Source organism: Stegostoma tigrinum, chromosome 7, assembly GCF_030684315.1.
Source record: "Stegostoma tigrinum isolate sSteTig4 chromosome 7, sSteTig4.hap1, whole genome shotgun sequence".
Classification (NCBI taxonomy): domain Eukaryota; kingdom Metazoa; phylum Chordata; class Chondrichthyes; order Orectolobiformes; family Stegostomatidae; genus Stegostoma; species Stegostoma tigrinum.
In genome coordinates this window covers 490,200-562,288 of record NC_081360.1, presented here as the reverse complement: position 1 = coordinate 562,288, position 72,089 = coordinate 490,200, and the positions used below count along the sequence as shown (strand labels likewise).

The 72,089-nt window shown below is 41.3% G+C and overlaps 1 protein-coding gene and 2 long non-coding RNA genes across 6 annotated transcripts in view; 1 reads left to right on the top strand and 2 right to left on the bottom strand.

Annotated features, from left to right (window-relative positions):
- Positions 1-22,366: 22,366 nt before the first annotated feature.
- Positions 22,367-50,483, bottom strand: LOC132209800 (ral guanine nucleotide dissociation stimulator-like 1). Its single transcript, XM_059646978.1, has 14 exons — positions 48,333-50,483; positions 45,998-46,075; positions 45,095-45,175; positions 43,963-44,055; positions 43,228-43,305; positions 37,918-38,111; positions 37,164-37,291; positions 34,805-35,020; positions 32,704-32,807; positions 31,838-31,916; positions 29,297-29,383; positions 28,703-28,735; positions 24,916-24,975; positions 22,367-22,432 (listed from the first exon to the last, which is right to left on the bottom strand). Exons 1-13 carry the CDS (start codon positions 48,488-48,490, stop codon positions 24,967-24,969), a joined length of 1,338 nt encoding a protein of 445 aa, XP_059502961.1. The 5' UTR covers positions 48,491-50,483; the 3' UTR covers positions 22,367-22,432; positions 24,916-24,966.
- A 123-nt stretch (positions 50,484-50,606) lies between these two features.
- Positions 50,607-60,023, bottom strand: LOC132209801 (uncharacterized). The gene is made up of 3 exons (XR_009445890.1): positions 59,948-60,023; positions 55,911-56,109; positions 50,607-52,284 (listed from the first exon to the last, which is right to left on the bottom strand). It is a non-coding gene; the product is annotated as an uncharacterized LOC132209801 (long non-coding RNA).
- A 10,790-nt stretch (positions 60,024-70,813) lies between these two features.
- The window catches only part of LOC132209799 (uncharacterized), a 16,945-nt gene continuing 15,669 nt past the window's right edge, over positions 70,814-72,089 (top strand). For 2 of the 4 annotated variants that reach the window (XR_009445888.1, XR_009445889.1), the window contains exon 1: positions 70,815-71,048. This is a non-coding gene — a long non-coding RNA (uncharacterized LOC132209799). Of the gene's footprint in view, positions 71,049-72,089 lie in introns of all 4 variants that reach the window. The other 2 variants (XR_009445886.1, XR_009445887.1) reach the window with 2 other exon arrangements.

Here is a 72,089-nt window from a genome sequence, read left to right as displayed (position 1 = left end):
TCCCTTACAAACTGCAAGGGTTCTCCTCCTGTGATTACATCGCAACAAATGGATACCATCAATTTCGGCTTTGGAACATTTTCAGGCAAAACATTGTTTGGACTGCATTGCAATTTTGAAATGCATGCATTAAACTAGCTCTGACATACCACCTTGGGTCAATTTCCAAGGGTTAAACGGTTGCATTGCATACACAAAGTCACTGAGAAACTTTACATTTTCACAAGCTCATGATTAATCCAAAAGTGTCCAAGTTTAAGGTTTAAGACTTTATGTTTTATTTCTGCACCTTTAACTATTTATGTTGTCGATCAGAATATGAAACCACGGTGGTAGTGTCCCTAATTCTGAGCCTGGAGCACTGTGCTCAAATCCCACCTGCTCCAGACCTGTGTTATAACATTCCTGAACATGTTAACTAAGCTTATCAAGAAGTAAGTGGATATCAATGCGGTGCAGGAAAAGGGCTGGGATTTGATTCCAACCTCAGGTGACTGTGTGGAGTTTCGACATTCTCCTCTTGTCTGTGTGGGCTTTCTCCGGGTGCTCTGGTTTCTTCCCAAAGATGTGCCAGTTAGGTGATGTGGCCCTGTGAAATGCAGCTAGGTCTGGGATCTTCGGAATGTCAGTATCGAGTTTATGGGCCGAATAGCTGACTTCCATACTGTATTGAGTTACCTGGTTCACTGGAAGCTTTCTCTGACCAGCCAATGCGACAGACAATTAACTGTTTCATTCTGCCAAATTTTCATTGCAAGACTTTACCCGTACAATATTTTAATAGTCTGACATCATTTTTTTATGAGGTGGTGCCATTCCCAAAGGGATTCAAACAGGCTGGGGTTGTTGAACTGGAAAGTTGGAGAGTTGTGGCTTTCCTAGTGGCTGTAAGTGTGATTCCATTTGTATCAGCATCAAATAGACAGAACACTGATCTTCTTAGGACTGCCTGGGGTATATGGCATCAAAAGGTTGCATAAAACCAACACAGATTTACTTATATCTGTCACAAAGGGCCACAGTGTAGTATATACACACAGCCATTTGAAGTTGGATTACTTTTATATTAATGCTTCGAAGTGAAGTTGAGAAGGGAACCTCAATGGGATTTGGGCAGTTTATGTGACTTGGTAAGAACACGGCAATTGGAATGTAATGTGAAATTTTCCACTTTGGAATGAGGGAAAATGAAAGACAGAGTCTTTCTTAAACAGTGAAAGGTTGAGAAGTGTTGCTGTCTATAAGGACCTGGCTATCTTGAGCCTCCCAGTAGGCAGCAGGTACAGCAAGCTGTTGGGAAGATAAACCATTGGCCCTCATCACAATGGGATTTAAGCACAGGACTGGAGGCATCTTTCTGCAACTGTTTCAGGCATTGGTGAGACTGTACTGTGCACAGTTTTGGTCTCCTTCTCCAACAAAGGATAAGTAGAGACGGTGCAAGAAGGATCAGCAGACTAATTCTTGTGATGGTGTGTGTGTCTTATGAGGATAGATTGAGGGAGCTGACCTCCCTGGGGGAGGTGAAGGCCTAGTGGGTATTATTGCTGAACTGTTAATCCAGAGACCCAGCTAATGTTCTGGGGAGCCCAGTTCAAATCCTACCATGCGCATGGCAGATGGTGGAACTTGATTTCGATAAAAATCTTGAATTGAGGATCTAATGATGTCTACGAATCCATTGTTAATTGTTGGGAAAATGATTCTGGTTCACTAATGTCCTTTGGGGAAGGAAATTGCCATCCTTACCGAGTCTGGCCTTCACGTGACTCCAGGCCCATAGCAATGTGGTTGACTCTTTATTGTCCTCTGGGCAATTTGGGATGGGCAATAAATGCTGGTCTCACCAGCGATGCCCTCATCCCATGAATGACTAAAAATAAATATTCTCTCGTGTTTCAATGAATGCTTGGAGATCTCATTGAAACGAACACAAATCTCATGGAGATTGTCAGCATGCATGTAGATAAAATGTTTCTTCTCGCTGGCAAGGCTAAAGGCAGATGATATAATCTCAGAGTAAGGGATGGGCCATTTAAGACCAAGGTATGAAGAATTTCTTCACTCAAAACTTGCTGAATTTTTAGGATTCTATACCGCAGTGTGTTACGGAAGCTCAGACATTAAGCACACTCAAGACAAAAATGGAAAGATGTTTGTACACTGATGGCATCAAGGGATAATGGATCTTTACTGTAGACGATGAAACATGCTCTAATTGAATGACAGAGCAGGCTTAGGGGTCTGACTCGCCCACTCGTGTTCCTACATTCTGTTAGAAACTGAAAAGATGTATTTTCCAGTTCTCAGTCCAGTTGACAGTACCACAATTCCCACAGGACCAATTTGGGATTCGAAAGGAGGTTAATAAAATAAATTATATATAATTATAAAGGAGGTCATCCAGGAAACTAAACTGTTTAGAACATACTGCAGACTCCTGGACTATTAGTTTTTTTTTCCCATGCAGTATATTTCAACAGCAACTACCTGTGGACAGAACAGCGACAAACCATGTGGAGCCTGACTTAGCTGCATCGAATCCTATTTACGTTTCAAGCCTTCATCAGAAAATATGTTGTTTGCTGCTCCAACTGTTTTCGCTACCTCTGCGGAAATGTACAATATGTGCTGCTACAATGCAATCCTCTTCCAAATTACTTTTGGTTTTCATTTCTTCATTCACTACACATAATCTCTATAGGGGCCAAACCAACCCTGTGCGAAGAACTGAATATTCTGCTTGTTGCGAATTGCATATTCCAACAGAAATTTAACAGGGATGAAGAATGGCTCTTTCAATAATTAAGGGTCTGCTGTTGAAAGACTAATGTTTTCCAAGCTGTTTGATCCTACTGGGACAGTATTTTTTTAATATGTAAAAAATAATCATGTCTATCACAGGCTAACTCAAACTAAATGAAATTAAAGCAAAATACGACAGAAGCAGGAAATCAGAATGTGGGAAAATTGGGGAAAACGGAAAGTGCTGGAAATATTCAGGCAACATCTGTGAAGCGACAAAGCTAACATTTCAGCAAACATTTCAGCTAACATTTCCTTCGCCCTGCTTTGGTCCTAGATGCATTTTCCGATAAAACAGCCTCACCAGCTCAGAGCTCAGTCACTGCAAAAATAAACATGCAGCTTTCCTTTTTAGAAAAGGGAACAAGCAATGAGCATCAAACAACATTTTGATAAAAAATCTTGTGAGCAAATCATCATGACCAGGGATTTACCTAATGCTCTAAACAAAGGTCAGTATGCAGAAGTTATAAGATGCGGAATTCCACCACTAACCTTGAAGAATAATTTCTACTTTATATAAAAATATTAAAGTGGTGCGGGCAGGAAGCGTTGCTGAGTAATTCAATAATGAGCAGGAACTGGTTGAGTAGCATTATCAAACATATTGTGATCATCTGATTTGATAAATACCATAATTTACGTTCATGAACCTGCCATTTGTGTTCTGAGACTATGCTGATGACTGCCAAGCGTGATGCAGCTGAGATTATATCAAATCACCCATGTTGGAATTATTGAGAAAATCCCCCATATCAGCTGCCATGGGTCACCTTCACGACTTAAGCAATTAGCTGGCTTCCCTGCAGAACAGGACACATCACATTTGCCACTGCAGCCAAGTTAAATCTTTAGTGTGGGATGTCTGAGCTCAGATTTTTGCAAACATCTAAATCAGGCCATGGGAAACATGCATTACTAAAAGCAAGTTTGCATTTAATATTTTCACTTCAGGATTGCACGAAAATCTACTAGTTCCAATAATGAAACGTAATAATATAAACACTCAATTTAGAGCATTTATTAGAGTCACAGAGTTATACAGCACAGAAATAGACCCTTCAGTCCAACTTGTCCGTGCCGACCAAGTTTCCCAAACTGTACTAATCCCATTTGCCTTTATCCCCCTCTGAAGCTTTCCTCTTTGGGTAACTGTCCAAATGTCTTATAAACGTACGAAGCAGAGTTCAGCTGTAGTTGTCTGTACCACTTCCTCTGGCAGTTCCTTCCACATGCAATCCACCCTCTGTGTGAAAATATTGCCCCTCAGGTCCCTGCTGCTTCCCTCATGCAAGTAACATGTTTGGGCTTTCAGAAAGCATCAGGAAGGTTTTATAAAAAGGATTAAATAGGTAAATACTCAAAATTAGACCTCAGGATTGGGGTTAAATATTGGCACATATTGGGAATTTATTAAAGGGCTTAAATTTGACACCAGGATTAAACAGTTTTGTTTGTGAACAATACGAGGGACTTAAGGGGAGGAAAGAGAGGAGGGGGCATGGTGATTTTGGTTTGGGATAACATTATGGCTGTACTTAGCGAGTACTTAGGGAGGATTCCTGGGAGTTTCCCCAAGGAAATTATTTGCGTTGAACTATGAAATAAGAAAGGGGTGACTATCTTGTTGGGATTGTACCATAGTCACCCCCAGTAGTCAATGGGAAATAGAGAAGAAAATATGTAAGAAGATCTCAGATATCTGTGAGAATAATAGGGTTGTAATGGTAGGGGATTTTAACTTTCCAAACATAGACTGGGCCTGGCATAGTGCTAAGAAGTGGGATAGGAAGGAATTTGTTAAATGTGTGAAAGAAAACTTTACTATTCAGTACATGGATGTACGTACAAGAGAAGGAGCAAAACTTGACCTGTTGGGAATAAGGCTGGCGAAATGATTGAGGTGACAGGAGAGGAGTACTTTGGGAAAGTGATCATAATTCCATCAGTTTTAAAATAGTTATGGAAAAGGACAGATTGATCAAAAAATAAATTGGAAAAGCCCAATCTTGATGGAATTAGGCAGGAACTTTCAAAAGTTACGAAAACAGAAATCGCTGGTAAATTTCAGCAGGTGTTGCAGCATCTGTTGGGAGAAATCAGAGTTAACGTTTCAGGTCGAGTGACCCTTCCCGAGCTCTGAGGGAGTGTCACTTGATCCGAAACCCAAACACTGATTTCTCTCCAGAGATTCTGTCAGACTTTTCCAGCAATTTCAGGTTTTGTTTCCAATTTAAGCATCCGCAGTTTCTTCAGGGTTTTTACTTTCAAAATTTGACTGGGAGAGATTATTTGCAGGTAAAGATTGGGAATCAGGACTCCTTTAAAAAATAGATAAGGAGAGTCCAGAGACAGTTTGTTGACGGTAATGTGAAGGGTAGGGCTGGGAGGTGCCAGGAATGCTGGAAGAATAGAGAAATTGATGGTCCGGTTAAGAAAAAATAGGCATATATTGGTTTAGACAGCTGGGATTGAGTGAATCCCTGGACGAACATAAGGGCAATAAGTATATATTTAGGAGGGAAACCACGAGTGCAAAAAAGGACATGGAATGGCTTTGGCAAGTGCGGTTAAAGAACATCCAAAGAGATTCTATAACAATAATAAGGGCAAAACAGTAATGAGGGAGATAGCAGAATCCTTTAAAGGTCAACAAGGCCGTCTGTGTGTGAAACCGCAGGAGATGGGAGAGATACTAAATGAATATTTCACATCAGTATTTCCCCTGGAGAAAGACATGGAAGCTCGGGAACCTGGGGAAATAAATAGTGATGTCCTGAAAACAGTCCATATCACGGAAGAAGTGCTGTAGGTTTTAAAATACATAAAGGTGGATAAGTCCCTGGGACCTGATCAAGTGTAACCCAGAACATTGTGGGAAACTCGGGTAAATTACTGGGCCCTTTGCTGAGGTATTTGAATCATCAAAAAACATGTGCGAGTTGCCAGCAGACTGGAGGTTGGCTAACGCGGTGCCATTATTTCAGAAAGGTGGTAAGAAAAAGTCAGGGAACTATAAGCTGGTGAGCCTGACTCCAGTGGTGGATAAGTTGTTGGAGGGGATCCTGAGGGACAGGATTTACATGTATTTGGAAAGGCAAGCATGACTACAGATGGTGAACATGGCTTTGTGCATGCGGAATTGTCTCTCACTAACTTGTTTGAGTATTTTATTTAAGAAGTAATGAAGAAGATTGTTGAAGGCGGAGCAGTGGATGTTGTTTATATGAACTTCAGTTAGGCATTCAACAAGGTACTGCATGGGTAGACTGCTCGTCAAGGTTAAATCTGTGGAAGACGGGGACAGCTCGCCATTTGGGCACAAAATTGGCTCAAAAGTAGGAGAAAGAGGGTGATAGAAGGTTCCTTTTCGGACTGAAGGCCTGTGACCATTGGTGTGCTACAAGGATTAATGCTGGCTCCACTGCTTTCTGTCATTTATGTAAATGGTTTGGATGTGAACAGAGGAAGTATGGTTAGTAGATATGTAGATGACACCGAAATTGGAGGTGCAGTGGACAGCGAAGAATGTTAACTTAGAGTACAACGTTGATCATTTGGGCCAGTGGGCCAAGGAGTGGCAAATGGAGTTTAATTTGGCTAAAGGTGAGGTACCGCATTTTGGAAAGTCAAATTCGGGCAGGACTTATACACTTAACAGTAAAGTCCTGGGGAGCGTTGCAGAACAAAGAGACATTGGGGTGTAGGTGCATTATTCTTTGAAAGTGCAGTCGCAGGTAGATAGGATAGTGAAGAGCGTGTTTGGTGTGCTTGCCTTTATTGCTCAGTGCATTGAGCAGAGGAGTTGGAAGGTCACGTTGCAGCTGTATAGGACATTGGTTAGGCCACTTTTGGAATACTGCATCCAATTCTGGTCTCTCTGCTAGAGGAAAGATGTGAAACTTGACACGATTCATATTCCTGTCATTACGAGGATTCATTAAAAGGATGTTGCCAGGTTTGGAGGGTTTGAGCTATCAGGAGGGGCTGGGGCTATTTTCCATGGAATGTCAAAGACTGAGGGGAGAGATTTTTTAAAAGCCATGATAGACATGGGGAGGGTGAATAGCCAAGGTCTTTTTTCCCAGAGGAGGGCAGTTGGAAACTACAGCGCACAGGTTTAAGGTGAGAGGAGAAAGATTTGAAAAGGACCTAAGGGGTCATGTTTTCATGCAGAGCATGTTGCATATATTGAACAAGCTGCCAGAAGAAGTTGTGGAAATGGGTACAATGACAGTTAAAAGGAATCTGGATGGGTATATAAATAGGAAGGTTTAGAGGAATATGGGCCAAATGCTGACAAAGTGGACTAGATCAGTTTTGGATATTTGGTTGGCATGGACAATTGGACCAAATGTTCTGTTTCAGTGCTGTAGAGCTCAATGACTCCATGAATACCAGAGACTCTGTAACCTCAGAACAAATTCCTCCTCGCCTCAGTCTTAGGCTGAGGTGTAGGACCTGTCAACTCTGTCCATTTCTTTTCTGCTTTTTGTCTCCCCTATTTTGGCTTCTTTCTTCTCGGTGATGTCCTGAATGTCCAGCCTCAGTGTAGGCCTGGCAAGGTGATCTGTCGGCTGACATGCCCTCAGCATGGACTTCTGGCCTTGAGGTGATTCCAGAGCAGTCTCCCGGCCTTGAGAGTCTCAAAGCGAAGCCCGGCATGGTTAGGAGTCAAGGCTCAGACTGGAGGCTCGGTGCCAGCGCGAACTGGGTTAAAAGGACTGACATTCTGAACTTTTTACTGATATTTTAAAATTTATTCCTGTGATCCATCATGGTGAATTTCTTGCTTTTGTTCGCACTTATTCCTCTGATCTATAATCCTGGAACTTTTCTTTCTTTATTTTTCTAATTGTCATTCTGACCATGAATTTGTACTTAAGAATCTTAACCTGGGTACCTCTGTACCGAAAATGGCCCAATATGTGGCATTTGAGTATATGTGACAATGAAGCTACTTCTCAGATTCAGTTCTAACATGGGACCTTATATTTGGAGACTATGCCCTCTGGTCCTATAGTCTCCCATGAAGGAAACATCCTTTCCACATTTACCCAGTCAAACCTCTTAAGAATCCTGTCCGATTCACTGAAATCACATCCTCATTTTTTAAAATTCCAGACAGTAGAGTCCCAATCTGTTTAGCCTTTGCTCATAAGGTGATCCCAACACAGTGGAGATCATCTCGTGAACCTTCTTTGTGCTGCCTCCAGTAAAATGATATCTTTTAAATAAGGGAGGAAAAACTGCTGGCAGAGTCCAAATGTGTCTCACCAGCACACCTCCCTTGTCTTCCCAAAATAAGGGCCAATATTTGATTAATCTTCGTGTTTACCTGCTGCATCTGTGTGCTAACTTCCTGTGTTTTGTGCACAAGGACCTCAACTGCCTTTATTGCAGATTTCTGCTGTTTTTTTTCTCCATTTGAATAAAACAACTCTTTTGTTCTTCCTTCCAAAACTAACAAATTTGCATTTTCCCACATTATACTGCATTTGTTTTTTGTCTATTCAGAGAGCAATATTTCATTGTGAACTGTGTGTACATCTCTCACAACCCACTTTTCTACTTATTTTTCTGTTTTCTGCAAATTCGGCCCAGGTACTTACACTTCATTGCCCCAAGTTATTTATATTTGTTGTAAACAGTTGCCGTCCCAGTACTGATCCCTGTGAAACTCCATTGGTCGCAGGTCACCAAGTTGGAAAAGAACCTCTAATTCCTGCTCACTGCTTCCTGGCTGTTGGCCAATTCTCCATCCATGTCACCTTATCACCTCCAACACAATGGTTTTTACTGTAAGGCTTAACCTTTTGTGAGGTACCTTGATGAACGCCTGCTCGAATTCCAAATATAACACATGTCCTGGTTCCCCCCTAACTGCTCTGGTTCAGCATTCTTCAAAAAACTAATAGTCAGACATGATTTCTCTTTCATGGAGTCATGATGACTCTGTTTAATTAGATTATTGCTTTCCAAATGCACTGTTATTATTTCCTTAATGATTGATCCCAACACCTTTTCAACATTAAATGTTTGGCCTAAAGTTACCTGCCTTTTGCCTTCCTCTCTTTTTGAATAGGGGTGTCACAAAGGCAGTTTTCCAGATACTTCCCCAGAATCCAAAGATGAGGAAAACTACAACAGTACAGCCACTATTCCTGGAACTATCTCTTTTATCTGTACCACCAATGCTTGTGCCAGCACGAGTTGCCCCACAGCGCTGATGTGACAGTCACTGCAAAAACCATTATTCAACAGTCTTGCACAGAAACTCTTTGAAAGGGCATCAAGGCCAATGTGGCCTTTGCACTGAAGCTTGCATTTTACAAATGGCATGGGGTCAGTGATGCAAGTGAGTAGACGGATGTCAGAGGCCATTTTTAATGGAGGCACCTTTCCCACATATTGTAAACAAACTGTTCCAATCCTGGCAGAGCCATTATTTGTTCAACCCGTTTGTCCATCAGCTGCCCCCCCAGTAGAGATTTCCTGTGTGGTGCCAAGGTACCTGCCTTGCTCTCTAGGATTATGGCTGTCAATAACCCCAGATACATGGTTCGTGGAGGTGAGCTGTCAACACAAGTTGCTGATAGGAGGTTATATTTAGTGAAGCAGCACTAATTAGAGATGAAGTATACTCCCTCAGCCCAGAATTTGTCTTCTACTTCAAAAGAATGAAACAAAAGATTGCAATTTAAGCTTTTTAATTTAAAACAAATGTAAGAACATCAAAAACATTTACTGAACACTATTTTTAGAAACAAAACTTAGACAAAGAACTCAGATGATTTTCTCTTCTACCTGTGGCTGGTATTGTTGGCATAGCCTCGATGTTGAACCATTTTAATTTTAAAGTGGTTATGTGTAAATGTCTAATTAGTGAATCCTATGTCGAGCACCAAGTGATTTACAGGAGGAGAAGGAAATAATATACATACGACCTCTCAAAAATCAGGGCGGTGAGCTCTCTAATTCCCTCCCTCACCAGAGCTCATTGATTCATATTGCGAAGGAGGCTCGAACATTGCCTGTGGAAGAAAGGAATGCCAGAAATGTTAAAGTGCTTGTTGTTCCTGGTGTTAATTTATACATAGTGCAAATGTGAATTTGACAGAGACTCAAATACTGTTAAAAATTCCTGATATTTTGCTACTTTGAATGGATTTTTGTTTTGGATCCATTTGAAAAGTGAATATACATAACCAACACTGTCCTGCACGTGAGATGTGATTGCATGAAGATGAAAAGTTCAATGAATGAGTTTCAAATTGGCTGTTAACCAATGAGACCCACTTGAAACAATGACAGGTCTGAGTAATGGAACATAAGCAGATAAACTAGGAACAACAAGTGTATTTCAGTATTCATGTCTGAGGTGATCTGGTCCCCTGTGCATCTTTTAAATACCTTTTATCCCCAAAATGGTTTGCACTTTACAAATATATATTCTCTTACACGCGCGCGCATCTCACAATATAACCATTCAAAATAAATTCATTATAAAGCTGAGCATTAATTAAAGTCTCAAACAAGTGCAATACCACTGGCAATAATAAACAATGCTTTATTTCTTGCAGTTGCAGTGAGTTAAAAACATCAATGGGTTTTTAATCCAGAATTAGTTAAAGCCTCTGGAAACAAAAGGTTGGCTGGAGACTTTAAAGGCCGAGCCAAACAGGCCAGCTGAAGTACTCATCATCCCACCTAATGGTCTGGATAAATGGTTAGTTTGTTAGTTTTTTTTCCCTGAGATGGCTTGCACTTTACAGATATATCCTGTCATACACACACTCCCTCACTGTTATACTCTGACAGTTTCATTCAGTCTCACACTTACACACACAGTCTCACTCTCAATTTCTCACAGCCTGTTATAGTCGCTCACACACACTCAGTCAGTCTGACTCACACTTCACGCAGCCTCACTCACACTCAGTTTCACTCACAAATATGGACTCATTCACACACATGGACTGACTCCCTTCCCTCACACTCTCAAACAGTCTCATTTACATTCAGTCTCACACAGTATCACAAGCACAATCTCAAGGGTGGCACGGTGGCTCAGTGGTTAGCACTGCAGCCTCACAGCGCCAGGGACCCGGGTTCGATTCCAGCCTCTGGTGAGTGTCTGTGTGGAGTTTGTACATTCTCTCTGTGTCTGCGTGGGTTTCCTCTGGGTGCTCCGGTTTCCTCCCACAGTCCAGAGATGTACAGGCGAGGTGGATCGGCCGCGCTAAATTGCCCGTAGTGTTTGGGGGTGTGTGGGTTGTAGGGGGATGGGTCTGGGTGGGATGCTTCAAGGGGCAGTGTGGACTTGTGGGGTCAAAGGTCCTGTTTCCACACTGTAGGGAATCCAATCTAATCTCACACACTCTCACTCATACAGTATCACACTGACTTTGCAGCTTCAGTCACACGCATACACAGTCTCACTCTGACTTTTTCACTCACACACATGGTCTCAGTCCCACACATACAGTCTCATTCTCACTTCACACAGTCTCACACACGTAGTTTGACTCCCTCCCACACAGACACTCACATTGTGTCACACGCACAAACTCAGGCTCAATAACACACATGCCCAATTTTGACTCTCACGCACCAACTCAGTCTCACACACAGGCTGTCTCTGACACTCTTAGCCAGTCTCATTTGACTGCACAGTCTCACCCACACAGAGTCTCACCTGCGCACAGTCTCACTCGCACGCAGTCTCACCTGTACATAATCTCACTCGCACACAGTCTCACTCATAACGCTGTCTCACTCGCATGCAGTCCCACCCCGTACATAGTCTCACTCGCACGCAGTCTCACCCGTACATAGTCTCACTCACACACAGTCTCACCTGCACACAGCCTCACTCGCACAGAGTCTCACCTAAACACAGTCTCACTCGCATGCAGTCTCACCCGTACATAGCCTCACTCGCACACAGTCTCACCCTCACACGGTCTTACTTGGAGGTTCAAACACACAGTATCACTCTGACTTCCCACGATTTCACTCTCACACACCTTGCCTCTCACACTCACATAGTCTCACTCATACACAATCTCACTCTGAGTTCACAGTCTCAATCACACATGGTCTTGTTCAAACTCACTCAATTACACATGCTCTCTCACTCATACATTCTCACACAATCTTATTCAGTCTGACTAATATTCAGTCTCACACTCAATCATACATTCTTAATTAATCTCACTGTGTCACTCAAACTCTCACTCACAGTCACACTCACATCGGATCACTCGCAGTCTCACGAACACAGTCTCACTCACACACAGCCTCTCTCACACACACATTCTTATTCACACACATGGCCTCACTCTCACAAATGCACGGTCTCATTCACATACAAATTCCTACTCTTTCTCTCTCGGTCTCACTCTGACTCACTCACACATGGGCCCACTCACAGACGGGCTCACTCACACACGGACCCACTCACACACGGACCCACTCACACACGGACCCACTCACACACGGACCCTCTCACACACGGACCCTCTCACACACGGACCCTCTCACACACAGTCCCACTCAGACTCTCTCACTCACACACATGTTCTTAGTCACACACATGTTTTCACTCTCACAAATGCATGGTCTCATTCACATACAAATTCCTACTCTCTCTCTCTCAGTCTCACTCTGACTCACTGACACACAGACTCACTCACTCACCCACAGACCCACTCACACACAGTCCCACTCAGACTCTCTCACTCACACATGTTCTTAGTCACACATATGGTCTCACTCTCACAAATGCATGGTTTCATTCACATACAAATCCCTAGTCTCGCTCTCTCAATCTAACTCTGACTCTCTCTCTCACAGTCTCACTCACACATATGGTCTCACTCACACACATGCTCTCACTCACAGTCTCACTCTGACTTCATACAGTCCCACTCTCTCACACCCACTCACAGAAACTCTCAGTATCACTCACATAATCTCACACTGACTGTCATTCAGTCTCACTCACACATACAGTCTTACTCTAACTTCACAGTCTCACTCTTACACACACTCACAGTCTCACTCACACGTCGCTTACTCTGACTCTCACTCACACAGTCTCATTCATATGTCCCACTATGGCACAATAATTTTATGTTAAATTGTTGTAAAATTGAACATTAAGTAAAAACAGTTAAGGTCTCAAACAAGTGCAATATGACTGGCAGTAATAAACAACTGTCGAAAATTTTGTCAAACATTAAGATTGACAAGTCGCCAGGCCCGGATCAGATTTGTCCTCGGCTGCTTTGGGAAGCGAGAAATGCAATTGCTTCGCCACTTGCGAAGATCTTTGCATCCTCGCTCTCCACTGGAGTCGTACCTGAGGACTGGAGAGAGGCAAATGTAATTCCTCTCTTCAAGAAAGGAAATAGGGAAATCCCCGGCAATTATAGACCGGTAAGTCTCACGTCTGTCATCTGCAAGGTGTTAGAAAGGATTCTGAGGGATAAGATTTATGACCATCTGGAAGAGCATGGCTTGATCAAATACAGTCAACACGGCTTTGTGAGGGGTAGGTCATGCCTTACAAACCTTATTGAGTTTTTTGAGGATGTGACTAGAAAAGTTGATGAGGGTCGAGCTGTGGATGTGGTGTATATGGACTTCAGTAAGGCATTTGATAAGGTTCCCCATGGTAGGCTCATTCAGAAGGTCAGGAGGAATGGGATACAGGGGAACTTAGCTGCTTGGATACAGAATTGGCTGGCCAACAGAAGACAGCGAGTGGTAGTAGAAGGAAAATATTCTGCCTGGAAGTCAGTGGTGAGTGGAGTTCCACAGGGCTCTGTCCTTGGGCCTCTACTGTTTGTAATTTTTATTAATGACTTGGACGAGGGGATTGAAGGATGGGCCAACAAGTTTGCAGACGACACAAAGGTCGGAGGTGTCGTTGACAGTGTAGAGGGCTGTTGTAGGCTGCAGCGGGACATTGACAGGATGCAGAGATGGGCTGAGAGGTGGCAGATGGAGTTCAACCTGGATAAATGCGAGGTGATGCATTTTGGAAGGTCGAATTTGAAAGCTGAGTACAGGATTAAGGATAGGATTCTTGGCAGCGTGGAGGAACAGAGGGATCTTGGTGTGCAGATACATAGATCCCTTAAAATGGCCACCCAAGTGGACAGGGTTGTTAAGAAAGCATATGGTGTTTTGGCTTTCATTAACAGGGGGATTGAGTTTAAGAGTCGTGAGATCTTGTTGCAGCTCTATAAAACTTTGGTTAGACCGCACTTGGAATACTGCATCCAGTTCTGGGCACCCTATTATAGGAAAGATGTGGATGCTTTGGAGAGGGTTCAGAGGAGGTTTACCAGGATGCTGCCTGGACTGGAGGGCTTATCTTATGAAGAGAGGTTGACTGAGCTCGGTCTCTTTTCATTGGAGAAAAGGAGGAGGAGAGGGGACCTAATTGAGGTATACAAGATAATGAGAGGCATAGATAGAGTTGATAGCCAGAGACTATTTCCCAGGGCAGAAATGGCTAGCACGAGGGGTCATAGTTTTAAGCTGTTTGGAGGAAAGTATAGAGGGGATGTCAGAGGCAGGTTCTTTACGCAGAGAGTTGTGGGAGCATGGAATGCGTTGCCAGCAGCAGTTGTGGAAGCAAGGTCATTGGGGTCATTTAAGAGACTGCTGGGCATGTATATGGTCACAGAAATTTGAGGGTGCATACATGAGGATCAATGGTCGGCACAACATTGTGGGCTGAAGGGCCTGTTCTGTGCTGTTCTATGTTCTATGTTCTAACTCTATTATTTCTTGTAGTTGCCCTTTGTTGAAGGCATGTCAATGGCATTCTCTCCAAATTAGTTTAAGCCACTGGAGAAATAAAAATATTGAAGGCAGGAATGGAGTGCTGAAGAGTTTAAAGGCCAAACCAAACACTTCAGTTGAAGTATTCATCATCCTGCCATTGGCTGAACAAATGGCTGGTTTGCTTTTTAACCAAACAACCATTGAGGAACCCAGGCAAATTCAATCACAATTGGTCAACAAGATTGATACGTAAAAGATTCTTTTTCTCATCCAACCAATTGATACATGACTGTGATGTTCATAGAAGACAGGTGGCAAGGTTCAATTCTCCAGCGTTCCAGGAAAAATAGCTGATGTGCAAGATGTTTGAAAAGGACAAACAAGCACTGGACTCAAAAGTTAATGTTAAGCAATTGTCTGAAGTCAAGTCACTCTCTCCAAATTGTCCAATAATTTAAAGTAGAAAACTGCCAAAGTAATTTATTCATATATTGCAGGGTTTTTGATACTGAGCAGAGATTTTAGATCCAACAGAGTCCCATGAAACATTATGTTCCTTACAGCTAAAACTTGCATAGACATGAAGATCTTCTTTCAGTGAATCTCAGGATGAAGTCATGATTCACTTTCTTGTTCATTGCGTAATACAGGATGGCATTGGCCGGAAGTATGAGCACTGAAAAAGCAGAGGGAAAGCACATTATTATTCACACGTGTTTTCATCACATTAATTGTGCACAGGTCCAACTGCTTCCTGGGTACGGAAATATCAATGGCTGGGAGGAACAGAACGAATGTACTGCAAGGATTCAGAACGTATTACAAAACACAAGAGAAAATCTTGGAGTTATACTAAATTAGGTAAACTCAACAATTAAGAACCATTGTATCTGAGACCCATTCTCAGGACGAGCATTGTTGGTCAAGACTAAAATCCATTTCAAACCTCTCACTGTCCGATGGCACATGCCTTCTTCATGACAGTTTGTACAATTGAGTGGCTTTATTAGGCCAGATATGAGGCTGTGAAGAGTCAGCATACAGTAGCCCAGGTAAAGATGTCAGATTTTCCTTACTACAGAACAATGCAAAACCCCAATTGATTCACGAATGACCCAGCAGCTACATGGTCACTTCTGCTGATACCAGCATCAAACACAAAAAGGTGCAGTGTGATCAATGCGAAAACACTGAGAAAAGCTATCCTCTCCTTCAGCATTGGATTAGAATCTAGAAAATAACACCACTGAGGGCACCTAAATCAAACACGAGTTAGTGATCCAGTGAATGGCCATTTTCTGAGGGCGATGATGGATGCAGAATAAATGCCAGCTTTGTTAGTGAGACTTACATCCAGGGAACTGATTTTTCTTTTCTGTGAAATCTGACAGGGATAGCATGCTGCAAAGGCATTGGGACCCTTCATTTTCAGAATGCATTCTGCTTAACACAGCCTGGATGGCACGTTTTAAACCACAGCAGAATGAAACCCATGAGTCCTCGTTTCTACTTTTCACCAGGAAATGGTTGGGGGAGGGTTGCTACAGATTAGCAACTTGACAGCAGTGATCCCACCCATATTTCTGGTCTCTCAGCCACGGGCCAAAAAGAGGGGAAGAACAGATTAATTTCAGCAAAAGGAAACATTTATTTTGGAATAACCAGTTAAAATAAGAATGAACAAAGCAGAACAATGTGCTGACAATGCGAATAATTCAGGATTTAATGCCACACCCAAATCCTGATGTACATCCTTCATTCAATATGGCTTTAGGTAGTTTTACAAAAGGGCTACTGGACTCCAAACACTAACCCTGACTTCTCTCTACAAGTGCTGCTACTGCTGCTGTGCTTTCTGATTTCCAGCATTTGTGGTTCTTTGTTCTGATTTGGCTTTAGGGCAATCTGATGAAATAATGTGCTTTTATTAGGTGCAGGTATTAGTTGTTTATTGGCTTTACATTCCTCAGAGTTGAATCCTGCTGAACATGCTTGGATATGTTCAATGATATAAATTTAGATATCTGCAGCTTTTTGGTGAAATCAAAAGAAAATATCAATTCCCTTGCAGTGGTTATGCTGTTCAGAAATAGATTTAACTTAAATTGAAGCAATTTCCACTGCTCACCTTTATTTGATTCAATGATCTGTACTAGATCAAATTCCTGAGGATGCTCGGGTTCAAATTTGAGCGCGGTCATAGCTTTGTTGAGAACTTCAGATACACGATCTTGATTAGTCACCTAATTAAAACAACATTCACTTTCCATTAATGCATTAGACACACACACCAAATGAAATATATAATGCCTCAATTTCCAAAGGGCTTATAAATATAGCTGCTTTCACCCAGAAAACTAATTGGGACATTACACTGAAAGTTGTAAAAGTTACATTAATGAAATAACATCTGGTAGGACTGTTATTGTAAAATCTGCATTCGATGCTCCATAACACAGTTACTGTGAACAGTAAAGGTTGGAATTTGAATGGAAACAGAGCCCAGTGATCAGGTTTACTTATACACACAGTTTGAAACAAGTAACTAATGACAAAATTCATAATTTAAATAATCCACTTCCATCCCCTCCCACCCAAAACCCCCATACCATTTGACATAATGGGAACTGCAGATGCTGGAGAGTCCGAGATAACAAAATGTGGAGCTGGATGAACACAGCAGGCCAAGCAGCATCTCAGGAGCACAAAAGCTGATGTTTCGGGCACAGACCCTTCAACAGAAAAGCTTTGTTTCAAGGCTGAAGAGATTACAAGAGAGTTGCAGTGGGAGAGAGATCCACTGAGGTTTTTCCGGAGAGAGGAGGGTAACTTCTTCAGGTTAGGTATCCCTGGAAGAGGCTTCACAATGAGGTTAAAATTGTATCAGAGATAATGGGAACTGCAGATGCTGGAGAATCCAAGATAACAAAGTGTGGAGCTGGATGAACACAGCAGGTCAAGAAGCATCTTTGGAGCACAAAAGCTGATGTTTCAGGCCTAGACCCTTCATCAGAAAAGGGTCTAGGCCTGAAAGGCCAGGCTGTGTGCTCCTGAGATGCTCTGCTGCTTGGCCTGCTGTGTTCATCCAGCTTCCCACTTTGTTACCCCCATACCATTTGCCTGCTTTTAACATTTATTGTCATTACAGCAAATGGCTCAATGTTGTTTGTGAAGTCTGCCATTTCCTAATGTTATGCTCATTCATATAAATTATTCATAAAATTGCTTTAACAGTTTGAAACATTTAGCAATTTGTGATTTGAAGACAGTGCAAATATTTAATATTCAATCATAATGTGGCTGTACAGGAATAATATTTGATAGGCAGGATATTGAGAAGACCAGTTTTTTGGGCAATTGTCTGCTTTTGTTTAATTCTGTGTTATATTTGGAGAATGCTTATCTCAGCTCAAGTTTGAGCAATGACCTGGAAGATGAAATGCACCAGCAAATTTTCTGTTTCTTCTGGAGAAGTGCAATGTTTTCTGGTTGAGTAAACTCACACTTAATTCTACTTTAATTTTGCTATAGTTCATGGCTAAAAAAATTACTTTTGCCACCCAGTCAAAAGCAAAGATCATATTAAATATATTAATGGATAGCAAATCTGAAAAATCCAAAAAATGTAGTGAAATTAAATTCCTGAGGAAGTGGCAGATGTAGACACAATTACAATGTTTAAAAGACATTTGAATAAGTACATAAATAGGAAAGGTTTGGGGGGATATTTTGTTCGGTACGTCTCGACAATTCTATAAGTGGTAGAGTCAAATATTACACAACTAGAGATTAGATGAACTACATTATCTTTCTAAAGAAGGGTCTAGGCCCGAAACGTCAGCCTTCCTGCTCCTCTGATGCTGCTTGGCCTGCACTGTTCATCCAGCTCGACACCTTGTTATTTTACATTCACTAACATCCCCAAAAGTGATCTTTTTTGAATAACCAATACCTTTTCCACTCTGTATGCTCAGACTTTAAATGATTAATCACTAATTTTAGTGATTCATTGGTGATAAATTGGATTTTCTAAATTATGTTCGAAGAAGTGCCACACAAGTGTGCAAGCAAAATTGAAGCCTGTGGAATGAAATGGGCAGTGGCAGTATAGACACAAAATTGGGTAAGGATTAGAACATAGAATCATGAAGAACAGTCATTTGCTCAGGCTAACTAAAGTAAATGAGGGAAACTGTTTACTGGTCCTTCTGGCACTATGTACCAAGGTCAAAATCTAAGGTCATTGGTGGGGAGAAAAAGCAAAAACAAAAACGAATCCTGCTTTTTCCAAACCGCAATATCCGAATAGGTGGTTAAAGCACATTAAATTACTTTCTAAAGACAACTGAATAATTACATGGAGCTAAATTTGCAGGGCAGGGCTAAAAAGGGCAATGGTGGTTGTGGTGGGGGAGATGGGTGGCGAATTAGGCTACTTCTCACTGAGATTTAACACAGACACAATAAGTCAAGCTTTCTTTATGCTTTGTGATAACATTCCACGATTCTCGAGTTGGCCTCTCATGGCTGTATTAGTTGGCAACAATTTGTTGCACATTCATCAGGAGACATTTTCGTCATTTTGGTTGGGAATTTTGTTTTCTGTGTTTCATAGATGTTCAATTTAAACAAGCTGTTTGCCATTTGCTTATCCAAATTCTGCCTCAGATCTTAGGCTGGTTCTGCCCCATCTCCAACTCACTGACAAGCTAACAAATGTTCTCTTCACCAGAGTAAAGAGGCGCTGTTTGTTAACAATATTTAAACACGAGAAGCAATTTCCACACATCACACTGACCTCTGTGGAGGCACAATCAGAGTACGACTGATCCTGTCAAGGAAAATGCATGATCAAACAAAACAATCTATGTGCCTTCTAATTTGGCCAATATTCCTTCGGCTTCCCTGAACTAGCCAGTAGGCAATTATTCTGTTTTGGATTGCACTCTTGCTATTGGAACGCTTTGCCTGCAACGGTAGTAGATTCACCAACTTTAGGTACATTTAAGTCGTCATTGGACAAGCATATGGACGTACATGGAATAGTGTAGGTTAGATGGGCTTCAGATTGGTATGACAGGTCGGCACAACATTGAAGGCCGAAGGGCCTGTACTGTGCTGTAATGTTCTATGTTCTTCTCCAACCCATTTTTGATGTGTTTTCTTCCATGCACCAGCCTTTTAAATTTCACATGAGCCAAAGCCAGGAAAGAAATATTCAATATCTCTGTTAATATTACTCGATTAGTTTACAGATGGACCAAAGTGCCTGTGGTCAGCTAACTGAAGATCTGGTACCTCCTTGCTGATTTATTGTACAGTTAATGGTGCGTGTTAATTTGTGATATTTCCTCTTCAATAGTTATCAGCCAGTCCCCAAAATGCGGCAACAGAGTGCTGCACCTTGCCATGTACACTTAAAGGAGAAATGCAAGGAAAATGTGTTCAGGCCTAAAACCTAAACATTGCGACTGCATTACAAAACAGGATCAAAATGATGGTCAAAGCACTCCTATTGACCAAAAAAGGCTTCAGCAATGTGGAAAATACACACTGAATATGACTGCATGGCAACAAATAATTGGGATAAAAATTCCTCTTGCGATACTGGCAGAGAGCAATGGCAATTATTTGGACCGAGCATGACGACAGCAACCAGTCCAGGGACTTACCAAAATCATTTTGAATTGTTGTGCTCTGTCCTCCTCTAATCGGACTCGGATGAGGCAGCTTTTCTCATTCTGGTGGTTGTCCCTCCGACGTGTTGCACACCAGCAGCTGCCCAAACCCGCACGCCTACCAGACTTGGCTTTGTCATAATTTGATTTTGCTGGTGCACCACTGTTGGATAAACCTCCAGAGGAGGCAGTATCCACGGATTTTAATGACTGTGGAATAATTATTTTGTTGAAGAAAACGTTTGTCAATTGTTGCATATTAGATACTTCCCCCTTTCCAGTTATATTTATTATGACACAAAATATGCTCTCCTGCTGCCCATAAAGGTGAAGGCATTCTGTGCAGGACAGCTTAATTGTAAGAACATGAAGTTGCACATGAATTCTTGGTTGTTGCTGTCTTGTGAAATATTTAACTTGCAGTTCTTTCCTCTACCAGTAAAGATCACTTCTGAGGAATTATACTCCCGCTTGTGTTTACTAGCTGTTCAGTCAACATCAACAATTCAGTACTTAGCATGCCCATAAATTACTAATTAGTTTCCTTCAGCACAATAACATTGTGGTCATTTCACTTGACCATGTAAACTGCTGCTTCAATTCTAAGTTTGTCAGATAAACCCTTTGGGGTTTCAGTTTGCACTCAGTATGTGAACATGCTTACATAAATATTTATTTGCCCACTTCACCCTGCTACGCACAGAAATCTTGAATACAACTACACTGTTTGAAGTTAAAACACACATTTATGAAGTGCGGGTGACTGCGAATGGGCCAACCAGTGCATTGTGCAGGTCAGAATGTGTGCGGCACAGCACCACTGGCAGAAAGAAAGAGAGAGATAGCAACAGCAAACCACATACAGCAGAGAACTAAAGAAACCAGAAGTAAAATCATCCAAGTCACTGCAGCTCTCAGTTTATGATTAATATACAGGAAGTCACAACACTAAACAGGAGAATCCATAAAAAGGAAGAGGGTATTTTGAAACAAAGAAATACCACTCCAAAACACCTAAATGGGACCTAATAATACTTAGCCCAATTCTTAGGGGAATACATTATGAAAATATCCCTGGGACAAGTCCTAGACATATTCTGTAAACAATAACCATAACACAACTTTGATAATCTCCCAAGATACAATGGTCTTCAGCAGAGAATGCACTAATCAACAGCTCAAAGCCCAAATATTGAAGAAAAACAAAACGTGCAGTCACGAGGACTCCATGCAGAGAGCTACATTACTTTGTTGCAATTGCTGGATCAAGACCTATCCAACATACTCCAAATACTGTTTTTGTGGGCAGTGCGCTTCAAGCTGCGACAGATGTACCCCATGCACTAAAATATACTGTGTAGAAATTAAACATGCTGTGAATAATTAAAGACGAAATATTTTGGCTATTAGTATAAAATCGTATAAAATATCTAAGCAAAACAAAGCCAACAGCACAACTCAAAAAATAACAAATAAAATCAGCTCTCACTTCGTGAGCGAATAATACCTTTTCTGGAATCAAATGCTTCAGTAACCAGCACAAAGGTTGAATTTTGCTGGGAATTGCACAGCTGTCTTGACTTCGTTCTGAAAGCAAGTAACCCAACTTTGGCAAGTGGGACCTGGGATGGAAAATTGCTGGCAGCAGCCAGTTATGAAGATGCTTGGTGGAACGGCATTCACATTAAGGATTTCAGTCTGGCTGAAACATCAAAATGGCTATTCGGCTAATAGCTCTTAAAAGAAAGGCGAAGGAGATTGGCTAGGCAGCCATCTAGCTCCAGTGGCTGGGACGGTATCACTGAGTACCCTTGTATCCTCTTGACTGCCAAAGTGTAGTCAGGATAATAGACGGCAGGAAGGCAGAAGAAAGGAAGGAAAGAAAGAAGAAAAAAAGGGTCTCGACATTATTAGACAAACCAGAGTCTCCAAGAACAACATATTTTACGTGATGAGTGCCTCACTGTCTCACCTTTTCCGGCGCTTTTTGCGAAGTGTTCGGCTCTTCCATTTCCAAGTGGCTGGAATCGGATAAAATGTTGGCTGCGGTAATGCTGTCGTCTGAATCCTCATTCTGAAGGGATGCTCGCTGCTCAGAGCTTTTAGTTTGAGTGTTGTGTATTTTAACACCTCTCTTTGAAAACAGGCTGCACAAGGGAAATGGGACACAACAAACATGAAAATGTCATTGCATTCTAGACAAACTGTTAAAAAAAATTAAACTAGAATGAAGGTATATTGATGATGTGAGTACCAGGAGTTTGATGTGCGCCACATTTGACCTGTGAGAAGTTAATAGTGGCACACTCATACCAAGAGCTCGCATTACTAGTATTGAACACCGTTACATTGTCTAATAGTTAGGGAGTATATGAATAGGTTACAATGTTTGCATATTCCAATGGCACAAGAATCTGGGCTTTTTGCAGTGTTTGTTCAACCTACTACCAACCTCAATCTCATGAAAGGCAAAATGTGGATTTGAATACCCACAGGGTGGAAAATTTCCCCCAACCTGGCCACATGCTAATGTGTATGTAATTTCATCCTGAAAGCTGCAGTTTATTAAAAATAAAACGTAAAACAAAGTAACACCATTGATAATTGATAGAAAACTGTACACAACACTTAGTAAGGTAGGACAGTGTACTCTGAATTTGGCCTTCAGTATATTGGTACTGCAAACGTTAGGATTTCTATTCAGCAATTTGCATTTATATTGCATGATTAACATCGAAAATTTTCCAAAACTCCCAAAAGAAGTACAGCAGATGGCATGATAAAAAAATTCCCACACAGAAAATCCCGATTGTTGGTATATTAGGCATTAAATAGTACAGGGAGCAAGAGCAGATGGCTGCTGAAATGTGAGATTGCACAATAATGCCGCAATGTTGATTGCCTGCACTTCGAGAATCACAATTAAGCCACGGAAGCCTAAATCACATCCATGTAACATCCACACTCATGTAAAGAGAAGATATCCTAGGAAGTGAATAAGTGTTTCCCTTCTCTTTCTTGGTTTCTATATAACAATAGTCACATGTCACAGTCCAGATCACTGCAAGGCACAACACAGCAACAAGGCATGGTTTTGCTGCTCTGAAACTCTACACGGGTAGGTGGTGGAAAATCTGACTTTGCTGAGTTCTGGTCAGTCCTTACCTATCGAACAGAAATATAAGATAATATCCCCAACTCAGGAAAATTATCAAAAACAATAACTTTGAAGTCTTTACACATGTATGCACAACAACACAAACACATACTTTCATGTCACCTACATGGAAAGAGATTTGAGTTTTATAGACAATAGACAATAGGTGCTAGAGTAGGCCATTCAGCCCTTCGAACCAGCACCACCATTCATTATGATCATGGCTGATCATCCACAATCAGTATCCTGTTCCTGCCTTATCCCCATAACCCTTGATTCCACTATCTTTAAGAGCTCTGTTTATCTCTTTCTTGAAAGCATCCAGAGAGTTGGCCTCCACTGCCTTCTGGGGCAGAGCATTCCATATATCCACCACTCTCTGGGTGAAGAAGTTTTTCCTCAACTCTGTTCTAAAGGGCCTTCCCCTCATTTTTAAACTGTGTCCTCTGGTCCTGGACTCACCCATCAGCGGAAACATGCTCCCTGCCTCCAGAGTGTCCAATCCCTTAATAATCTTTTACATCTCAATCAGATCCCCTCTCATCCTTCTAAACTCAAGTCTCCAAGTCCAGTCGCTCCAATCTTTTAACATATGATGGTCCCGCCATTCTGGGAATTGACCTTGTGAACCTACGCTGCACTCCCTCAATAGCAAGAATGTCCTTCCTCAAATTGGGAGACCAAAACTGCACACAATACTCCAGGTGCGGTCTCACCAGGACCCTCTACAGCTGCAGAAGGACCTCTTTGCTCCTACACTCAATTCCTCTTGTTATGAAGGCCAGCATGCTATTAGCTTTCTTCACTACCTGCTGTACCTGCATGCTTGCTTTCATTGACTGATGTACAAGAACGCCTAGATCTCATGTGCTTTTCCTTTACCTAACTTGACTCCATTGAGATAGTAATTTTGAGGTGGAGCTTCAAATGTGAGAAGCATGGCTGATAATTTTTCAACAGAAGATATTTCTGCTGCCTGCTGACCCACAAAGTAGAATACAAATCTGATTTTTCACTCAAAATTGTTAAACATTGCTAGTTTTCATTATACAGGCCCACAAATATGCCAATTTAATTCACTGTAAGACCTTTTTTGCTTACTTGTCTCTCATAAACAAATTTATTCCGGTGAAATTTAGCCATGGTGCAGAAACTTCTCTGAATAAATGAGAATCGCTAGGCAATACCAAGCTCATCACAGGTCCACATTCTACACTCATGGTCATAGCAAAGAATCTCTATCAATCAGTCTACACTAGACACATGCACGAGGTGATAATAACAGCACCACTCCTTGCATCATCTCAAATTACTCGAACAGTTATTAAAAAATCTCACTCCAATGAAGCAATAATTACCACACATCAAATGTCTCTATGTGTCAAGGAACAGATGTAATTACCTTTCTGTCCATTCATCCCAATAATAAAGGAAATAATGAGATATTTGCGGTGCTTAACATGGGATACTTACCAGCTGAGGTGTTTAAACACACTCTTTTTGGGCTTTGGCGGTTTCTCGAGTTCAGAGGAGCTGCAGGGTGGCAAATAAACATTTTCAGACAAGATTCATTCAAAAAGAATCAGATGCTTTTGTTCAATATTCTTATTATTTATGGCAAAATCAATCATTTACATAGATTTGAAATTGCAGAATGATAATTTTGTTTGCAAAAGGCACGTGTTTTCAGGCAGGAGAACACTGAACATTACTTAGAGTAATGAGCGACAAAAGTTTTCACTGTAGGCACATCGATCTTTTCTGCTTTATGAACAGCAGATCAAGACAATAAGAGTTCTGAAGAAATGTCATCAGACCCGCAAGATAACTCTGCTTTCTTTCCACAGATGCTGCCAGACCTGCTGATTGTTTACAGCAATTTCTCTTTGTGTTTTTGATTCCCAGCATCTGCAGTTCCTTTGCGTAATTTTTTACCAAGACGATAACCCCCTCAGTCTTTTTGCAGAACACGTGGAATTGAACAAAATACTTGAACTTCTACAGCAGGTACAGAAAAAATTAACGAGGACTGGGCTTGAAAAAAGTTAACTGGAAAACATGAGAATCAAACTTCCAGTGCCGAAGGTGATACAATAGGTTGTAAAGTTATACAGGAGTTTCTCTGGGCCTCATCCACACTGTCATGTGAATGTACAGACAATGTCAAGCAATGAAAGGTAGTCATGAATCAGTCACTTCCGGTGACTAAAACACCACATGCCACATCTCGGAGGTAGTAAAATTACGAGTATATCTCTTGACCAGGCTTTCTGTTGCTGATATTTTCAGACAAACTGTCCGAAAATCAACCAAACTATCCGAGAGATCCAAAAGAACTTTAAATATAACTTATGATCCATGCAAAGTGAATTTCGGTAACATTTTGTAATTACTGTTATAAATAAATACCAGGTTTGAAGTTGGCCCAATACTGACTGTGCCACTGATGGAATTGACGATAATGCCAGGTGCTTGCTGCACATGGTCATCCATAGCCTGAGGATGGGCTTAATAGTGAGCTTTGATTTTCAAAGCAGGAATGTAAATTGCTACATCAGGTACATTTTAAATAATAACTTCTGCCCACCAATTTATGAAGAAGCAAACTGTTTTCAAACAATGTAATTATTACAAAGCCTGCTCTGTCAAAACTAAAAAATAGTTTCAGTGATATATAATCTGGTTCCTTAATCAACTCTGGTCCAGGAATGGCAAAGTGTTTTGTTTTTCAGTTGGAGATTATTTTTGGTTGCATTATTAAAAATATACTGTGGCTATTTCGAGATGAGGGAATGACGTTTTTAGGCAGCCATTGAAAGATACTTTAAAATGCTGACCAATTGTGTAGGGTTATTGTTTATTTTATGTTAGTAATAGGATTATGTATTTGAAAAGAAATTGGAAGGAAAAGAAACATTTCTCAAAACTGGTACAATTTACATCTGGATTTGTAGGTGCACCCACAATAGGAGCTCTTGGACATGTTGCTAAAATTGGTCACTCATCAAGTTTTTTGCATTTTCCTGCAATCATTGGCTTAGTGGTAGTATACTCTGCATTATTATATACCTTTGAAACGCATTTTGATGCACTACAACAGAATTGATTCATTGAGCAACTGGCTTTATCCTCATAGGTCAGAATTCATTGTCAAAACTTTGAAACCAAGGAAAAGGAAGACAGTAAGTAAACTGGCAGCTCACTAGCATTAAACAGCAATTATAACTAGAGAAGATTTCACACACAACCCTTAACTGTTTTACCTGCACACTCCTACAATACCAGTTACGTACTCGCTATCCTCACTTAAGTATTGTTGCATAAAGAACAAGTCTAGAAAATTCTCGTTTGGACGAAGGGTGTAAGATGAGCAAGCAAACTGCAGGGATTTGATACTCAAAATTATTTCATATTCCTGAAAGAACACAAATAAATAATGAGCTGTTAAGGCAAGTTTAAACTGCTATAATTGCTCCTGCTAAGTCCGAGTCCGTGGTATTTTGAACAGCATCGATAACTTTATTCAAAGTGCACAGTACATCATGTCACAAAAATATTTCTGCTTTGGAAATAAATGACACAAATGTGACCTTTCAAGGATAAATTTCTGTACAGATTATCCAGGATGGTTTCAGGACACTAATTCCAAAACAGCGCTTCAAAGATGGATTATTTTTAAAAAATGATTCACTTAAGAACCATAAGCTGATTTAGGGTGAAGACAAGAAATGTTATGAAAGATCGTTCATCCAAGCAAAAGGAAGTCTGCCAAGTACAAAATAAGTGGCTGATCTATAGTAACTGATACCAAGACAGACGGTGAAAATGTTGAGTTAATTTTTCAAATTTGCACCACCATGAAATTGAATGGACCATGAGCAGCTCGAAGTTACTGGACTATTTTCTTTCAACCACAGTGGCTTCTTGGTTGAATCTTGTCACAATTTCACATGTAAAAAGGGGCAGACTTTTCTAAGTCAAACTCTGACAACATGTTACTGCCAACTTGTAAAGTGCGTGCCAGTTGTCAACAGGTCAGTGAAAAGAAACACTTCACTACATCCACATCAGCTACTACAAATGGCGGGCCATTTGACAGATTACATTCCGAGCTGGTGAATTGGAGTCACACAGCGTTGGATGCCTATTTTAACACCCAGCTGATTTTACATCACATGGCCCAGTTTGGCAAATTCAGCATCAGCTGCTTCTGATCGGAACTTATTCTATTCATAGGGACCTCAAGTTACAGCTCTGTAAGCAAAATTTCATTGTTTGCCATAAGGTCAAATTCCACTCAAATTAATATTCTCAGGTTGCCTGCTGAATGTTGCAGTACAAGATGAAAATACAATCTGAGTGGGTTTCCTCTGGGTGCTCTGGTTTCCTCCCAAGGTCCAAAGATGTGCAAGATAGGTGGATTGCCCATGCTAAATTGCCCGTAGTGCCCAGGGATATTTTGGGGTTCAGTGAGTTAGACATGGGGAATGGGTCTGGGTGGGACCCTCTTCAGAGTGGCCCTATGAACTTGTTGGGCCGCATGGCCTGTTTCCACGCTACAGGGATTTGATGACACCCTCAACAGTAGCCGTGACAACAGGGATGTTTGAGAATTTGGTATTACCAAATTCAGAAATATGGAGTAAAAAATAGTGCCCAGTCAGTGAGAATCCAAACAGTTGTACTCCCTCAATTTCTGACATCCCATGACGAAATGATGCCTCTCATCTAAAGGAAAATACTGACTAATATGGAGAGATTGTTTACCCAGTGTCTTCAATAATGAAATAGCTTCCATGGCACTGAGATTAATTGAACAACATCCTCATTCACATAACACCTGGCATATCCTGTACGTGGCTGTGACTGCTCAAAGGCAAATTGCAGCACATTAGCAGCGCAAAAACAGGCCATTTGGCTGAACTGCTCCATGCTGATCTTTACACCTCTCCCACCTTGCTTCAAACTCTAAATATGCCGTTGTGTCCTTTCTGACATCTAACTTTCTCTCAAATACATCTGTGCTCATCCTCTCAACGAGTCCTGGTAGCAGCAGCTTCTGCAATCTGGCTGCTCTGAGCCACAAAGCATCTCCTGAATTCTTTATTGGATTTATTAGTGACCATATACATTTAGGATGCAGTTGTAGACCCCCGCTACACCCCCATCAAGCAAATAAAGCAGCACAAGATTGAAAGGCATGCTTCTCCCCTTTCATATAATTCCAAACATTTTGCACAGTGCAATTTTCAGTACTAACTTTTTGTCTCTTGTCAAAGTTGATCAAGCCATTCTGTAAGAGATAGACAAGGACAAAGAAAATTAGTTCAAATGTACAAAGGTCAAACAGTACTACAAGATCATGAAATTTAAAAGATCAGAAGTGAAATACAAGCTCTGTAAACTTGGTTCCATTTTAGTATATCGTCAAAGGCCAATCACAAATGATCTATCATACCACCAGGTCATATCTTGGACACTACATAGAGCCCTTTGCTCCAGTCAAGTAGATCAGTACCAAGCTGAAGACATTCTCAGCTGTTCAACTGCTCAATAGGCAGTGACATCCAGGTAACCAATTTACCTGTACAGAATAAAAATGATGTGCAATTTATCCAACCTTTTGGAAAACTAAACCCATATTCAATTAACTGCAAAGTGATTTGCATGTTCCATTGTTTACAAATTGTTTGATTCACAGTACAAAGGATCAAATTATTCTGGTTGGGATTATTAATCAAACTCATTTGTTTTTTTATTGCTTTGGTTCTCATCTACAAGCAGCTTGCAATGAAACCATAATAATAGCACTCATCAGCAAATAAGGAATCCAAATCTTGTAAGAGAGACTTACTGAATGGCAATTCGGGAAAGCCGAATCCAGCGCTGAAAATTCTGTTAAGAAAGTTCCCAGGTACGGCACAATTCCCTGAACGATATCCTAGAAAAAGAGAGTGAATTTGTTTAATCCATTGTGAACTCATTGTCCTATTTCTCAAAATTACTACTCCATGTCTTATTTATTCCCTTGATCATACAACTAACTCTATTTAGAATCAAAATTTAGGACTCAAAATTTTAGACAGTTATACAGTGGAATGCATAGTTAGATCTATAAAGGCCAGGCAAGTTCAACGTTTGATCCCTGATCTGTGAACTGGAAACCAAACTTGTGTAACCTCATCATTTGGAGATTGGAAATTTTCTACGTAATGTGCAATTTCGCTTGAAGATAAAAACAATTTACCTCACCAGATCTCCAAAACTTTGTCTCAACAAGTTTAAACGTCATTTTTTTCTAAACTCAAGAATATAATTCTTCTCAATGTCTTTTCATAGACACCTCTCTTACCCAAAGAAATAATTTAATGGTCTCAGACGGTGGGTTGGTTAAGAACCTAACAGCCTAGGAGATCTATCGGAATTGGCAAATTGGAACCAATATTGGGTTTGTGGCAGGAAGTAAATGCGATTTTTGAGGGGCTTTTCGGCAACTTGATGCTTTCATCCAGCAGCATACCAGAGGGTACAGTAATATTTCTTACTGTGCGTACATTAATGTTGAAAACACGAAAGCTCCAAGTATGAACAGCCGGTTCACAGATGACACAAGAATTGGACGGTTGTAAACAGCAAAAAGCCTTAGTCTCTCGGGTTACACATATGGGCTGGTTAGTAGGCTTGTACAGAGGCAAATAGAATTCAATCCAGAAAAGTGTGAGGTGAAGCATTTTGGGAGTCTAATAAGTCAGGACAATATATGTTCAATGAGATAATAAGATGTGGAGCTGGATGAACACAGCAGGCCAGGCAGCATCAGAGGAGCAGGAAAGTTGATGTTTTGGGTCTGGATGACAGAGGATCAGAAGGACCTTGGTGTGTGCATAAACATATTCTTGAAGGCAGGAGGACCTGTGGATAAGTTGAGAAAACATTGGATACTTGCCTGAATATAAGAGCAAAGAAGTAATGACGGAACTGTAAATAACATTAGTTGAGCCACAGCTGGAACAATGTGTGCAGAGAAACTAAGGCATTTTGCTACTGACTACCGCTCCAATTCTTGTGTCATCTGTGAACCTGCTGTTCATACTTGGAGCTTTTGTGTCTTGAACATTAATGTACTCACAGCAAGAACTATTGCGGTGCCCTGCACCATTGCCAAAGCACATTTGTGTAAGATGCTGCAAGATTAGCAAACCATGCACTGTCATTCACTGCATAATCTGGGAGAAAGCTTTATGGAAGTTATACAACTGTCCAATCATGAACTCACATTTTCCCCTGTATACCTACAGAATTTTGCACCACAAAAACAATCATCATACAGAGCACACATTTTTGATTACAAAAGCAAACCTACTTTTAGATTCAATCTAGATCAGAAAAATATGTTGAAATTCTGCACAGTGCACCAATCACAACACACAATAAACAAAGTGTGACAGCAGGGCAGTAGAAATTCTGGGGCAAAAATCTGGAAAGCAATGTAAAAAGATAGTTCACTGCAACTGGAACATTGAGCAGTTTGAAACATGGAGTGTCTGTCAAACTGACAACATGCGAGCATGATTACTGCATTTCTCCCTCTTCAAATACCAGCTTAAAAATGCTTCAATTCCATCTAAGAATGATTTAGAGAATAAGAAAACTTTGAATATTTTCTGAACTGGACAACTAGTTTGGTATGGTGGCACCAAAATATTTATATCTGACCAATTATTTTGTTCTTTTATCAAATTCAGGAGCAAAATGAGTGGACAAAGAGCATGATAAAAGGAGTGAGGAGGAATGGCTAGAAACTTGTCAGTTTTCGTCCACGCTAGTAAAACTAGATAGTTGATGTCTGAAATACTGAACGAACAAAGAGATATGAATATCTCTCCATTCCTACGCAGCAAATAGTTCTTACTGCGGAGAACAATAAAAGGAAGACATGGTAATTGAGTAAAAACACTTATGAGAACCAGTTAAATCTCTTAATGTTTTGCCTTGGCTTTTATTAATTACAAGGCCCTTGAAGTGTACAAAGCAAATGAAAAAGAAATTGGCAGATATCGCACTTTAGACATTGCTTCAGTTCAAATTTCCAAGATAATGAACACAGAGAAAGATAATCTATGAAGGCTGCATCACTGCAGCATAACCACATTAGATGTTGATTAAAACGTTAACTGCAATATCATCAGCAATTGTAAGAATCATGGCAAAACAATCTTGGATGACTTGAGCCAAGCCAGACCACCTGGACCGCAATACATATATTCCTGTTGCAGTACTGATTGACAGAATCTGTAAGCATTCAGTCACCAACTGAGTTCATTGCAGATATTTTACTGGAAACTATTGATCATGCCCTGAATATAGTCACACTGCGCCAAGTGCAACACCTTACCTCCATTAGCAGCTCTCTACTTGCTATAAAGTTATCTTCTTCATTATTTGAAAGGTCTTCAAATGTTGTCTTACTGCTCCTAGTCAAGAGAATGAGACACATTACTCTTGACAGAATAGAGTCAAGATAACAAACAGCTGATAAGGAACCTGACAAATAAGCAAGTAATACAGACAGTGAATGGCAGTGAAGCATTTTTACAATAAGTACAGTTATTTTAGCCAAATTGTTCAGAAATGTTTTGGCAATCTCTGGGGCAGGTAGAACTTGAACCCTGATTGTTGAAACCCAGGGATGGGGATACTGCCATTGTGCCGCAAAAGCTCTTGAGTGCAGTCGTTTTGGTGAATCTCATTGTAGCAAGAGAGATTTCATTCCCAAGCTGCCTACAAAAAACAACCATGATCAAATGGTCTGAGGCACACGAACATAAACTACAGGTGTGCACTTCAAAGTGTTATAGAGTGCTTTCTTGGGAGATTAAAATAATTGTTGTCTTTGTATTTTCGTATCCCACACAAACCTCTGGCTTATATCACCCCATCACAGCATATCCACAGGAAACTGTGTTACGTTCCATCCAACAGCAGATCAGTTTTTGAACACGATAGTTAAATATTTCGAGTTGCCAAACAGTTTTCTTTTTCCACTTAAACAAATTAACTCTTCGCTCCTTCGTGAAAGAATGAAAGATTCTGCCAATTAGCCAATTGTTACGATTGCACTGTAGCGCCTCTGGTAATCCTGTGAATGCACCGAGCGTGTGAAGATCACTTGGGCAAGTAAACCTGGAGGTCAAACCTGCAATTTCCTACCTCATATTTATTAAATAAAAATTACATGGCTCTTTCTGAACAATGACTTACTTTGACACGGCTGCCCAAGTCTTCTTCAAATTGAACACACTATTCAATTGCAATGCCGTAGAAATTGCATGCACTGACGAGAAATTCTGCAAAATCATACATTCCTGTCAGAGAAAAAAAGCCGTGAGTTCTGTGGAAAAATCAGTGACTCCCCATTACCCAACACCTCAGACTTTTTAAAAAGGTTCTATCAGAAAAATGTTAGCTGAGAAAATAACAGCATTAACAAACAAACTTTTTGAGGGAAAGAATTCCATGATTCTTGGCAACTCAAACCTTGATATTAGTTTTGTATCCCTCTGAGACAACCTTTTCAGTTCACTTGCTGCCAGCCTGTGACTGATTAGATATGATTACTGACACCAAAGGAGAGCTTAAAATGAGTAGGATTGAGACAGGGACATCTGAGTGGTAGAAGTGGCAAAGGTAGGGGGGTGGAGGCGGGGTAATCATCTTTGTTATATCCATCACATTTAGCTCATAAATGAATGATAGGTTGTATTATCTGACAGAATAGGAGGGCAGGACCAGTCACGTGAGATACTCATTCGAGGGAAAACAGACGAATCAGGAAATTGGGTCTACTTTTATGAGTCACTACGTTATTGATACTGAGTTAACTAATCTTACCTAGATTAGCAGCTGAATGTCCTTCATCTGTTTCCACCACCAACCCCCCCCCCCCCAACCTGTTGGAGGTAGGGACAAAACTGGATCAAATCAAACCTCCCAAATGTGTACTTTGGGGTGTGGTGGAGATGAGGAGGAAGCCTGCGAGTGTTTGTTATCAGGTCTCAAAGCCACTTCTGCTTGGGGAGGAAGGCCAGGGAGGTGCAGGGTAATCACACCATTTGGGATTTCTTTGAAGGTGCGTCAATTGGCATAATCATAAGAGCCTTATCTGATTAAGGCCAGCAGGTAGGTTCTCAAGCCCAGAGTCTTCTGGCTTCAGGGAAATAAAGCTGCTGCAGTAAAATGGAAGTAATGGAGGGCACTTCAACATGGAAGCCACTCCTTGTCAACTGTTGTAAAAACTCAAAATCAGAACTAGAAAAGTCAGCCAAGTGATCAAAGTAAGGTGGTGATTCCTCTTCAGAATAGCCTTTCATCCATGTCTACAACTGGGTGTCAGCCTACATTCGGTTGAACTGCTCCATATTGTAAAACTGGAGACAGACTTTCAAATCCCCATCAAGGTCCCATTAATGCCTCAAGACTGTTAACGAGTCAAAACTGATGCAGGCAGTGTTGCCAAGACCCAAACCAGACTTCTCTAAATTAGCTGGCAACAGAATTATTGTGAACTTTCATTCCAAACCTTAGTAATCAATGAATATTTTGTTGTCACGTGTATACGGGAAAATACATTGAAAGTACAGTTTTGTTGCAAAATCCAGTGCAATTTAGGATTACAAAATCAGTAAGAATCAATTACTTCCTTTACTTAATTAGTTAATTACTCGGTTCCTATCCTGATCCTTTCCAAATGTACGAGTGGGAATGCCACATGTTGGCGACAAGTACAAACCTGGTATCAGATCTGACAGCCCTTCCTCACTCTTTTACCGATTGCTGACTAACATGCTGAGACAAATTCCTTTGGCAAACACATAAGAAACAGACAACCAGGCAAGTTACTGAAGTGCCGTCATGTAGGCATACAGAATGCAGAACATTGGGAATAAAATGTACACTATTTCGTAGACTGATTACAGCTTGGAAGGGAGGCAAATAACACTATGTAATGCCCAATAACTAACTTCATTTTTGAAGGGCCAGTAAAAATCTGAAATCAGTTTGCCTTTTTTATCCACATAAATATTTTTGATGAGAAAAAAATACATTAATACTTCAATGCAACTGTAAACTGAGGCAAGAACTATGAGCAGCCAGCACGACAGAAATTATGAATGCTAGGATTTTCCATGAAGCATTCAACTCTTATTCAGAAAAGTATTCTGCTTGCCAGTTCAAGAGGCTTTCAAACCTTGGACATATCAACACATAGTGTTAATGGCTTGCTCTCTTCCACCATGGTTGTTTCATGCACTGTGGACTTTAACATGTCACAAAGGCTAAAAACCAATAAAGAATAGTGTACCTGGGCAACATCAATCCATTTCTCAATGATTTTAGCCCTCTGCCGTGGTTTCAGCTGTTGAGGTCTTAATATGGTGCTGGTGACACATTTTGTAACATTATTGAACTGTGTAATGGTGGCCTGGACGGTTGATACCAGATGCTGTTTTTCTTCCTTCCCTCGTTGAGACCAGATGGACCCTAAACATTGGCTGGGCACAAGTTTCCGAAAAAGATCCTGATCAAAAATAAAAAGGAAACAAAGGGTAAAGGTATCAGTCGTGCCATGTTTTTAGCAATGAACAACAAACAAGATTTGTCCGTCCATGGGTACATTCGTCCTGCTAGTTTGCAATTGTACATTAAAACTGCGTGCTATATTGTCAACGACTGGCTACATAATACTCACATTGATGCACAAGCGCACATTGGCTATTCAGACAGATCAAAACCCTCGAATTTTCAGTCATCTGCTTCCTATTTGTAGGTTAGATTTAAAATCACTGGTTATCTCCACCCAACTCCGACTGGGCTCCACGCACACCATCATGCATGGCTCTGCTGGCAATAGTCACTGCTACAGATGCTCAGCCCTGGTGGCCCACAGGCTAGACAGGCTGGGCATCAGTATAGCAGCCCTGCATCATGTCTACTTCTCGCACCAAGGCAGGTTGACAGAACACAATGGCAGCCTGGCCCTCTGTTGGTTCAACAGATCTCAATGTCAACACTTCCCCACTGTTGGTTTCATGCTGAACACGAATATTGCCAAACGTCCAAGCTTGTCAACTGGCCATTCAGATTACATTGTGTCCTTCTGTCTCCGTCTTCAAGATGAGCAACTCCCATCAACAATTATGCCCCAACAGTGAAAGTTAACACAGCTGGCAAATAGTTCCTTCAGATCCCCGTAAACTCATTCAGAATGGAGAAATTTGTCAGTCTCGTCACTTTCAAAGCCAGAGTTGGCTGTGACAGGTTGGAATAGAATGGAATGCTCAGAAACCATCGAGTGGGAAACTGTTGCATGTTTATGCAAGCATGGTGGGCTCTCACTTTTAACAGTCTGATCACGTCACAATGATGTCATCGATCATTTCTGGCAAGGAATAGCTTAGGGTAACCCTGCTGTCTCGACAGCAAACTACATAATAAAACTCCTGCTGTTTAATGCTTCAGCCCCCTGCACCTGTGCAGTAAAGGAAAAAAAAAAGAACTGGCAATGAGGATCAAAAAAAACCGCTTTGAGATTCATCAGGTCAAACCACTGATTTGAAAAAAGACTCTCAGCCCTCACTGCAGATCTCTATGATTCAACAAAAGAAAAGCAGCTACATTCCTCGACAGACACCCAACGAGGTTGTTGCCCACCAAAAATGGCTGCTGTCATCATTATGTCACATGATTAGACTCTAAATGCCAGTCGGTATATACATACACATATGCAACAGAAACTGCAGTGAAAACAGACAGTTACCTTTGGAACTCTGTGCAGAAAAGCAGCTGCCCCTTAACAAACTGAGATAACAAAGTGTGGAGTTGGAGGAACACAGCAGGCCAAGCAGCATCTTAGGAGCAACTGTGCTCACCCAGCTCTGCACTTTGTTATCTCGGGTTCTTCAGCATCTGCAGTTCCCATTATCTCTTATCCCATAACCAAAACCAACTTTTGACAAAGTGGTCACTTCCAGATGAGATCGCTGCACCCCTGTTCTGAACACTAACATATGCTTGGGATTTTTGAGACCTAGAGGACTACTTACATTCTAGAGTCACACCCAATGCTGACATACAGACCACTGAACTTCCACTTCAAGCCTAAGCCTATGACCAGACTTTGACATAACTCAAATTTTGATTCAGCAACTACGAGTCTCATTTTTTAGAGGTAGACATCAAGCCACCTTGCAGACGAGACTGGAATACCCTGTGGCTGATTCCACTCCAGAAGATTCTGGGAAAACAACAAAATTGCCATCCTGGATACTTCAAACAAAATCACTGGACTCTTGAAGAAACAGTGACTGTTATGATGAAACAATTAAACTTTTACCCTGAAATACTATTCATTTTGTAAAGGTTCAACACTAAGTTACAAAGGATTTTCAGTGCTCTCTCGGGTCACTTATTTCACATGACGTTCATTCAAAACAAATGACAAGTGCTGAAGTATTAGTTGGCAGGTATTTCAAGCGAGATACTGAAGTTACACGTCAAACAACACATTTTAACATCTTGGAAGACTGCATTTTGAAGGGAATTCAGTTATAACGACTGGTGGAGCAGTAATAGCATTAAACAACACAGAGAGATTCAGATGCCTACTGCTGACTGAAATATCTTATTCAGAATGACTGGGCCCCAGATTCCTGTTTACTCACAGCATCCATAAAAGTCAGCTGCTCTGCAATGAAGCGTGATGGGTAGGACAGGAGCTTTTCGTCAACTTGTTCGATGGTTTGGTCGTGTTCTTCTCCAATATAGAATCTAACTCTTCTACGGTAGCCTTCTGTGCAAGTGAAGATAGACATTTATTTTGTGCCCAAAGTTCACATTGCTCTAAAATATCTCACAAACTTGTGAATAGAAGTCATGCATTGGTTTACAATAGTTATCTAATATTCATACTTCGAAATCTAGATTTGGTGAAATTAATATGATATTGCACTGAAATCCTCTTGTTGGGAGCATCTCAATTGCAAAAGAAATTGTATTTAATGACAGATTCCCATCCCAATTTCTAGCTTTAGGAAATCTTCCGAATCACAATCTATTGTTTCACAATAACTTGCAAACTTATTACATCAGATTATAAAATAAAATGTCATTGACGGCAACAGTTCAAAAGGAAATTGTCCAGAAAGTCGTATTACATGCTGCTGGGTCTTAGCGGACCATATTAGAGTATCAAATCTATGCAGAATTTGGTCTCGTACATCATGTAGTACAGGGGTAATCATTCAGCAATAATTTTAATTAACTTCGTTTACCCAAAAATTTGGAAGTAATTTTGAAGCTTGTCAAAGGAAACCAAAATGAACTAAATCCTGAGACAGAGGGGCAAGCCGCACACAAACTTGTAGGGAGGCACCCTGAATTAAAACCACATTTTTGCAACATAATTATAAATCTTACTGAACATCTCTTTCTCCGCTGTTTCCTCCGCCAAAAACCGACTCAGGAGTTTCTGGGCCCGATGTTCAGCATCTGACCCCGGCACTGTCTGGTTCAAGTAGCAAAGTACCTTCCGGAGACAAGAGTAAGTTGGAACTTGACGAAAGTCTTCGGCAGACTCCTCCAGCCAGATTTCAAGAATTTCAGGTATAGCACTGGAAATAAAGTCAGAGTTTATATCTGTTTATCGGGGAAGCAAAACGTGTGGGAAAAAAGCTTCTAATTCTACAAATGTAAATGCAATAGATTAAAGTTGGAATATGGGGTCATCGTGCTCACACAGGAGATGAGCTGCCATCTTGGGCTGCTGCAGTGCACATGGCAATGGTGATCCTGCTGTGCCATCAGAGGGGGGCTGTGTGGCACTTTGACCCAATGATGAAGAAATGACTGTCCAAGTTCGAATTACGCTGGCCATGGATGGAAACTGCAAGTTGGCCATGTTTCCAAGTTTTCTTCTAGGTAGATTGCACAAGTAAGCTTAAGGCTCACGTATAAAGTGATTTCACATGTGTCTGAGGTTACTTATTACACCAGCAGGACCTCTTGGTGTTTAGAGTTTGCTAGTAAAGAGAAAGTGAGCTTTAACAAAAAATCTTCTTTATAAAAGTCAAATGGGACAAATCAGATGAACAAAGAAAAACACAAGGATAATGATGATTTGTTTGGCTTTGTTCTGGGAGTTGCATTGCCAGCAGTTGGATACCTCGGTAACATGGATAAATTGGGTCCAGCTGAGGATGAATAATGAAATACTCCAACATAGTCAGCTTTCAATTCACTTATTTTAACTGCCTGCCTGGCTAATACTGAGAGGCCGCGTAGCATTATTTCACAGGTAAATCAATGGTTACTTTTTTGCAACAAGACGTCAGCGGCACAGAGAAGTCATCACACCACTGAAATCGAACCCTTTGCACAGAAAAACTCCCCAGGGCACTTCACAGCAGATTAACCATTCAAAAACTGACAAAGGAGGAGATATTCAAACAGGTGTCCAAACATTTGGTCATAGTGACTCTTCATGAGTTTCTTAAAGGCGAGAGATGGTGATGTCTAGAGGAAGAAACTATACATCTGCAGGAAGAAGCACTAACGGTGGTGGGCTGATGAAAAAAATAAGAAGTACACAGCACACTGGACGTGGCAGAACAGAAATGTACCAAGCAAAGTTTGGGACTTAAAATAATTCCAGACAAAAGCAAAATAAGAACGTGAAAGGATGTGAACACAAGAATTGAAAGTTTTTTTCGAAAAAAAATCTAAAGTTCAGACATTGGTCAACCGAGAGACAACGTGGGCCAGCATGGACTGAGTTGCAGCTATGGTCTATGATGCAATAGGCAGAAGAAACCTTTGATGTTCCAAAGACTCCAAAAAGTAAACATTTGTTTGATTGGCATCCCCAATTTACATGGAATATTTTACACTGAAAGTGCTGTTCTAGTTTTTAATTTGGAATTTCCTTATCTGCAGCCCTACACTGAAACAGATGATCACTTATTTGAGTCCGTTCATAATAGATCATTACAGCACAGAAATTATATGATGTGAGACATTACACACAGACATTGGGGCTTCACTCAGACTTTAACAGCTCCATTCCTGTTAAACAGTGGTTGGTGTAGGAAGTGCTAGGCAGCCATAGTGCCATATGCAGCAATAGCCTCTTGTTGTTTGAGAAAGATATACGACTTAGAAATAGTTTACACTGGAGGGACTATTTTGACTTCATCTGCTTTCAGGTCAGTTGGCATAGGTCGTACTCTTTTGCAATGATTCAAAAACACAGCTGGCCCACACTGCTAAGATGCTGAATGATATTAACTAGTGAACATGGCAAATTATGAAATGAAGTGACTCATTTTTGGAAATGTCAAGAGATTGTTTTTCAGTGAGGTCAGAAGAATTATGAAAAGCTTGATAAAAGGTGAAGTTTTTAATCAGCTTTTTAAAAAATGGAGAAAAGCATACTGTGCATTTCAGATTTTAGAGTCTAAACAGCTGAAGCCATGGCTGGTAACAACAGGACAAACATAATCTGGGAGAGGCAAAAAAGTGAAACTGGACAGGAAAAAAGAGAAACGTCTGAAGTGGACACAAGGAAATTGCAGAGATGGAGGGACAAGGCTGTGGAAATGTTATTTGTTATGTTACCTCTCGGAAACAGTGACTAACTGAAACACACTGGAAATGTGACTTAAGGAAGTTGCCTGGGCTCATTTGGTCCTGAATCTTTCAGAAATGCTTCGATCACATTACAAACACTCGAACAGTAACCCTCCAAAAATATATAGAAAGAAAAATCAATTCAAAAGATCACAAAACCAAAAAATTCCATATCCTACTGAAAGCCTTCGTGGCTGGGAAATAGGTTGCTGAGCTAAAGAGCCTCTACCCTGCTGACAATATGGTAGAACTTAATTAGTACTGTGCTGAGTCCAAAATTTGACCCAAAACACTTTTCTGTCGTCCCACTAGAATTAAAGTCTCTGTTTCCAATAGATTCATTAACAAGTTACTACATCCCTACCGAGTAATCTGAAGCCTCTAATCAGCTGCAGTGTACAACATCATTTCATTTAATTACTCATTATCATCCTTCCACCATCTAAAAGGATCATTTCCTAAAGCGAGCACAACATAAACTTAGATTGCAATGGCACTGGAGAGAAGTGTATTCTTAAAGTATTCGAGTCTTCCAGAATTGAAATAATTATGTACAGGTGCACTTTTGTCTTTCTTTTCAATTCTGGCCACTTGCGCATCTGAGATTAATTGTTTCATCGATGACAACTTCACTGGATATGTTCCTGCCACTTCTGCTCTCACTCAAGATGTTCCTTTAAAACCATGTTTTGACCATGCTTTTACTCAACCCCCAAAATATCTGTGTTTTCTTCAATGTCAAACTGACAGGTTGTAAGCTACTATTCTGTAGAAAACAAAAATGATATTTTTCTACATTACTCAACCCAAAAAACTTGAATTCAAAAGGAGATTAACATACCAAATAACATGCCAAACCAGCACATTACTTTCATGAGGATTACACTGTCCTCAATCGGGGATCAGGATAATTTAGGTTCCTTCATACACTTCATCCCTATATGTCTCTTGAGACATTAGTACAGGAATATTGTGAAATTAATCAGGACCAATTTGGTATCCACAATTCGCTGTGTTCATCCAGACATGAATAGCTAGGTGTTGGAGAAAAATGTCCAGATAACCACCAAGCCCTGTGGCTTAGATTTCTAAAACTTTGTTTCATTTACCCAAAAAGCCAACTGGGTGGGTTAGAGTGAATAGCAATGCACAAGGCATCCCAACTGTGTTCTGAGTTAGTAGGTACTGCTGATGCTGGAGTCTGAGATAACAAGGTGTGGAACTGGATGAACACAGCAGGCTAGGGGCTCAGGAAAGCTGGCATTTCAGGTCTGGACCATTCTTCAGAAAATTTCTGGTGGAGGGCCCAGACCCGAAACATCAGTTTTCCTGCTCCTCTGATGCTGCCTGGCCAACTGTGTCCTATTTGTTTGATTAACAAGAGGGATTTTTCCTTTGCTGCATTTTTCATAAATTGTTTGAGCTTTCTTTCAAACTTCAGTGCAGCCCAGTTGTGAACGCTTGCTATTGCATCTGAAGTAAAAATATTCCCTGAAAATCCTCACTCCCTCAAATTGACCATTTTTCTCAATGCAATACTGCAAAAATTTGCCTTTGTATTTGCTCACAAGTAATTTATCTGTGCTGGGCCCTTCAGGCATTGGCTTTCTTGATTATAAAAATGACAAACAATATCAACTCAAGAAAACAAAATAAATGAATAAACAAACCATGTACAAAAGAAAATAAATCACTGTATATATAAAGATAAGAATTTCAAACTTTAAAGTCCCCAAGTCCAGTCCAGCACTCAAATCTATTGGATAAGTGTTCTTTTGTCTTAATCAAAAAACACAGAGTTTAATCGAACGGCCAGACAAACCAGAATAATCCCATCTTTAACCCCATGCTGCCAAAGTGACATGCAGGGCAGCATGGTGGCTCAGTGGTTAGCACTGCCACCTCACAGCTCCAGGGTCCCGGGTTTGATTCCAGCCTTGGGCGACTGTCTGTGAGGAGTTTGCACATTCTCCCCATGTCTGAGTGAGTTTCCTCCAAGTGATCCAGTTTCCTCCCACAGTCCAAAGATGTGCAGGCTGGGTGGATCAGCCGTGTGCTAAATTGCCCTTCGTGTTCGGGGAATGGGTCTGAGTGGGATGCTTCAAGGAACAGTGTGGACCTGTTGGGCCGAAGGGCCTGTTTACACACTGTAGGTAATCTAATCTTATTCAGAGCAGTAAAACAACCTCAGCTATCTGGTATAGCTCAAAAATAACTAGAATTCCAGCTGGAGATGCATTTGTGCGATGCTTTCTACAGTCAAATATCTTTGAAAGCACTTCGTTGGCAAACTTCAAACATGAAAAATGATTTCATGAGATTATTTGGATTTCATAGATTCAGGAAGTATTAATTCAAGATCGATTATGTGCAAAACGTACAACAGCAGCATGGAGTCGGAGGGCTACCAAAGTCAGGACACCACAAACAAACCACTTGCCAAGTATCTGACTGCTCTAGATAGCGGTATAATTCGGTTTCAACTATTCACAGGAAGTTTGCAGGATAACTTCTAATAAAGTGGTGTGAAGAGGAAAACCATTCCTGCAATAATGCATCATTATCACAAACTAGATTAATGACAATCTGAGATAAACAACCCCAAAAGCGTGATCATGTAGGACAAACAATTCCAAAAGACAAAGAATTTTGGATGATTTACACTGAAAAATATTAACAAGCCAATCTCTAGGAATAATGCAATCATTGGACATGCAAGGCAAGCAGCTTCTTTAATGCAAAAACAGAGTTAACATTTTGGGTCCAGCGACCCTCCCTCAGAACTGGAAGGGTCACCCAGACCTGAAACATTAACTCTGTTCTTACCGTCACAGATGTTGCCAGAAATGCTGAGCTTTTCCAACAACTTTGTTTTTGTCCCTGAGTTGCAGTGTCCGTGATTCTTTCAGTTATTATTTAGCTTCTTGAATGTGATTGTTATGGGTTGGAGTGCCGTTTGCCATCCTGTTTTGGGTGCCTTATATATTCATGACAAAGGCTCTACATTATTTTACAGGTCTTTCTGGCTCTCCAGCAATTCTTCTCACATTCTTAAATTTCACATTGAAAATACAATTTCACTGCATGTCAAATCAAACTTACATTTTCATTAGTGTTTCCTTTTCTGCAGGACTGAAATTATATTCTTCTAGAAAGCTTGATCTGTTGAAGTCTATGCTTCTGCGATTTATCATAAACCACAAAAGAAAAAGCAAATTGAGATGGTGTTTAGGTCTACAATTGGTTGCCAGCCGTAAAATAAAAAAATGAAGTCTCAAAATTCAGCATCCCAAGCTGTGATCAGCTAACTTTATGAAACAAGGTCACACTCTAAATGTAAAACTGCATAAAATAGTGAATACGTTCTTTAAATTTCCTCAGGAAGTTTACCAGAAATGCCCTTGAGGGCCAAAGCAGCTCGCCAGCAGTGGTGGCGGCTGGTGGTAACAGGGGAAAGGAGCAGGTGCAAGGAGTGAAGCCACTTCTTCAATAGCTTACATTTGCTACTAGTCCAGAAATTTCAGTCTGAGATAAACTCAACACCTTCACACGCAACTGCTGCTTGTGCTTTGTATTGCTTGTTCCTCAGAATTAGGGAGAGAATAGGAAAAAAACTCAGAAGCTGTTTCTTCATCAATGTGCCATGATCTGGAATGATATCTGTGTATTTGTTTCTGTGGTATGTGTTACAGAGTCATACAGCATGGAAACATCGCTGCCTTCATGAAGAGATTTCTGATTATCCAGCCTATGGCCACCAGCTCTCCAGCCATTCCCTTTATACACTACTGTATTGCAAATGAAGCATAACATGGTCACATTTTGGATCAAACTCACTTCTTGACTGTCGCTCCCTTTTCTGGTGAACTTAAATTCTGAATTTCATCAGAATTCGGACCGTGTTCAGACTCGACGCTTTCACAGCTGCAACTGAACATGAAGAACAATTTAAAACACCTCAAGCAAACCCTTTTATCTTCAGTTAAATCCATTAAAATACCCATGAAAATTAAAGATTCAGAATTAGAAGCCTCCATCAGATGGTTTTATTAAACAGGTTACACACCAGATGGTGAAGATTTCTGAGTCAGCATAAAATGTTAGCCCATATGCTCCCCAAGTATTCTTGCTTGAGACTGGGATTACAGTTCCTGTGATGCTGTCCCACCAATAAGATGAATCTAGTTGCTGGATTTATCCACACACTTTTGAATATAAACATAGTACATGTTGTAATCCTCCAGTCCTCTGATACCACCCCTGCATTCAAACAGCATTAGGTTGTTGTGCAAAGTGCCACTGCAGCCTCAAGCTATTTTTCTCTATCTCAGTATCCTCAGTTGTCTACAATTCACTTCCTTCTGAGTTACCAACACCAGGGACAACCAGCCGTTCTAATCAAAGCAGAAATTGCTGTAAAAGCTCAGTGGCTCAAATTACTCAAAAATGTTAACTCTGCTTTCTCGCCACAGATGCTGCCAGACCTGCTTAGCTTTTCCAGCAATTTCCATTTTCGTTTCAGTTTTCCAGCATCTGCAGTTGTTTAATGTTCACATTTCTAAAATGCTGCCCAACCTCAGCTCATCCTTGTCTCAACTATTTACTTTTCATCGTGAATTGGACATCAACTTCTTCTGAATAGTATCGCAGCCAGGCCCTTACCTCTGTGAAGATTAAACAGTGATTTATGACCATTAGCCCCACTTTCGCTACCCTTTCACTGCTCACAATGGAGGACGACATTCGGATTCCCTTTTAACATTAGCTGCCAGCATCATTTAGTTCAACACTTCCCTTCTGAACTACTTATAATTAACTCGGTACACACTGGGGTCATCAATAATCCTCATCATTTGTACCATTTGCCACACTCTCCCGCTTGTGGGAACATTCTGACACTGTCACTAAACAACCTCCTGCTGTAAGACAGGCTAATTGCAGTTTTGCCTAAACTTGTGTTCAAACTTACTTGCTGCAAACGCCTTCTTGCTCCTTTTGAAGTTGGACCTCCTCCAAATCAAAATTATTCTGGATTGTTCCTTCTTCTCTTCTGGAGCCAAAATAAATATCTTATGATATGGTGCTTCCTGAAATGATCCATGTCTGATATTCGATATATAGTGTATGTGTGTGCGCACAAATTATAGAAGTGGTAGTGCAGGTTGAAGATATCATCAGGATTCTGAACTTTAAAAATTGGAGCATTGTATGAAAAACAAATATGTTCTGACAAATCATTATAAAAAAAAACTCCTGATATGCCCTCAACTCTGGTATTTACCAATCACACTTCAGGAAGGGATTTGACAGGGTGCACAAAACATTCCCAAAAAATATTACCAGAGATGACAAACTAGACAGCCCTGCGGAGAGCCTGAAGAAGCTCAGGCTGTTCTTGGAGAAAACTAAGAAGTGATTTCAAAAGTGTTCAAAATCATAAGGGATTTGGTTAGAATGGATAAGAACAATCGGTGCCTTGTGACAGAAGGCTTAAGGAGAAAAGGACACTGATTTAAGATGATCAGCAAAAAGAACCAATGGTGACAAGGAATTTTTTTTTTCAATAGCCTATTCAGGAACTGGAAAGCTCTGCCGAATAGTGTGGTGGATGCAGCTTCAATTGCGGTCTTCAAAAGTGAACTACAATTTTCAAAAGGAGAGGTTTCGCAGTATTACACAGTAAAAGGACTTAGGAGTGAACGTAGGCAAATCCCTCTTTGAGAGCTGGTACAAACATCAAATCATTGTCTCTGGGCTATTACCATTTGATGGCTGTATAACATTGCACAAACTGCTAGCTCCCCAGCTATTTCCTACTGCTTTGTCATATTCTGAATCATGATTCACTTTGTCATGCATGCATTAAACTTACTGAGCAATTATTTCGCTGGATCCTGAAGAACCACAACTTCCATTTTCCTCACCATTTGCACTGTCAACATTTCCAGAACTGCAATTGATCAAAGAGAACAAATTAAGTCATTTAGAACAGGCAAACTCGGCCAGAATTAAATCCAACCCAATTCAACAACAAAAAATCACAGTCTTGAGAGAGGGGTTCTTTTGACTTCCACAGGATGCCCACAGGCCTTCATACTGAGGCAGTGCTGGGGTAGGGGTTGGAAGAGACAGAGCAGGGCAAAAAGGAGAGAAAACCATTTCTTCAGTATTTCACCCTTGTTGAAAGCCGTTTCTGCGCTGTGCAAGAACTTGATACTGAAAGACAAGCAAAATTCAATCTACCATTGAAAAGCTTTGAAAGTTTTATGCTAATTCAACATTATTCCATCTCTTAAAGTAAGCCAAACATTGCAGAAGCAGTGAAGCAGTTGCTTCATGTGATTGCTATTGTCTGGATTGGTGCTCACTGCACTGCCAATTGGGGTATCTTCCTGAGGCAACCCTGACATAATCTTACAGCAATACCCAACAGTTTGCTTTCACAGTATTAGATTCCAAATACCATACAACAGGTTTAATCTGTCGTCACATCAAATTTACTTGTCAATTACTCCTTCAGTTTCTGACAAACTTAGGTTTCCACCCACTACACAGTGTGACATGTCAACATTTTCACAGCTGCAACTGGTCACAAAACACCAAATAAATCATTTTACTTGTGCACATGATCACATTTTTAATTTCTGGCACTCTTATCTTATTTTGGCTGTGAGGGGGAGCCAGTGGGTAGATGAGGTGTAAAGAGGTCAAATTAAGAACCTCTGCACTGGGACAGACAATAAACATCCCAAAAGAGAGGATTTAAGTTTAACTTCCTCATCTCTGGCAAAGAAACTCAAGCTCTTTACAGACTATTGACAATTCAACCCTCACAAGCACAGCTTGTAACTCATAGTTTGATTCGGAGCACTGATGTAGGAATTTGTCATTGCTCAAATTCACTGAAGCTTAAGGTCAGATTAGTCACCATTGGCTGTTTTGCTGAAAAAAAAATCATTTTTCTTTCCTGCTCCTTTAAAAGTTCTGAGTTTCCTTAAAGACCTGGACAGAATAAACTCAGGATTAATTCCAGGTCTCTGCCTGACTCCATGGATACACATGGCAGATGGCCAACTTAGATAATTCAAAATGCAAATTATTCAATGGCAATATTGTATGGGAGAAATACAAAGGCTCGGACATGGGGAGCAGGTCACATTCTTAATTGTTAGAAATATTTCTTCAAATGTCACAGACGTTTGGAGGACACTTCAATGAACTTGGAGGAAGTTTGTGGGGAGGGTGTAGCTGAGCAGGAAGGAGGAACGCAGAGAAGTGCTGAGGTGGGGTAGAGGAGATTAACCCATTTCTTTAGCAATTTTACCAGAGCCACATTGTCCAGAAATATAACCTCAATATTGATCTGAAAACAATTTCCCATCTCAGTGTTTTGGATGCTTCAACGGTGATGCTATCATTTAAGACAAATGTCTCTACCATGAATTTTCTCGGAAAGCAGTCCAGCAGACACTTTAATGTGACTGCCATAGTCTGGAGTGGCATTCATTACATTGCACAAAAAGTTTTGAAATCAATGGTTCCCCATCATTCCCTTTTCATACTGCTCCATTCCAAATGTTGCAGAATTAAAACACATCAAAAGTATTTCTGATCAAACTTGCTTCCTCATGGTTACACAGATGCCTGGCAAACTTTGATTCCCACCCACCCGACAATCTATACGGCCAAAATATCTGCAGCTGCAAGTGCACATGAAGCACAAATTAAGGAAAGGATTTGCATCTACAAATGACTTGTCAACATTGAAAATAAATTTTGAATCCCAAAATGCTCTGTATTTCAAGTCCTCATTTGGTCAAAGTCCAGATGAATGACTACACTAGATGGTTTGCTTTCCAAATTTTCAGAGAAAATATGTAGGTCACTCCAGTTACATTGGCTGGTGCATTTGACGGGAGGTGGGAGGTTTCACAGTTTAGCATTGTTGCAAGTTAGACCACCAAGGTCTGGATGTTGAGGGCCAATCAAATTTTCACTGAACATTTTTGAATGTTTTCTGTCGATCAAAGGCTGAAATGTGTCATTGATTTAATTACTGGCAATGGCCTCGGAGGGATTAAAGCTGTTTCTTTAATGTGATTTTTATTGTCTTGAATGGCGATATAATCTTTCAAGAGCTACTATATTCACAGCAATTTCTTTTCATGGTATGTATTACGAATGAAGCACAGAAGGGTGAAACTTACTTTGAAATTGTTGCTGTCTCTTTTGGTGAACTTGGTTCTTCATCTTTCTCAGAGTTTGGGCTCTCAAAGATTTTAGACCTGCAATTATTTAAGACCACAAAACCGAAAGACATAGGTGCAGAAATTAGCCATTCGGCCCATTGAGTCTGTTCTGCCATTTAGTCATGGCTGATAAGTTCCTCAACCCCATTCTCCTGCTCTCTCCCCATAGCCCTTGATCCCCGTGATAATCAGGCACCTATCTGTCTCAGTTTTAAATTTTCTGGCCTCCACAGCCTTCTGTGGCAGTGAATTTCACAGATTCAAAACTATCTGCTGAAGAAGTTTCTGCAAATCTCCAATTTAAAAGGTCTTGTCTTCATTCGAAGGCTGTGCCCTCGGGGCCTCGTCTCTCCTACCAATGGAAGCATCTTCCCAACAACCATTCAGTCCAGGCCATTCAGTATTCTGAAAGTTTCAATTAGATCACCCCTCATCCTTCTAAACTCCAATGAGTACAGTCTCAGAGTCATCAACCGTTCCTCATATTTTAAGGTTTCCATTCCCTGGACCATTCTCGTGAACCTCCTCTGAACCCGTTCCAGGGACAGTACATCCTTCCTGAGATATGGGGCACAACTCTGCATGCAGTACTCCAAGTATGGCCTGACCAGAGCCTTATAAAGCCTCAGAGGTACAGCCCTGTTTTTAGATTCATGTCTTTTCACAATAAATGCCAACATTGCATTTGCCTTCCTGACTATATAAGGCAAAAATTAAAGACATTTTAAACAAGCACTTGCACCCAGAAGTGGCTTCCTCACAAAAGGACCATTGAAATATTTAGTGTCAAATCCATAAGACCATAAGATTTAGGGGCAGAATTAGCTCATTCGACCTCCTCAGTCTGCTTTGCCATTCAATTCTGGCTGTGACGTTTCTGAAGCCCAATCGCCAGCCTTCTTCTGAAACCCTTGATCCCCTTATTAATCAAGAACCCATCTCTCTCTCTATCTTAAATAGTCCTAATGACGTCGGCTTCCTGCAATGTTTTCCTCAGATTAACCACTCCCTGACTGAAGAAATTCTTTCTTACCTTCGTTCTAAAGGTTGGCCTCTTCACTCCGCGACTGTGCCCACATGTCCTAATCTCTCCTCTGAGTGGAAACATCTTCTCTGTTCCATGTACAATCCTTCCAGGCCTCTCAATATTCTGTAAGTGCCAATGAAATTCCCTCCCATCCTTCTAAACTCCATCCTAAACTGAACCAAAACCCTCAACCACTCTTCAGATGACAAGCCCTCTCAAGTTTTCAAGTCCTATTCAACTGGATTTGTTAAACAGGCAACATTTCTGATGTATGTAACTACAATAGATCGAGATTTGTTTTTCCCTTCCAAGCTCTAACAGGTGGTTTGCAAGTGACAGGAGTTGAGTCTGGAAGAGAAGCTGGGGGAGTTGCAAGGAAGAAGGAATTTCAACTTTCACACAAGTTCTCAAAGCACAATGGTCTGGATTTTTTTGGGCGATGCGGGGAGGTGGGACATGTAATAACACTGCAAACAGAGTTAGAGAGTCAAGTTTTTCAATATATTTACCAGCAGTGCACAGTCCAATGTTTGAACAAGAAATATTCCATTAAAGACTGTGTGTTAATGCATGGCCAATAATTCGCTGACAATTAAATTGGAGGTGGGAGGATTAGGAAAATGGCAGGGAGGGAGTTTACCACCTACACATTGCAAAGCTATGTGACATGGGCCAGTTCTCTTTTTCACCTGGGCTCTCCCTGACATCTAAGGACTGCCTCCCTCATTTCCCTGATGGCGCCCACTTACATAACCTCAGTGACAATCAGCATTAACAGTTGGGCTGAGAAAGATGCTGATCTGCCTTCTCTTTCACTGGACCAGCAGCTGTCAAAACTGAGCCAAACCGTCAACTGGTGAGTAACCCGGCAATAATCTCTTCATTGGTCACCGCTGGAATCGGCCAAGGCCTCCAGGTTTCAGATCCAGCAGAAGGCCTGCAGCATGAACCACGATCTACCATCTAAAATTTCTTTTAACAACACTAAGAACAGAGCAAATATTAGAACAACAGCCAACTGTTTCTTTAATGTAAAAGAACAAACTACAGAAGCCGACAAGCTGAAAGAAAAGCAGACATTGCTGGAGAAACTCTACAGGTTTTGCAGCATCTACAGACTGAAAACAGAGTTCAAGTTGAGCCAAGCGACACGTCTTCAGAGATGCGAAGTTCTGAACAGGGGAACCTCAACTCAAAATGCCCACTCTGCTTTCTCTCCACAGATGCTGCTAAGTTTCAGGAGAAAGTCTCTCAATAATGTTCCTGAAAATGGCGGCCTCCAGCGGTTGCCCTTCACATAGTTGTATTCTGATTAAAGCATCATTTCCTCACACATTGGATCAATACTTATTTTCTGATCTCAGCAACTGTCTCTGGAGGAATTGGATTTTCAAGCTCCTCACAGCTCGGAATGTTAGCATTGTTCCTGCTGCTGAAATTAGTTGTGAAGAATGTCATTTTAAACAAATACTTGTACCCAGTAATTCTTAGCTCATCGGCAGTTTCCTTTGTATTCCTTGTACTCTGAATAAAGCAAAACCTTAACCACTTATTGTATTCAAATTTACTCTTTCATGATAGATTTTAGAGTGCATGGTTTCCCACCTACCTTGTAGTTTGCACTTTCAGGTGATCTGCAAATGGTCCTCAAAGTGTTATCAAGTAAATTTGAGCAAACATCCACATCCACAAGAAAATTATCTCCACACACCTGAAAGATATTGAGTCGGCATTTCGTGCCATTGACAGCTAATTTTGTAACAACGGGTCAAGACGCAACTACAGAATATGATGATTGGTCTCCCCCAAACCCTGAACGATAGTTTACAGGATAAGACCATGAAACTGGAGAGTGGAAGTAAAGAGAGACGGAGAGAGAGAGAGACAGAAGGATGTAACAAATCCATTTCTTCAACATTTTATATTTGTTGCAAAGTCTAAAAATATCTCAAACAATGAGCTCCAGGCCCAAATATAGAAGGGCAACCAACTTTCCAGTGAAGAACTTCAGATACTGTCTCTACATACAGGGCTGAATGTCCCAAGTCAACTGGCCTTGGCCTGAGACATGACATTCTTGGCAAAGTGGAGGGGAGTTCATGAGGAGAGCTGAACTCTCTTCTGCACCATTATACTGTGTTGTCAGCATTGGGCAAAGTAGCAGGTTTAATGACTCACTGGGCATGAATTAAGTCACCAGCTGAGAGCTGCACATGTCTGTCTCTCTGGCAAATATTGGAGCTTCCCAACTCCTACAGTGGACATTGGCCTGCAAATCTCTTTTGTATAAGCTCAGCAATACCAACCGTAATGACAGCAAAGAAAAGATTGCAGCTCTGCCTCTATTTCATTCTTTGGTCAACTGTTTTTATAAAATAGATCACCCTCCAGATGTACTGGGAGTAGGTTTTTCTTCAAAACCTTCACAGGAGATTTGAAAGACACCACAGGCAGACTGAGGGGAGGGGAGGAGGTAGGAAAATCAATTCTTCGACATGTTGTATACTTAATTCAGAGCTCAGCTATCTAAATGTTTGGCGACCAATGGAGGTCTGAATAGTGAATGGATGAGCAATTTTTCACTCAACACTTTTGGATCTTTTCTGTTGATACAACTTTTCTTTTCAAACTAACAAAATCTGTGTAGATTTTTGATACAATCAAGCAACTTCATTAGTATGACTGCTGCTGTCCAGTGTTTGCTGCATTGCTGTGGGAGGAAGGCCCTCCACAGATCTTACAGGAAGTGCCAGCAGGTTTTTTAACATTGTTGTATTTTGGCTGAAACTTAATTAAGTCACACATTCGACTAAAGCTTACTTTGTGCTCACTGAATCGATTACTGGAATCTCTTCTGCCTCTGAGGTGTCAAAGCTTCCATATCTGCAATTGGTCATACAGCACAAACTAAGTGATTTTGAACAAGCTTGAATCTGCAATTTGCATCCAGCCGCTGAAAAACATCTCAAGGGTCAGGATTTCGGCATTTGAAGCCTTGATTACCGAGTTTGTTAAAACTTTGCACTGAAACTCCAATTTGGCATTTTCCAGCATACCTGCCACTTCCCATACAAAGAGAGAAGAGTAAAGCATTCAATGTGGTTCTGTCTCATCTGATCGTAACGTCAAATCTGCATTCCTGCCTCTCCTAATGACCTTTCACCTTATCTCCCTCAACAAGTATCTGTTTATCTTTGCATTTACAATATTCCAGAGCTCTGCTTTTACCATCTTTTCTGGAAGAAAACTCCAAAGAATACCTACATTTTGAGAGATTTTAAAAAAATCACTGTTTTAAATTGACAACCACTGCCCTTTAGACACTCACCCTTCATTCTTGTCTCTTCCGTAAGAGGAAACATTGTCTCCATGTCGACCCTGTACAAATGCTCAGGTTTTTTTTTGTTTCAATCACGTTGCCTCTTCCTTCCCTAAACACCAACTGATGCAAGCCTTGCCTGTGCAAATTTTCCTTGTAAGACAAGTCACTTAGTCTCGGTATTATTCTGGTAAACCTGCTCTGAACTGCCTCGAATATATTTACTTCCACCATTGAAATATACTGACCAATACAAAGAAAATCATTCAAGGCATGGGCTCACCATTGATCCCTAATTTTGTGTTTAAATTCCCTCATGATAATATGAAAACATTTAATTGCTTTCCAAATTACTTAATGTGTCTGTGCATGATCATTTTGTGATTCATGCACGAGGATACCCAGATTCCACTCTATCTCAGAGCAATGCAATCTCCCTCAATAAAAACAAAACTGCTATTCTTTCTGCCAAAATGGACTTCAAATTTACCCATATACAACTCTATTTGTCAGATCGTTGACTACTTGCTAAACCTATATTTCTCTGCAGTATTCCGAAGTCCTCTAAGGTTAATTTTTTAGCCCATCTTTGTCACATCACCAAATCTGTCAGTCATAAATTCATTCCTTCAGAAGTCATGGACTGATCGTCAACACTTGGAAAACTTGGGCAGGAAGAGATTTTTTAAAATTATACTCATACTATACGATCCTAACCATTTTGAACTCAAGTTAATTCTCAGTCTCAAATAAAAACCTCAGTAAATGAGAACACTCACGTAAAAAGGGATGAATTCCCTGGATCTAATTACAGAACACCAAAATAACTGGAGCGTGTAGTCAGACTGTTCCTCCCTTTCACCACGGATAAAGGAAAATTTTGAAATGTAGGGTGCCTGTAAGGTGAACGGATACTATAAACATCCGTTGAATTATGATGATCTTTTAGCCGAATTAAAATGGTTGGCTCAAACACTAATCTTAAACACAAAATCTGTCCAATTGGTAAAATGGGTTTGAACTTTTGAATGGCATGGAAGCCATTTTGTTGTTGACTTTTTAAAATCTCCAAGAATCTCCCTGCAGATGGAGACTTTCACCAAAAGACAATGGACAAGTTAGAGATCTAAGCAGCCAAAGTAATAAACAGCTACATTGTGAAAGGAGGAGACAGTAAATATAACAGATGATTGTCTTAACCACAGCTACCTTAGAGTTTAATGAGAACCAAACTCCTCAAATTTCAACAAACCACAGTTTGCTGAGATTCCTTGGTTTTATGAAATTTTCGCTTTACCTTTAAAAGAATACCATCATCTAAGATGACCACCGGCCGAACACAAAAGCAAATAAGAAAGTAATAATCTGCGAAGAATCGTTGTCCACTATCTCACCTCTGAGAGATAACGTGAGACACATGAGTGAGCTGTGATGTTTCAAATTCTACGGCAAGTATGGGCCATCTTTTTTTAAAAACTCAGAAGCTTATTGCTGGAATTATTCTGCTGGAACATTTATTTACTTGGGCAAAGAAAGAGAATATTTTGGCCACAGGCAAAAAGAGAAACCCAAATTCACTTTTGAAAGGTCCAGCTGGATTGATTTCTGCAACCCACTGGGTTCATGAAAGCCAGCTCATTAGCTTACTGCTTTGAAGAAAAATCTAATCATCTCTGGTTATTTGCTGATTTTCTCAAATTTTATAAACATAGCACATTTGGGAAACTTTTCCTCCCCAGGGATATCCCTCTAATGTCAGAGGTACATCAATTGAAGGTCAGCAGTGGTGAGAATCGCTTTGTCCCCGAACTGAGTTTTGATCAGTTACCCCAAAAAACCATTTGTGAAGTACATAAACTGTTCAATCCTCACCCAACATGCAAAAAAACTAATGTATAAAAACTGAGGTGACGAGAGAAACCATCACTGATGTCATTTGAAAAACATTTCACCCATTATTACAGAATTGCGGTATTCCTGCATATTTCAGTTGGAAGCAGACATTCATTTGACCAACATTTCAGTTTTGCAATGAAGGTTCCTCACCCTGAACTCAGCTTCCAAACTTTGATTGTTGTGCCCAACACAGACTTACAGACAATTGATCAGAGATAATGGGAACTGCAGATTCTGGAGAATCTGAGATCACAAAGTGTGGAGCTGGATGAACACAGCAGGCCAAGCAGTATCTTCGGAGCACAAAAGCTGGGTCTAGGCCTGACACGTCAGCGTGTGTGCTCCTAAGATGCTGCTTAGCCTGCTGTGTTCATCCAGCTCCACACTTTGTTATTACAGACAATTGATAGGCTTCTTTCAATTAAAATAACATTTTTCCATTCACTACACGCAGAAAATTAAATATTCCAAACATAGTTGTAGGAAGCTCCAAACTACATAAAAAGCATTGAAGGAAGTCAACGTCACTGTTTATCTTTAATACCAAGGTCTAGACATTGTCCTAATACATTCACCACACTTTTTAATCGTTGTATTGTACTGGTTCTCGATCGCTTCATTATTGCGAAAAAATAATCAAAAATACATTGGCACCTGTCTCAGCATTATGTTTTGTGAGTATGTTTTATTCACTTCTGTCCCAAATCACTAGCAGGGAGCTTAAACATGATTTGTGCCACCATTTGGGATCAGGGATATTGGAAGGCGATGGGGACACAAAACAGGAGAGCTGAAGGACTGCTTTTCCTTGTCGTAAACAAACAAGCTCATCAGTCCCACTGCAGTCTCTCTTTATGAAGGACGTCAAGTCTAATTACTTTTAATCAAGTTATTCACACTTATTTTGACACATGACATAGGAGATAGAATTTGAATCTGGACCTTTTAGGCAGAAGATGGAGGATAAAACCATCTGTGTGAAGAATAAAATCTTCCATTGTACTTTAAAATATGTGGACTTTTCTGATGAAGCTGGATGAAAGTTAAAGCCCAAATTTGCAGAGCTTAACGTCCAAGGGATTGGGGTGCAGGTAAGTTCGTGTCTTCAATGAACAAAAAATAGTCTCCCTTACTGAGGGTTGGATGGAGATTCTCAGTTTACTGAGAGTTGTTTCCATATGGCTAGTTTCAGCGATTCATTGCCAGAAGGATTAATAACAAAAATTACTCGACAGAACATACTTTTCTATCATTACATTGAAACAAAGGAGATGCTCATAAGATTTATGCTCACTTGTCCAGGAGGATGTACAACACACTTTCAGCAGTGGCATATGGTTTGTATGTCGAAAAGAAATGCGGATGTAGAAACGCTCCTTGTTCATGAGAGCGATTACAAAATTTTCGACGAGTCTTTTTGAGGTCTCAGAGTTAAGAATTTGAACGTTGGAGGTATCGACAGCGAGATGTGATGGAAGCTCATCTCCTGATGCCTACAGAGAGTACGAATTTAAAAAGTAAATGTGATGCAGGAACAACGTTTATTTGTATAGATCTCTGACACGGTAGAAATATTTCAAAATGCTTCACATTTACATAATCATTTAAAAATCGCTCCAAGATTCATGAAGCTAAAACTAGGGCAGGTCACCAAAAGCTTGGTCAGAAAGATTGGTTTTGAGGACAAAGAGGAGATGTTTTGGAACAGTGTCCCAGAACTGGGTAGCTGAACGCACCAATGACAGAATAAAGAAGATCAAGCATGCAGGCAAGATCAAAGTGGCCGGAATTAGAAGTGCAAAGATATGAGCATTGAAGGGTTGGAGGGGAATACCATTGATGAGGAGACACAATATGTTCAATCCAATGATAAAGCAGCTGGTCACTTCATTTATTACTTGAACCATTCGAAGAAAATACAAAGTTAAAGTCAAAACATCACAGAAACATGGCCAGCTAGATTCAAATAAAACAGAAATTTGAGCCTTGGAGTTATTTTGTATCGATCTCAAGAATATTAAACCATCATTTTAAGTAAATAAACATTTAATATTAAATCCCTTCAGCTGACCACCCACTATTTCTCAATTTCTACTTCAATCCAGTCATCAGACGGGCCGGAAAGTTTCCACAACAGAGTAAATGTGGAATTATGTGCAGCAACTTCTGTCTACAGCTCGAGGCCACAGCAAGCTACCGGAAACAGGACAGTCCGGCTTCGATCACATTTGAACTCTCTGCTAACATTATCACTGACCTCACATTTCTGAACAATATTGTTTTTAGGAATCTAATTACTCTTGAAAGCAAGCTTACATAACTGGTAGGAAAACAGAGAGGTGTAAAATGTTTGCTGACTTGGAGGAAAATAGAAGGAGGGAGAAACTGAAGAAAAAGGAAACCTATGTTTTTTTTTGTTCCACAGCTCCTGCCATGCAAGGTCTCTTCCAATGTGCTGCCTAAGGATGATCATACTTGATACTGTGGAGGGTGCAAAAGAAATTAAGAACTCTCACAAAGAACTTCACAGTTCAAATCGCATCAAGCACCCCTATATCAAATTCAGTTTCCTTCATGTCAGCAGATGAATATACCTTTGGGATTGGGCAGGGGTCAGGGTGGAGCATGTCAGCAATGGAGGGAATTGGAGCACTCTTTAAGGAGCCTGATTTGAAATTTGAAATCCAATGTGAACCTCTCAACTTTGCCAGAGTAGCTGGCCGGTTCTGTCAGAATTATGAATTGTCTGTAATGACTGGAAATGTATTTCCAAGACTTGTTCCAAGTAATACAAAATTGGACAAAATGTGTTTCAATTAAATGAAGTTGCCGTTTTAAGAACTTTACCCCACACAAGTATAAAAAAGCATGACTGAAGAAAAGCATAACCTTCAAACACAGATAACAAAGTGTGGAGCTGGATGAACACAGGAGGCCATGCAGCACCTTAGGAGCACAAAAGCTGATGTTTCGGGCCTTGACCCTCCATCAGAAAAGGGGGAGGGGGGAGAGGGTTCTGAAATAAATGGGGAGAGAGGGGGAGGCAGATCGAAGATGGATAGAGGAGAAGTTAGGTGGGGAGGAGACAGAGAAGCTTCGAGGCAGGAATGGAGCCAGTAAAGGTGAGTGTAGGTGGGGAGGTGGGAGGGATAGATCAGGCTGGGGAGGTCGGATAGGTCAAGGGGGTGGGATGAGGTTAGACAGAAGGAAATGGTGTGTGGCTTGGGGTGGGAGGAGGGGATAGGTGAGAGGAAGAACAGATTAGGGAGGCGGGGATGAGTTGGGCTCGTATTGGGATGCTGTAGGGGAAGGGGAGATTTTGAAGCTCAAATTGTTTATGTGTCACCATATTTTGATCCAGTAAGACAAATAACATTAAAAATAAATTGATGTTTTATGACCATGCTGACAATCTCAGCAAGAGAAATTATGTAATGTCCATGTTTAAATATTAAAAGAGCAAAACTATTGAATGGTTGCAATACGTTACTAAAATAAAGGCTACCAGCTGTCAATACATTGCTTTCACCATTTTTAATGGTGAAATCTCTGTTCCTTCCTCTCTCACCCTACTACTCATTCCTTCCATCTGTTCTGCTGTTGTGGTACCAGGCTATCAGCTCCCCTACTCAAATTTACTTCATAATCATTCTTCCCGCTCCTTTCCTTCCCATTCATTGCACGGTGTAACAGAAGAAAGGGCAGGATATCTATGGAAGGATGTGCCCTTCAGTGTTCTAAGTTTTCACAATGCCAGCAAAAAGGAAAAAAAAAACGAGCACAGTAAATCACAGTCCCTCAACGCACAGTTTTTGCGGCGATAAATCAAAACTGGTGCATTCTCACAGCATATTGAACATATGCAATTAGTAAGCAATCAACAGGCATGGAGGAAATCTCTCAAGCAGATATTAATATGTCAATAAAAGCAGGATGGAAGAGTTGAAGTTAATTATGCAGTGGAGAAAATCAACTGAAGTGTGCACATTCAGGTTTCAAATATTAAGTAGAGTTCCACATGAACATCGTTTTATTTACCTCTCGTAGTCAAAATGCCACAACACACTAGCTTGCCTGACAGATGACATGTTCTCTTCTTGTTTTGAATTCAGGAACTGATTTGCAAATCTGGTTCAAATTTGGACTTTGTTAACTGAAGGTTGCCAGGCACAGCATGTGGCAGAGCAGTGGAAAGTGGCCAGTGATTGAAACACCATCTAATGTCCACTCTTAACCCCTATTAACACACTCCAGTTTGTGGCTATAAGTTAGTTCTCGTCATGATGATTGTCAAAAATTTACGAAAAACATGACAGTTATTTTCACCACCCCCACTACACTACATCAAGGGACACAATTCCTCTTCATGATTATATCATTGTTCTACGTTCATCATGAATGTAAATTGGGTGACTATTCTATCTCAGTCTTAAATTGAAAAGAAGAATTTGCACGTTGCTTACTTAATTAATACCAATTAGAAAAGTTTGAACAGATCTCTATCCTAGTACACAGCATACTTTTGTTACTCCATTTGTCTGACAGTCTGCTTGCTGAATATCTCAGAACTTAAACTATATTTTCTGAATTCATAGGAATAAGGTCTCTTGAGCTTGCTCCATTGTATCACATCATGATGTGTTTCTCTCTTAACTCCATTTATCCACCATTTATCCATTTGCTATGAATACACTAGCATAACATAAATGGCAGTCTTGAAGTTCTGAATGAACCCAACAGACTCCAACTTCAGAAGCTCCAACTGACAACATTTTTGGAAAAATGTCTGTCGCCAGATTTCACACCGATCGGACGTAGCTTGGATTTGAAAAGTGCAGCAATAGATATTTCCTGACATAAACAGTCAGTGATTATCACAAGAAAAACCCGCTTGTCTGTTCCAAAGTGACCCACCTTTCGAAAAGAAAGTCACCATTATCACACCACATCATAGGGCTGTGCTCACATGAGTGAGAGAGAGAGACAGCTGGTGATTGTTTAACCTGCATGTCAGGCACGGAGAGAAGTTGATAAGGACAAACCCTCATTGTCAACACAAATGTTTATTTACTCTTTCAATATCACCTTGTTCTTCCTTAGAACAATTGAAACTTTAAAAGGCCAAGTGAGCAGACGAGAGCATCAGCCTTCAAATATTTCAGCTCCCTCAGAATGAAATGGGACAAACCTGTGACCAAATATATAAAACATCTTGCACATCGTGGAAGAATGTGCGAGTGAGTGTGTGTTGGATGATATATCGGAATATGAAGAATAAGTAATCAGGGGATTGGAATTTGTTGTGTGTGAAAAAGCAAGGATAGTCCATACCATTTTTATTCAGAGTAGTATGACGGAAATCTGACTGCTTCGGCAAGCTGACTGACCGGAAATAATAGTCAAATCTATAAGAGAAATGAAAACATCATGAGAGACAAAACAAAATTAAACACGTAAAGAGAAAGACAGCCATAAAAAAATTAAATACTGGACCAAAAAAGATAAAATGCTGACTTCAGTGTAGTTACATCTGTCCATGATCTGTTTGCTCTTCTGATATCATGTTGCTCTTGCTTAGAAAACACAACTTTAAAATCCTAACTAAGCCAACACGGACATCAGGTTTCAGACTTTTTAGGCCACTCAAAATAAAAATCAACAAAGCTTTCACATCAATAAATGAATAAAAATCACTCTACACAACCTGGAAGCACTGTCGCAGAATATAAAGGGAGTAACCCAGAGTCAAAGCAAGGGAGGCTGCCTTCATGCAGGATAGGTTCACCAAGAGCAGTCTCTGGCATTAATACAGGGAAATGGGCACTGCCAGATGGACACCCGAGGCAGTCAGCTTCTCAGAGTCCACACTTCTGCAGTCCAGTGAGTGGGACACAGTCAGCCCAGTGGGAGACCGAACCCGGTGTGGGGAGTGGGGAGAAAACAGTTGGGAAACTGTAGAGACATCAGTTAGATGTCGGGTCACCTATTGCTCAGTCTGTCAAGGTCGCTCAAGGGGGCTGCCACATCAGTCCTCATTGTGCTCAGTGATATTACACTGAGAACTGTCTGACTCCAGGGTCAGGCTGCTGTCATTGATGCAAGGCTGACAACTACTACTTTTCACAGGTGTCATGGACCGCTGCTGTTTTAATCTCGTCGGATACGGGAGGCACGGTGGCTCAGTGATTAGCACTGCAGCCTCACAGTGCCAGGAACCCGGGCTCGATTCCAGGCTCAGTCTGACTATGTGGAGTTTGCATATTCTCCCCGTGTCTGCATGGGTTTCCCCTGGGTGCTCCCACAGTCCAAAGATGTGTAGGCTCGGTAGATCGGCCGTGCTAATTTGCCCGTAGTGTTGAGGGTTGTGTGGGTGAAAGGAAGATGGGTCTGGGTCGGATGCTTCAAGGGGCGGTTTGGACTTGTTGGGCTGAAGGGCCTGTTTCCACACCGTAGGGAATCTAATCTAATTTAATATGTCAGAGATGAGTATGAGCAAATGGAACAAAGGAGCAGGAATATTTCCAAGATCACAAAGTGTGGGGCTGGATGAACACAGCAGGCCAAGCATCTGCAGTTCCCATTGTCTCGAAAGGTAAATTTCCATGTGAGGTCTGGAATAAGTGAGTCAATGCCTGACTGAACACAGGGAGACAAGGAACTGGATTGAAGCTTGTGCTTTGTGAAAAATTAATGATAACTCATACCTTTCAGAATCAAAGTGGGTTGGAGTCTGAGGAATGAGAAAGGTGAAGTATCGTCAAACCTAAAAGACAAATGAAAACACCATAAAAGTAAAAACCAAATTCAACATGAAAAGAGAAAGAGTATGATCACACTTAAATACTAGACCAAAAAATATCAACTGCTGACTCAGCCTCATTACATATGTCTAATATTCATTTGCCCCTTCACTGCCTACTTGGTCTTCCTTCAACAATTGAACACTTTAACTTGTCAACTGAGCAGCCAGGACATCACCCTTCCAGATACTTCAGGTCAAAATGAAACTCAACAAAGCTTTGCTCTAACCCAACACCTTGAATATCTGGAATGATTTCCCAAAGGGCCTTTTTCATCTAAATACTATTTTTTGGCTGCTGTAATGTAGGAAAGGCACTGGTTAATGTGCAGAAAGCACGTTTTCATGAATAACAATTGGTCATGATTAGCTTTTCCATTGAAACAACATTCACTGAGGGATAAATAGTAGATGATTTATACGGGAGAATTCCATTCTTGTTTTTTTTTGCGAATTGTTGTGATAATGGAATCTTATGGTCATCCGAGATGAACATTTTCCCTGCTAATATCACCTTCAGCAAAGACCAGAAGAAACATTTTGCTCCATCAAAGAGTGGACACAAAAATGTGGCCAATATAATTTTGGTTTTGGCAAGTACTGGAACCATTGCGACCTACAACATACACGCATCAATTCAATCGGGTTACCCCATATTCACATCATTTTTCCAGTTTTCCCATCTTTGAAATTCGTACTAAAATCCAATTTCTTGACAAATAGTGTCCAGTATATACTGAATTCAAATTACCTCAAAACTCTTCTCACAACCAAGAGTGATACCACGAAGGTATTGCTCCTTTCCCTCCGCTTCAATTAGTGTTTGTTCTAATTACACTGATGAGGGAGAGAAAAGTAATAAGCGATGCGCACTTGAAACTGCAGAGCTACAAGTCTGCAATGTTCACCTCACGTTGTCTCAACATGAAGTGAGGACACACAGCAGTTATTGTTTATTCTTGTTTGTGTTTATGACATCACAGGCAAACCATTGTGACATCACTGGGCTTATTCTTTTTTAAAAGCAAACCTTCCTGAGAAAGAACACAAAACCTGTTCCAGCAGTTACCTGCTGTTTTCCACTTCATCTCCGTGTACGCGGTTGTCATATGGGGAGGGCTTGTTTGTAAACGTGGGCATCATGTCATGGATGCAGTTTCCCATCTTCACCATCTTCCCTTAACAGCCTTCCTGGTATATTGCCCATGGAGGTGAAGGCACCAGGAGGCCTGCCCACATGTGACCAATACGTCTATGAATTTATTTGGTGGCCAGACTGGCTGGTCAGCTGTCAAGAGGAAGGATGGTCTCATCTGTCCTGAAAGTCCCTTAAAAACATCCTGGAAGTTAAGTCAAACTTTACATTGGCCTGTGAATCCTTTGTACTCCTCTCGTCACAGTCACCACAACACTTAGTGTTATGTCCTGCATGTTCACCAACTCTCTCTTCATGCTCCTATGTTACCTTCAGTTCATGAGCCCCAATCTTATCTATTAGCAATCAGTGTGACACCCTACAAAATGCCTCTTGGGAATCCAGGTATTATGCAGCTGTTGGTTTCCTCTTTCCAAACTCACTTGTTTGACTCTGAAAAAGGAATAAAATTGTCAAACATGCCTGGCCCCAGGGTGACCTTGGACTTACCTGCAACTGCCCTGTCTCCATCATGGAATGTCTTCTTCTGGATTGACCACGTTGATTTAATCAGATGATACGATTTTTGTTTTAAGTGCATTGCTGAAACATACTTAATGAAGAGACATTATTAAGCACTTTCCCAACTGATTGAAATCATGTTAACTGGCTTTATTCCTTATTTTTGCTCCTCCTTCTTTCTTAAGTAGCAGTGTTACAACTGCCAATTTCTACTTCACTCAGACTTTTCCAGAATCCAAGGTGTTTTGGTAAATCAGAAACCAAAACATTTATGATGTCTGAAGCTGGGCTCCAGGGGTATTCAGTTTCTTAGAAGGACTGACAAGAAGGAGGAGGTAGGTCAGCTTTGCTGGTTACGGAATAAAATTAATATGGTAATGACAATGGATATTAGTTCTGGTGAAATGGAGTCTGGGTACAGTTTAGAAACATCAAGGGACTGCAATTGACCGCGGTCAATGTATATACATCCCAGTCAACACTAGTGGTAATTTTAGCAGAAGGCACTAAACAGGAAATTGAAGACACCAGCAGAAAGGGAGAGCTCTAACTATGATGAAAGGTCACTGACTTCAAGAGTCAGGTGACTTCAGTCCGCATAAAGATTGGGCAAAGCGAATCAGTTATCATTCCATACAGGAGGAATTCCTGACGTACTTTTTAAATTCATTCACGGGATGAGGGCATCACTGGCTAGGCTAACATTTATTACCCATTCCTAAATGTCCAGAGAGCAGTTAAGAGTCAACCACATTGCTGTGGGTCAGGAGTTACATGTAAGCAAGAATGGCAGTTTACTTCCCTTAAAGGACAACGGATTCATGCTCATCATTAGACGCTTAATTCCAGGTTTGCATTGAATTCAAATTCCGCCGTCTGCTGCAACTGGATTCAAACACATGTCCCCAAAATACTATCTGGGTCTCTGGATTAACTGTCCAGTGATAACAACCTCAGGCCATTGTCTCCCCAATGAATTGTGTGCAGTGCGGGTTTCTTGATCAACACGTTGAGGAACCAACAAGCAAAACTGACAAGCAAAACTGAAGTTTGAGGTGGGAAGACTGTGTCCATGCCCCCTCGGGGAAGTGAACCTCATTTTCACCCACAGAACGAAACTGACAAGGACACCTTCCAACGAGAGTGCCGGAGGCTTTCAGAGAGAGCAACCCCCAGAAAGCAGAACTTCACTCACTTGGCTCTACTGTCCCATTTCAGACTCCAAAACCAGAACCTATTTACAGCAACAAATGGAAGTATTTGACGGATGCCCTGGGTTTGTGCTCCTCCCCCATTGCTCACCTGCAGTTTTCCTGCTTCACCTTGTACTTCCAGCCAAACATCACTGATGCCAGCTGCTTCCTGCCATTCCAAATGCTGCTCCTCAAGTGGAAGGACAAACAGCAATGTGGAAATTCACACATATTTCCGGCCTGTGGAGGAAATGATACTGTTATAATTTCAGATAATATTTAAAGGGCTCTTTTTGCCCTTTGAAGCAGGGGGTGCACAAACACTGTCACAGGCTCGAAACCACTGGTTTATGAGGCCAGTGCTCTGACCACTGAGCTGTGCAGCCAGGCACAAGACATGGAAAGAGGGTCTCATGTATTGGAAATAACAAAAGAATGGATAACTGGAGACTATTACATATCAAGACGTAACAAAACCGAAACAGAGCAGAGGGGCATCATGTGCAGAAGGTTGGGAGAATGCAAGGCCGAATCAGACAGTGTCCTGAGTGCCATAAACTGATCTTTCCTGCTGGTCCAGTGATTACGATTCAGTGCCTTCACTGTTGTAGCCTGTTCATGGTTATCATTTAAAGTAATAAATACAAAATATTGACTGATCTTGATCTTGAGAAGCAGAATTATGCCATTGATCAGTCAAAATCGATTCACTCCATGTTACAGTTCCACATCAGCAATGCCAGCTGTAACTGCCTGATGTGCAATCAGTTTAAAACAAGAATAGAGGGGAGGTCAGGAAAAGTGAAGGGCAATGGTAGTTTGTGAGGGTTGACTGGAGGCCAAGTGGAGCTAGGCTCAATGTGGGTGCTGAAGACCAGCCTTCACTGTTACCCTGTTATACAGAGCACATTGGATCAATCACACAAGGATCCTCCTTTGTGTGTTGTTCTTTGCACACAACAACTCGGGTCAGTGCCTCGAGGGGCTCGGATACTTTTAATTTGGCAACTAACTCAGGTCAGTGGTGCACAAACTAAGCTGTGTCAGAACACTATTTAAACGGGCCACCACTCATTGCAATGACCAAGAGCTATGCAGGAAGTGGAAGAACACCAATACAAAATCTTCACTTTGAATAGCTATTCCTGCAATTTCATCCGCAGGTGCTGACTAAACAGCAACACGAAGAGGACACATTCTGCCCTAACACACTGGACACACTGCCACACATCACGAACATATCAGAATTGACAACACCTATGACCACTAGGAGTTACGGTCGCACACAAGCCCAAAGCCATGCTGCGACAAACATTCTCAAGGATTAAAGACACCATACCCACAACATGCAGAACTGACATTGTTTACAAAATACTGTGCAACGATTACCACGAACATTATATCAGACAGACAGGAAGGAAACTATCCATCAGTGTGCATGAACATCAGCTGGCAGCAAAATGACATGACAAACTTTCCTTAATATCAGTACACCCGGATCATGAAGGCCATCAGTTTAACTGGGACAACATAACCGTAGTAGTGCAATCTAAACACAGACACACACGGGAATTCCTAGAGGCATGGTTCTCAATCCATAATGCAGTCAGCAAACATATAGAATTGGACCCCATATGCAACCCATACAGAACAGAATGCACAATGACAGAAGTCGCCGGAACAGACCAGGCAGTATAAATTGCAAGTGGAGGAGAGCAACATCGCTTCTTCAGAAGTCTCACTCATGACGTTACCTCGCATGGTGACAAAAAGTCGAAAAGAAAACAAGCCACCTGGGTGAGCAAGTTTACAACTTTACTTGTTAACTTTACCGTTTAATATGTGGCTCAGTGTCAGTCTTTGTGATATTATACACACAATGTTCTACCCGCTTCTCCCGCTGTACACAAGGTTTCCCGACAAAAGGCAGCTTTATGTGGAACACAAGCAGTTTCTCCTGACAATATGTACCGTCGCCAGTGGGATATGAAATATACAATGAGCTGAAGTAGCCCCACACTCATGTTACTCATTTGCCTTTCAATTTCAATTTTCAATTTACAAAACCCAGCAATCCATTCACTTCAGCTGCTGGGAACCTGACAAAAACAGCTTTGGGCAGACATTCCTCTTCGGGAGCGTCTGTCAATTTGCAAGGGTGGAAAGCTGTCAACTTCACTCGAGTGAGAGAGGATACAATATTCCAAACTTCCAATTCAAATTCAGATGCCGTATCAATTACTCCACTGGCTCCACACGTCTTGCTGCAGCTTTCATCCTGTCGAATGTGATGTAATCAGGGATCGTGGCGGTAAAAAAAAACATTTGCAAGGTGAATATCCTGCAAAATAATCACCGTCACTGCTGCACTTCAATGTTCCCCACTTTGTGAAGTGGCGAATGTCACTGGCAAACGAAACACACTTATCCTCACATGCCTGCTTCACTGTCACCTGTTTCTCTGCTGGAACTTGCCATTGTTTTATTCACAGTTATTGCAAAGTTCTGCCTCACATATCTTTTTTTTATGAAATTATCTCCTCCCAACTTAAAAACATCCCCTAGTCTTGAAATCTCCCATCCTTGGGAAATGACGACCACAATTCATACCATCTACATGTCTCATTATTTTATGAACTTCTAACAGGCCGCCTCTCAACCTCTTAAGCACCAGCGAGAAAAGTCAAAGTCTATCCGACCTTTCTTTATAAATCAAAGCTTCCATACCAGGCAACATCCTGGTAAACCTCTTCTTAACACTCGCCAGCTTCATAATATGCCTCCTGTAATTGTGCGACAGAAACCGCACACTGTATTCCAGAAGAGGTCTCATCAACTTTCTGTCCAACCTCAATATGACTTCCCAACTCCGAAACTGAAACAATTGAGCAATGAAGGCTGGCGTGCCAAAAGACTGTTTAACCACTGTCTAAATGGGATGTAAACTTCAAATAATCATGTACCTGGATCCCCTAGGTCCATGAGTAGGCACCTTAACAGTGAGAGAAAGTTTGTGGGAGGATGAGGAATAGTTTTGAATTTCTTTGAACTCACATCGAAAGAAATTTATTGTACACATGCAGCTGAAAAGTTCAACAATTCATTCTCCGTGAAGAACTATAAACGAACCTGAACATTTTTCAATTAAAAAGTAAAGTTAGACCCTCTCGAGTCAGAAGGAAGCCATCACTGTTCTGTTTCTGAGCTTATATTTCCCAACAAGTTCTGCACCATGTCCATATGAAGATGGATAAGGGAGAACCAGTGGATGTAGTGTACCTGGACTTTCAGAAAGCCTTTGATAAAGTCCCGCATAAGAGATTGGTGAATAAAATTAGGGCACATGGTATTGGGGGCAAAATACTGAGTTGGATTGAAAATTGGCTGGCTGACAGGAAGCAAAGTGTAGTGATAAACGGGTCCTTTTCAGAATGGCAGGCAGTGGCCAGTGGGGTACCACAAGGTTCACTGCTGGGACCGCAGCTGTTTACGATATATATTAACGATATAGACGAAGGCATTAGAAGTAATATTAGCAAATTTGCTGATGACACAAAATTGGGTGGCAGTGTGAAATGTGAGGCGGATGTTACGAGAATACAGGGTGAGTTGAACAAGCTAGGTGAGTGTACAGATGCGTGGCAGATGCAGTTTAATGTGGATAAATGTGTGGTTATACACTTTGGTGGCAAGAATAGGAAGGCAGATTACTATCTCAATGGAGTCAAGTTCGGTAAAGGGGAAGTACAACGAGATCTAGGTGTTCTTCTACATCAGTCATTGAAAGCAAGCATGCAGGCACAACAAGCAGTGAAGAAAGCTAATAGCATGCTGGCCTTCATAACAAGAGGAAATGAATACAGGAGCACAGAGGTCCTTCTGCAGCTGTACAGGGCCCTGGTGAGACCGCACCTGGAGTATTGTGTGCTGCTTTGGTCTCCAAATTTGAGGAAGGACACTTTGGCTATTCAGGGAGTGCAGCGTAGGTTCACGAGGTCAATTCCTGGAATGGCGGGACTATCATATGTTGAAAGATTGGAGCGACTGGGCTTGTATACACTTGAGTTTAGAAGGATGAGAGGGAATCTGATTGAGGTGTATAAGATTATTAAGGGATTGGACACTCTGGAGGCAGGAAGCATATTTCCACTGATGGGTGAGTCCAGAACCAGAAGACACAGTTTAAAAATAAGGATAGGCCATTTAGAGCAGAGTTGAGGAAAAACTTCTTCACCCAGACAGCGGTGGATATATGGAATGCACTGCCCCAGAAGGCAGTGGGGGCCAACTCTCTGGATAGTTTCAAGAAAGAGATAAATAGAGCTCTTAAAGATAGTGGAATCAAGGGTATGGGGACAAGGCAGGAACAGGATACTGATTGTGGATGATCAGCCATGATCGTAATGAATGGAGGTGCTGGCTCGAAGGGCCGAATGGCCTACTCCTGCACCTATTGTCTATTCATTCACCATATCCAGATACATGAACTTTGGATCACTCTCTAAAGGTATCAGTAACTATTGCCAATCCTCAGTTACATCTGGAGAATTTGATGTTTGACCTTTCTGAACCAGTGCAGGTCGAGTGGTGAAGTCGCACTTGCAATGATATTCGGCAAGGAATTACCAAATGATCGTGAAGGATTAGTGATGTTTTCCAAAAGAACAATTTAAATGTTTTCACATTTTTGATTCAATCCAATGATCTGACATATTACACAAGGTTGTCACAAAACAATATTTGATGCCAGGCACTTATAAGGACAAGTGACCCAAAACTGGCCAAAGAAGTAGGTTTCAAGGAATATCCTGAACAAACAAGGGGAGTTTGAAACCCAGGGATGTTAAGGAAGTAAATTCAAAAGCTTATGGCCTTGGAAACTGAAAACATGCAAAAGGTGGGAGAGTTAAAACCAAAAATCTACTGGAGATTGGAAGTCAGGGAGAACAAATGTCTTGAAGGAAAAAGCAAAAGAACAGTAGATGCTTGAAAGTAGTAACACAAACAGAAATTGATGAGAAACTCAGCTTATCTGGCAGTGCTCATGGAGAAAGAGCAGCATTACTGTTATGTGTCCAGTGACCCTTCTTCAGATATATCTCAGAGGGGTTTGCAGCTGGAGGCACTATCAAACAAAGGAGGTATGATGACAAAATTTCAAAATAAGGATATGAATTTCAAAACCTTGGTGCTGTGCCACCCAGAAAATGTTTATGTTAGTGAGCACAGGATGGCAAAACTTAAAGATGTTAAAATCGGTGAGAATAAACACACGGGCAGCAGATTTTTGGATCATTTCAAGATTTCAGGGAAGTAGTATTAAGAAGCCGGCTGGGAGTGTGTTTGGGGAGTTAAGTCGAGAGGCAGCAAAGGAATGGATGAGAGTTTCAGCAGCAGATGAACTGAGATGCTGTTGAGGTTGAAATTGTATGTGGTCTTTGTGATAATGAGTGTGGGGGTGAGTAATGTGGTTTGAAGTTCATCTTGGGGTGAAATATTGCATCATGACTGTGACCAGTGTGTTACCTGCCAGTTACCAGGGGCAGGGATGGAGTCAGTGGCGAGTGAGTATAATTTTGCTCCCAGCCTGGATTGACATTTTTCATTGTCTATTTAAATGTGATCTATACCCCTTTTCAAACAGGAACGGACTTGGCAGCAGAACTAATTTGTGAACCAACTGTCAGCTTTATTGAGACAAAGTGTGGAGTTTATCTGTTATGAAGTAAACTGCAGTGACAAACTCAGACAGCTACTTACAGGTGAACGTGGATTATACTGCTTAAATCAATAACTAGGCAGTAGAGCAGTGAAACAACTTATTGGAGTTTTTGCAGCCTCGGTCTTCAAACTTTTTCTTCTGTCTTGGGCTTTTATCTTCTGATTCTCGTTGCTTTCCATTGCACAGACCTTTCTTGAGAATCTCTTTTATGCTTGTTCTTTTTTGATTAACCTCCCTCTCTGCCCAATCACAGTTCATATGAACAACACTCACCTCACTTCACCACGTGGTGTTCTTCATATTCATAATTATTCTCTTTACATCTGACCTGAGGACTCCTAGACCTGTATTTATTACCCTTATTTCATTGCCATTTCTCTACTCGCTGACAGAGCGGTATCAAGAGTATCTTTAGCTTTGAGCTGCCGGAAGGCTTTTCAAACGCGACTTATTAAAAAATAACAAAAGAACTGGGATGTTGTAAATCAGGAACAAAAACAAAGTTGCTGGAAAAGCTCAGCAGGTCTAGCAGCATCTGTGAAGGTAAAAAGACAGAGTTAACGTTTCGGGTGCAGTGCCCCTTCCTCAGAGCGACTTATTAAAACCCCAGGATCGCTAATGTAACAATCTTTCTCATCCAGTTCTCAGGCTCATTTGTCTCAAAATGCAACATTGTGACGACGATCATCAGCTTCTCACAATGCCAACACGCAGCACTGCGCATGCTCCAGCTAACAATGGCGTCTGGGTGATTGATGTCAGAGAGGGGCCAATAGGGGCACAGGGGTGCCGTGCATGACCGGAGGATGACGCTGCCATTCTAACCAATCAGAATGAAGAGGGGGCGGGATCGGCGAAAACCACGTGATCATCCACGCGAGCAGTGCAGAGTCGCTGAGATAATATGAACTGCAGATGCCGGAGACTTCGACATGAAACGGTGCAGAGCTGGATGAACACAGCAGGTCAAGCAGCATCAGAGGAGCAGGAAAGCTGACGTTTCGGGCCTTGATTCTTCGCTGAGACCAAGATTTGTGCAATTGAGATCAGAGCAGGACACGGTAAAGAAAGCAAATCGGCAGAAAGCGGGAGGGGAGTGATATTCGAGATGTCCCTGGATACCTGCATTCCGCATGGAGATGGCCTCAAGGCCCTCCGCTTCTTCCTGTCCCGCAGGCCCGACCAGGCCCCCTCCACCGACACTCTCATCCGCCTAGCGGAACTCGTCCTCACACTCAACAACTTCTCTTTTGACTCCTCCCACTTCCTACAGACTAAGGGGGTTGCCATGGGCACCCGCATGGGCCCCAGCTATGCCTGCCTCTTTGTAGGTTACGTGGAACAGTCCATCTTCCGCACCTACACAGGCCCCAAACCCCACCTCTTCCTCCGGTACATTGATGACTGTATCGGCGCCGCCTCTTGCTCCCCAGAGGAGCTCGAACAGTTCATCCACTTCACCAACACCTTCCACCCCAACCTTCAGTTCACCTGGGCCATCTCCAGCACATCCCTCACCTTCCTGGACCTCTCAGTCTCCATCTCAGGCAACCAGCTTGTAACTGATGTCCATTTCAAGCCCACCGACTCCCACAGCTACCTAGAATACACCTCCTCCCACCCACCCTCCTGCAAAAATTCCATCCCCTATTCCCAATTCCTCCGCCTCCGCCGCATCTGCTCCCACGATAAGACATTCCACTCCCGCACATCCCAGATGTCCAAGTTCTTTAAGGACCGCAACTTCCCCCCCACGGTGATTGAGAACGCCCTTGACCGCGTCTCCCGCATTTCCCGCGACACATCCCTCACACCCCGCCCCCGCCACAACCGCCCCAAGAGGATCCCCCTCGTTCTCACACACCACCCTACCAACCTCCGGATACAACGCATTATCCTCCGACACTTCCGCCATTTACAATCCGACCCCACCACCCAAGACATTTTTCCATCCCCACCCCTGTCTGCTTTCCGGAGAGACCACTCTCTCCGTGACTCCCTTGTTCGCTCCACACTGCCCTCCAACCCCACCACACCCGGCACCTTCCCCTGCAACCGCAGGAAATGCTACACTTGTCCCCACACCTCCTCCCTCACCCCCA

What these genes read in the sequence shown, in the direction of transcription:
- LOC132209800 (XM_059646978.1), bottom strand. Translation starts at nt 48,490, where the DNA reads ATGGCAGAACAGACTCAATGGGCCGAATGGCTAATTTCTGCACCTATG. An exon ending in AAGGGAGCGACAGTCAAGAA is followed by an intron (nt 43,306 to 43,962) that starts GTGAGTTTGATC and finishes GATAAATCGCAG; the next exon opens with AAGCATAGACTTCAACAGAT. An exon ending in AAGGAAACACTAATGAAAAT is followed by an intron (nt 38,112 to 43,227) that starts GTAAGTTTGATT and finishes CTTTATTTCCAG; the next exon opens with TGCTATACCTGAAATTCTTG.